We start from the raw sequence: 72089 nt of genomic DNA on the forward strand, positions 1-72089 counted from the left end.
ACACATTAAGTGCTCAATAAGTGCTCATTGACTAGTTGATTGACTGACTCTACATATCTTCCACCAACTTCTCCTAATTCTGCCCTCTAAGGTCAAAGACAATCGTGCTAACCCCTCTTCCACATGACAACTTGCCAAGTATTTGAAGATAGCTACCATGTGCTCCTCTATCTTTTCTCCTCTAGGCCAAGGTTGTCTAGTTTCTTCCACTGATCCCCTTGTGGTGTGAACCCAAGGCTCTACTCAATCATCATGGTGGCCCCATATGGGCCACTGTCTAGTTTATCAATGTCCTGCCTAAAATGTACTCACCCCCACCAAAAAATGAACCTTATAATACTCCAGATGTGGTCTGACAGGCCCCACATGCAGCAGAATTATCACCACTCTTGCCCTCCTTAAAACAGCCCTAAGCTTTCCTTAAATTTCTCGGTTCCCATAGAGCATTGTTGGCTCCCAGTGGGCTCCATGCCAACATAGAAAAAGACTTGACCAATCACCACAATGTCTGGCTTTGAGGCCCCACTCCCCACCATTACTAGCTGGGTAGTCTGGGGCAAACTGTTTAACCTCTGAGTCACTTCTTCATATGAAAAATGAGATAATGATTTGTCCTGGCAACTTGCCTGGGCTGTCATGAGAATCTAAGAGGACAATGCATGAAGAGTACTTTGCAATGCACTATGGGAATTACTACTAGTAGTGCTACTGCTATTGTTACTGATACTACTGATGCTACTACTTCTACTACTGCTAATACTACTACCATTGCTACTACTAAGGAAACTAAGGCCCAGAAAACTAAATTGACTTGCCCAAAGTCCTGCATGGAGGTGGAAGCATAATGAAGACTAGATGTTAAAGGGCCTGACCATCCGCTCTATTGGTCTTTCCATTACCCCCCCCCATACTAGTATCATAGCAACATAAGGTCATAGATTTAGAGATAAAGGCACCTCAGATTCTATCTAGTCCACCTTTCCTTTATTATAGACAAGGAAAATGAGGCCAGGATAGTAGGAACTGTCTCTTTCTTTATCTCAGTATCTCCAGCATCTAGCCGCAGTGCCTGGTAAGTGATAGGTGATTAACAAAGCTTGTTGATTGAATGAGATTAAGTGACTTGCCTAAGGTCACAAAAGGAGGAAGTATAAGAATACAGATTTGAACTAAGTTCCTCCAACTCCGGAGACAAGGCATTTTCCAGTGTCACCATGTTGCTACCTATCATCATCATCATCATCATCATCATCATCATCACCATCATCATCATCATCAACATCATCACCACCATCATGTGAGCTTCAGCCAATCAAAAAAGCATTATGCATTAAGCATCTACTTTGTGCCATTCACTGTGCTGGGCACAGGAAATACAGAGAAAAACACAATATAGGTCCTGCCCTCAAGGAGCTTATATTTTATCACAGAGACATATACACATATAATCATATAAAAATATTTTAAAATTCAAGGTAATGTTTGGAGTCAAAATTAACTAGCCACTGTGGGGAATCATCATCACAATGAGAATATCCAGTGTAGCAAAAAGAAGTGCTGGGCTCCAAGTCAAGAGAACCACAATTTATCTTACTAACTGGGATCTTGAAGAAGTGAGTTAACCTCTCCAGGCTTAGTTTCCTCAGTTGTACTATGGGGAAAATAATGCCTGTAATATTTACCTCATAGGGTTGTTGGTAGGAAATCATACTGACAATGTTACTGTATTATATGTGTAGTGTTGTTATAATAAATCATTTATTAAATGCATACTGTGTGCAAGGCACTGTGAAGGGTACAGAAATAGTCATACAATGTAAGAGCTGGAGAGATCTTAAAGGAAGGATATCGAACACAACCTCCCAGAATGCGACTCACAGAATAACAGAATTTAAGAGTTGGAAGAGATCTTAGCAGTCATATAGTTCCAACATATGAAAGGAACCCCCATTATAATATATGCAACAAATGGTTTCCATTCTTTCTGCCAAGACTGCAAAGAAGGGGAAGCAACCATCTCTTAAGACAAACCATTACAGCAAAGGTCTGGAGACAAGAAATGACTTGCTCCAAAGCATATTAGAGGGGCAGCTAGGTGGTGCAGTGGGTAGAGTACTGGCCCTGGAGTCAGAAGGACCTGAGTTCAAATCTGGCCTCAGACACATAACACTCCCTAGCTGTGTGTGACTCAGGGCAAGTCACTTAACCCCATTGCTTAGCCAAAAAACAAAACAAAACAAAAAAAAAAAAACAAAGCATATTAGAGTAAATAAAAAGGGTATGGTTTGTTCCCAGGTATCATTACACCAAAGTCAGTGCTCTTCTCAGTACCACGGCCATGTCTCCCCCTACTCTGTGGATGATTACACTGTAGGTGGAGGGTAAGGCCACTCACTCAGGAAGAACAAATCAAAGGCTGTTATAAAAAAAAACCTTGTGTGGTAAGTGTTCTAGGAGTACAAAGGAAGAAGGAGGTGTCTGTTGACTGGGGTGAGCAAAGAAGGTTGATTGATAGATGGGCACTTGAGATTGGCTTTGGAAACACGTAGAGCCATGAAGAGGGCATTTCAGGCAGGGTAGACAGCAAGCTGAGCCCTCCAAGTCCTCCCCAGCCATATGTGCCTCTTCTTGAAGCTGGGCACAAACATATTTCTGAATTTAAAAAATCCTACAATTCATGTAGCAGAAAGAGTATATCCAGGAGGTCGGAGAATTGGGGGGTCTAATCCCAGCTCTTCTACATACTAGTTGTGGACCATGGACAGGTCCATTCTTCAATCCAGGCTTCAGCTTCAGCCTCCATAAAACTAAAGAATTAGATTAGATGTGAACACTCTCTCTCTCTCTCTCTCTCTCTCTCTCTCTCTCTCTCTCTCTCTCCCCTTTTCCTGCCTCCTCCCCCTCCCTTTTCTTCTCCTCTGTAGCTGGGAGACTGCTACTATATTATCTCAGGCACAGAAGTTCAGGTCATTTCAATATCCAAGAAGAAGAGGAAGAAAAAAACAGTGGGTGAGGGTGAGTTAGTTCTGTGCCCATACTGAGGGCACAGCAACAGAATGACTTTTAGTGGAAGGGGTGTGACTGTCTCCAAGAGGAGAGCAGTTGCTCATTTGGCAGCCCCGGAGTCCATGTACTAGACACCACTTCAATTATCATCATAGACTTAGCCCTGTAATAGACCTTCTCAGTCACCTTGGGCTATATCCCTTGCTGTGCTCAGGGACAGACACAGGGCAGGGGAGTTTTCACAGTATCTTGCCTGGAAACAGGACCTGAGTCACTTTCTGGTCATTTCCAAACCAGATGGGAACAAATCTTCCCTTGTCCCTTCTTCTAACTCCTCTTAACATGATGTCTTCCTTCCCCATTAGGATGCAAACTTCTTGAAGACAATGCCTGTCTTTCCTTTTGTTTATATTTCCTTCCCCAACATGTAGCACAGTGCCTGGAATATAGTAAGTCCTTAATAAATCCTTGTTGACTTGACTTGGATTAACTTCCTCAGAAGGGGATGGAAGCTACCTCCTCAGAGGCTTTCAAATAGAAGCTACATGACCATGCTTCCTCCTTTGCCACACAGCTTGACATTGGTGACACTGGGCAAGTTGCTTCCCTTCTCTGGGCCTCAACTTCCTTGGCTCTAAATGGAAGATATTGGGTTAAATGAACTTTGGGGCCCCTTTCAGCTCTAATCTCCTGTGACTCAGATAAAGCATAATGAAAGATTCATAGACTGATAGAATTTAGTTAGGGAAGGGACCTTAGAGAGAAGCTCGTCCAACTCTAACACCTCAGAGAGGAGAGCTGTCCAAGGTTACTCAGTAGGTAGTAATAGAGCTGGTATGTAAGGCCACCTCCTAAGATTCCAAATCAAGCAATCTTTCCTCCTCAGCTGACCCACTACCAAATAGGCTGAGAAAGCTGCAAGAGACCTTAGAAATCTTACCATTCAAGTCACTTACTTTATTTTATTTTTTGGCTAGGCAATGGGGTTAAGTGACTCGCCCAGGGTCACACAGCTAGTAAGTGTTATGTGTCTGAAGCCAGATTTGAACTCAGGTCCTCCTGAATCCAGGGCCAGTGCTCTATCCACGATGCAACCTAGCTGCCCCCATTTATTTTATTTTTAATAAGATTTGCTGATGATATGTGTGTATTCATACAGACACATACATTTCATATATATATATATATATATGTCACAGTCACATAGCACTCCCCATCCCCCTTCCAGAAATTGTTCCTCTTGTAGCAAAGAATGACAGTTAAACAAAAACAACCAATACAATGATCTTGCCTAACTATATATGCATGGACATAGACATTTATGTGTAGGAACATATACAATATATGCAAATTGTGTTGCTTTGCATATATATAGCTACATATTTGTATTGTATATATAATGTATGTATGTGTGTATGCACATGTATATATCAGTATTTGGGAAAGAGACTTTTCACATCTGTCCTATAAGCCTTCTCCATCCCTGTGGCACCTTCATTCAAATGGTAAGTTCTTTCTTGAGACTACCACTTAAAGAAGATCTCAGGTCATCCATCCGTGCTCATTTCTCTCCCAGACCAGCTCCTCACTCTCTGGACTTTGAAGCTTTGCCAGTTCCCCTATTATATGTTGTCTTCTGCCATTAAAATGCAATCTTCTTGAAAGTGAAGACTCTTGGGGAAGCTAGGTGGTGCAGTCTATAGAGCATCAGCCCTGGAATCAGGAGGATCTAAGTTCAAATCTGTCCTCGGACACATAACACTTACTAGCTGTGTAACTCTGGGCAAGTCACTTAACCCCAATTGCCTCACCAAAAAAAAAAAAAAATGTTTTAGCTATATATTGTTTCCATCCATCATTCCATTTCATTCTATTAGAAAAAAGGGTTCACACTTCGTAAAAGGATCACTAAGTGAGGCTGAATCAGTTTAGTATCTTGTTATTGCATTGAAATCTCATCATCTTGTGCCTAAGTCCCATGGGTACAGGTTGGAAGGGGTGGGTCAGGAATCCCATCCCCTCTCCCTTAGACTTGAGAGAGAGAAATTTTAGTAAAAACCACTAAGACCATGGACTTTCAGGGAAATTTTTACGTTAGTACAAACATAAAAAGCCCAGAAAAATTACATTTAATTGAGAATATAATTCTTAATCATAACTTTAACCATAAAACTACAATTCACATGTCTTCTTATAAGTGGGATGAAATTGGATTAGTGATGCTCGGCCTGGATATGTCTACCTTGACACAAGGACATCTAGGATTATTAGCTTTAAAGCAAAAGGAAGGAAGTTATACAGACAGCTACAGAGACCCTTGAATTGGCCTCTGTCCACCAGACAAGTGATATCACCGCTCTATAAATCAGGGAGAACTGGCCTATTCTCTCCTGACCTGAACACAACACTCGAAATGTAAACAGACCAGTAGGACTACTACTTCTTTGTTTCTGGAAACTGTCCTATTAGTATAGTCTAATATCGCATGACCTTTCTTATCTACTACCCCACTCTATTGGCTCACATTTAGCTTGCAGTCCTCCAAAACCCCCAGATCTTTTTCAGACAAACTGCTAATTAGCCCCATCTTCTCCATCTTAGACTTCTCTGGTCCTGTGACATCCCTCCTGTTCCCTTCTAGTTTCTAAAGATTTCTTATTGTGACTCATCACAGTACCTGACACATAGTAGGTGCTTAATAAATGCTAGTTGACTGACTGACCAATTTAACCAGTTCTTTACGTCCTTGAAACATAACCCATTAGATTCAGATGACTTGATCTCATCAAGGATACTTAGTTGCTCTCTTAATAGCTCTCTATTTCTGTCCCTCCTGAATCATCCCCCATTGAAAAACAAAATGAACAAAAACCCCTATAACCTTCTCCTTCCCGCTGCATTCTAGACAGCTAGAAAGTAGTGTACCATCAAGCAGTGCAAGTTTCTTAGTGGAATATAAGCTCCTTGAGATCAGACATTGTCTCACTTCTGTATATATATAAGCAACATGACATGGTAGATAGAGATCCAGCGCTGGGGTCAGGTGTCCCATCTGACACATACTAACTGTGACCCTGAGAAATTCACTCATCTCTCTTCAGAACACTCATTGAGTTTCAGAGAAGGTGCTGACCTTAGTAGAGCAGGGCCTCATAGGGAGTCCCTATACCAATGAGATCACAGGTCCAATACAAACAAACAAAAAGAAGAAAGAAAAGCCTTCAGCACCTAGAACAGTGCCTGTCACCTAGAAAGCATTTGTAAAAGTTTGCTGATTGATAATTACTTCCAAGGATAGTGGAGCAGTCAGTATCCTAACAAAATTCTTGTTGAAGGTCACACAGTTTGCAAACTGAGCCAAGATTTATCCCAAGGTTCAATGATTCCAAATCCCATTTTCTTTTCACTGTACCATGCTGCCTCTCAGTTTCTAACTATATATGCATGGACATAGACATTTATGTGTAGGAACATATACAATATATGCAAATTGTGTTGCTTTGCATATATATAGCTACATATTTGTATTGTATATATAATGTATGTATGTGTGTATGCACATGTATATATCAGTATTTGGGAAAGAGACTTTTCACATCTGTCCTATAAGCCTTCTCCATCCCTGTGGCACCTTCATTCAAATGGTAAGTTCTTTCTTGAGACTACCACTTAAAGAAGATCTCAGGTCATCCATCCATGCTCATTTCTCTCCCAGACCAGCTCCTCACTCTCTGGACTTTGAAGCTTTGCCAGTTCCCCTATTATATGTTGTCTTCCTCAGTTTCCTCCCATACCAAATTGGAATAATAATCTTTAGAATCTCTTCCTCCCAGGGCAATGATAAGATTCAGATGTGGTAGCACATGTCAAGCACTTTGGAACTCAAATTTGTAAACATGTCAGTTTTTCCTACTAACCAGGGCTCATGTATCGAGATGTCAGGTGGCTAACAGAGAAATGATAGGATGAAAGAGTCTTGTTGATTAAAGAGGAGCTCAAAGGCACAGAGTAGTTCATCTTTGTTGCATTCTTAGGATGCTTCTCTGTTAGTACTCCCTCCATTTTAACCCTGATGGGACTGAGGCCCAGAGGGAGCATCTCAGCACGGCGATCATGTTGATTTCCCCAGGGAAGCTGGCTTTGGTTCCAGAAAATCACGAACACACATTGCTAGGGGACAATTTATGGCATTTGTGTCTGGAAGTCCCAGGACAAAGTTCCCTTGGGATCTGTTTTAAGTATACCTGAACTGAATCTGTAGATACTGGTGATGTAAATTTGGGCTCCTACTTGATGCCCAAGTAGCTCGGTACTTGTAACAAAAAGAAAAAAAATGAAGACAGTCCATTCAATGAGAACCATCAATCAAAAAAATAAAGCCCTTGGTCCCCCAGAGCCAGAATTTTTTCATGTCCCATCAATTATTAGGGTGATCTGGGAATACAGCCTGAAAAGAAAGAGGGGAAGGCAAATCTAAACATACTTCCATACTTGAATGGCTTCACGGAAACCTCAATGTGGGTATTTCCTCCAGTGAAACATATCACAATCCATCCATATCTTCCCATCCTGTGTAATTTTTGTCCATGTCTTCCCATATACCCTCCCCAGGGCCTCCACCAGTATGCTATAAGCTTTCCTCTTGTTCTCATGACATTACTATAAAATACTAGAGGATATAGGTCATCCACCAGTTATCCTTCACTTTGCCACAAGACTGATGCACATCATTTGTTTGATAATAAACTTTATGCAGTTTCTCATGCATAATTCTCATTTGGGTATATGGCATAGCCTACTCACTTACTATGCATATCTCTTTTGTCCTTTGGGTGACCTAGATCTTTAATCTATCAGCAGCCGTAATGGTCTATTCTTTCTGCCTAGATTGTATATTTTAAAAAAAAATACTCAAATACATAAATGGATCTATGATCTCATTAATTTGGATGTCCCCCCCCATTATAGATTATAGCCTATCTATGCCTAGCTTTTCTGTGAGATTCCTGCCCTCCCATAAGTTCACTACAAGAGATTCACTCCACATTCTGGAGGCCTTCCTCACCTTCTCCTAATATTATGAGTGTGTAGCCCATATAGGTTCTAGGGATTCTTATCCCAACCCCTACTATCAAAGATGAGTATTGGGTCCCAGAACAAAGCTACATCCCCTTCTCTGGTTTCTAAGGGTATACCTTAAAGGTTTGAGGGTGATTCTCTAATGCATTTGGCTCAATCCCCCATCAGTAAGCTTCCTTCCAAGATTGTCAGCTAAGAATCATTTAATCAGCCAGACTTAAAGTAGCTTTTAGGCAAGGGTATTTAATAAGACAATACAATAAGAATAGTTGGTACATTCTCCCAATTAAAGTCTGTGAAATAAATACTCTCTCCCACAAGTACATACAGAGTACGGGGGAAAAGTGGATTCAAGTTTAAAGAATGATTGTACAAAGGGGTAACCCATAGCTCCTGATTGCTAGTCCTTTTCTCCCATTCATGGGTTCCTCAAGAAGGACTAAGTCCCTCTTAGTCAGTCAACAAACATTCATTCGTTGTTTCCTATGTGCCAGGCACTGTGCTTAGTTTTGGGGATGCCAAGAAAGGGGAGGGGGGAATCCCATTCTCAAGGAGTTATAATCTAATGTGAGAGTCAACATGCTAAATAGTTGTGTACTAACAAGATATGTACAGAAAAATGGAAATGACCAACAGAGGGAAGGGGAGAGGGATAAAGAGAATTGGGAAAGACTTCTAGAAAGTGGAATTTTATCTAGGACTTGAAGGAAGCCAGGGAGACCAAGAGATGGAAATAAAGAGGTAGAGAATTCTAAGCATGGACGATAGCCAATGAAAATGAGCAGAGTTGAGAGATGGAGTGTCTTTCTTGTTCAAGAAAGAGAAAGGAGGCCAGTGTCACTAGATCAAAGAGCATTTGTGGGGGAGGGGGCAGTAGAGTGTAAAAGAGAATAGAAAGATGATAAAGGGTTTTGAATGACAAACATGGAATTTTATCTTTGATTTTGGAGGATATAGCTACTAGAGTTTATTAAACGGAGGAGGGGGATGGGAGGTGAGGGTGACATAGTAGGACCTGTGCTTTAGAAAAGTCATTTTGGCAGCTGAGTGGAGGGTGGACTGGAATGAGGAGAGACTCAGGACAGGGGGATCAACCAGCAAGCTAATGCAATAATCCAGATGGCCTGAATTAGAGTGGTTGCAATGTCAGATGAGAGAAGGGAGTGGACTTAAGAAACGTTATGAGGTAAAATCAAAGACCTTGGCAACAGATTGGGCATGGGGGACGGGGAGATATAGTGAGGAGTCAAGGACAACACTGAGGTGATGAGCCTGCATTAACGGGGCATATAATGGTACACTTAACTAATAGGAAAATTAGGGAGGTGCAAAGGGTGAAAGGAAGGATAATGAGTTCAGTTTAGGACATATTATCCGGAAGGAAGTTGGAAATGTGACACTAGAGGTCAGGAAATAGTTCAGATAAGTAGATCTAGGAATCATCAGTGTACAGATGATCATTGAATCCATAGGAGTTGATGAGCTCACCAAGCAAAATAGTATTGAGGGGGAAGAGAAGGGGTGCCAGAACAGAGCCCTGTGGGATACCCATAGTTAGTGGGAATGACTTGGATAAAGATTCAGCAAAGGAGATTGAGAAGGAGTAGTCAGACAGGTAGGAAGAAGAAGCAATGTCACAAAAATCTAGAGAGAGGGTAATATCAAGGAAAAGAGGGTGATCACCATTGTCAATGGCTTCAGAGAAGTCAAGAAAGATGAGGGTTGAGAAGATGCCATTAAACTTGGCAATTAAGAGATCATTGATTTCTTTGGGAGTTTCATTTGAATTATCACATTTGGAAGCCAGACTGCAGATAGTTCAGAAGATTGTGATAGGAAAGGAAGTGGAGACATTGAATGTAGATAACATTCTCAAGGAGTTTAGCCACAAAAGGAAAGAGAGATAAAGGATGACAGCTAGTGGGGATGGGTGGATCAAATGAGAGTTTCTCGAGGACATAAAAGACATTGTTATTGTTCTTCACTCACTTCAGTCATGTCCAACTCTTTATGACCCCATTTTGAAGTTTTCTTAGCAAAGATACTGGAGCAGTTTGCCATTTCTTTTTCAGTTTCATTTTACAGATGAGGAAACTGAAGCAAACAGGGTTAAGTGCCTTTCCCAGGGTCACACAGCTAGTAAGTGTCTGAGGCCAGACTTTAACTCAGGAAATCTGTCTAACTTCAGACCTGGCACTCTATCAGCTTTACCACTTAGTTGTCCCAGGACATGTAAATATAGAAAACATGTGAATGTTTATAGGCAGCAAGGAACAGTCAGTAGACAAGGAGAGAATGTTGTCTAGTGAGAGTGGGGTTGATAAAGGAGCCAGTCTGCTGGAGAAGATAGGATACGATGGAGTCACCTGGCAGCAAAAGGAGTAACCCTTGGCAAGGAGAAAAGCTACTTCTTCATATGAGACAAGGGTGAAGAAGGAGATAATGGCAGAAGACATCTGAGTGAAGTGAGATGAGAAGAAAGGATAATAGAGAACTCTCAGCAAATGGTCTCAGTTTATTAGTGAAATATGAGGCAAGATTCTCAGCTGAGAAGGTGGAAAAAGGGTACCATAGGAGGTTTAAGGAATGAAAATGTTTGTTAAAAGTGGATGTGGTGAGTGGGAGAGTAATTGATTAGCAAGGCATAAAAGAATTGCCTGACTGCAGTGGGGGCTCATTTAAGATTCAGTATACTATAGCCAGTGCACCATTTCATGATTTTCTCCATCTTTGTTCAGCAGCATATGCGTAGGGGCAAAGGTGACAAATGATTAGTGGGAGTAATCTAAGGTTAAGATTTCAAGAGGCATTGAGGTGGTGAAGTAGGTAGAATGTCAGTCCTGGAGTCAGGAAGACTCATCTCCCTGAGTTCAAATCTGGCCTCAGTCACTTACTAGCTGTGTGACCGTGGGCAAGTGGCTTAATCTGTTTGCCTCAGTTTCCTCATCTGTAAAGTGAAGTGGAGAAGGCAATGGAAATCTTTACCAAGAGAACCCCAAATGGGGGCACAAAGAGTCAGACATGATTGAAATGACTAAACAACAACAACCTAAAAAAAAAAGACTTCGTTTTCAATAGGTCAAAAAGGGCAAGAGATTCAAGAGAAAAGGACAGCATCAAGTTAAACTGTTTTACAAAGGGGTCAAAATGGGAAAGAGGGAAGAGGGTGATTAATGCATTGGGTGATAGCCTGGGAAAAATTGAATGGTGGAAGAATTAGAGTCAATGGTGAGGATGAAGAATCAGGTTTGGGGTTGTAAGGCAGAGAGAGAAAGGAGGAATGACAACAAATTATGATCAGATAGGGGAAATTTAGAGTCCACAGATAACATAAATGGTACATTTGTGGGTGATGGCAAGATTTAGGGCATAGCCATCTTTGTATGTGACTGAGATGAGATAGAGGATGAAACCATGGGGAATGAGTAAGTTGTGGCACTGGGAGGTTAGGGCATTTGGATGAGAATCAGTATGTATGTTGAAGTCCCTTTGTATTAGAAAAGAAATTGGGGAGGGAATACTATGAGCCAGGCACAGAATCATCATTGAGGAAAGAAGGAGGGTGTCCTGAAGGTTGGTAGATAACAGTTACGAGCATCTAAATTGGGTGGTAGAATTGAGTGAACTTCAAAAGAGGAGAGGTTACTGAGGGATGGAAATAGAGGCAAAGCCTGGAGACAGTAGAAGGGATCAAGGAGTATTCCCTCAGGTACGAGATCCTCATGGATCCATGAATTGATTTCCAGTCTGTCAATGGCTCCCAATGCAGACATTGCTGTAAGCAAATCTGGAGATGCCACCAGGACACTGATAGGGAGAGAGGAGGCATAATATCTGCAGCTCTTTCAAAGCTCATGAAGTGCTTATCCAAACAAAGAGTGCAGAAGTAAATAAATCTGGTCAAGGCTGAAGTCAAGGCCCCTCCTCCCCAAGGTAATTATTCCTCAGGGATGTGCTGAAAATCCATGCTCTCTCCAACCTTTTGAATAACTCTAGTTTTCTAGCTTGATTACTAAAAGATCTCTGTAATTTCCCAGATTTCAATGCCTTTCCTATTTTAACATAATTCTTGTGCAACATCAGGTTCAAATTGATTGAATGAGCAATTGATTGAGAATTCTTAATACTTCCTTAGAGTGGGAAGGGATAATTTGGTTGAGTCAATATCAATCAACCCCACCCTTATAAGTACCCCACTGGGGCAGTCTGGCTGCTCACTTGTTACCCCTTGATTTTAACCTAATCTCTTCATATCAAACATTTCCTACACATTGGTTATAAGTTGCATTTTACTCAGACCCACTATGTACCCCTCTATTACAGTGGAGAAGCACTAGAAGAATTTTAATGTTAAAAGGATAGGTTTATATTAGGGAGAAGATCGAGGTCACTAAGAGCGCTGTGCTATAATCCAGCCTTCTCTCCTCCTTGGGTTCTATTCATTTAGTACATTGTCCAGCCATAGTGTCTGCCCAAGATACAGGTACTGATGGAGGTTATCCATCCAATTGTATATCATGGTTTCAGCAATCAATGTTCATCCAATTATTTTTTTCCTGAGTGGACAATTAGCCCCAACCCTTTGGAGTGAGGATGGATCTCATTAGGAGACGATTGAGTCATCTAGGTGGTCCAGTGGATAGAGCACTGGGCCTGGAGTCAGAAGATCTGAGTTTAAATCCAGCTTCAAACCCTTACTTGCTGAGTAACCATGGGCAAGTCATTCAACTTCTACTCGTCTCAATATTCTCATCTGTAAAATGGGGATAATAATGGCACCTACCTCCTTGGATTGTTGTGAAGATTGAATGAGATAATATTTGTAAAATACCTAGCATGGTGCCTGGCACATGGTAAGCACTATATAAATGGTATCTATTATTAAGAGCTCTGTAATGTGGCAGATTCAATCAGCATAAGTTCATCTGCAAATGGGAACCTTGGAGGACTATACCATCCACAGGGAATCCCTTTTCCATTTAGACTCTGCACTGCATATTCTTCGCAATAGTGGAAAACCATCATGCCTTAGTAAGCACGTCTTCCTGTTTTGCACCTCATCTTATTTATAATCAAAGGGTCAATGAACAAAGTTATCTCTGTTTTTATATCTTTCAAGGTACATCTTGTATGGTTTTAACATATTTCCAGGAAACATCTTGCTGGCAGATACCCTTCAAGGCAGCAATTTTCTATACTTAATTAAAGGCTTTTTAAGACAAAAATCAACAAACAATAAAGACACTGGAATTTTCCATTCTCCATCCTTTTAGTCAGCTGTGTTGAGTGCAAAGGTATAGCCTGCTATAAAATAATGTTGATGAAAACCTGCCTATTCCCTCCTTATGCCCTCATCAAGAATGCCCTGGATGCATGGCTAGATGACCCTTATAAAGATTTCATAGCGATGGGAAAGGAGGCATATGGATAGGCCAGCAGTTATTGATGTCTTCTCTATTGGCTTTTTTTTTTCAGTAACAGTCCATACCTGCCCAGGCAAATCCTGAAGTGAATGAACCTCAGGCATCACTTTAATTATGGCCAAATAGGTCTCTTTATCATCCCTTAGATGTACCAAATATGCTCCCACCTCTATACCTTGGCATATCCCATTTTTCTTGGAATGACAGGCAGTGCAGTAGAGTGAAAAGAGCAGAGGCCAGGAAGCCAGATAATGAGTCCTGGCCCCAGCTCTGCCTCCTATCAGCTTGTGAAATGTTGTTTGTGCCATTAACTCTCCAAGCAGCACCCCTGACTCTCAGGACTTCCTCTACCATGCCCCGTGTGGAAACTTTTTTCTTCTCCCCTCCTCATATCATTTTTTTCTCTTATGTTGGCTTCCTCCATTAGAATATGAGCTCCTTTAGGGCAGAGACTCTATCTTTCTTTTTTGCATGTATACCAAGTGATCAGCACATTGCTTGGCTTAATAATGTACTTAAGCACAAAGCTAGTGCTTGATAAATGCTTCTTGACTTGACTTGATTCTCTGAAATTCAGTTTCTTCACCTATCAAATGGGAAGGGTCACCACAAGGAAGGCCCTCTGTGAATTGTTATCATTAATCACAACCCCAGTGGAGTCATAAGCTCCTCAGCACAGTTCTCTCTACCTACCAAAATCCTACCTATTCCTGAAGGCCTTGCTCAAGTACCACCTCCAAGGATCACTGCACCTAGAGCTGGAAGGGATCTTAGATGCCATGGATTCCAACCTCCTGTTTTACAGGTGAGAAAACTGATTCTCAGAAGGCTTAAACAATTTGCCCAGGGTCCCAGAGCTATTAAGTGTCTGTGATGGACTTTGAATGTGATCTTCCTGATTCTATATACCACCATGGTACAGTTTAGATATCATCTAATCCCTCCTCTTCATTTTAATAGGGGGGAAACTGAGGCCCCAAGAAGTTATGTGACCTCTTCCATAAAACTGGCTAGTTTCCCCCAGGTTCCCTTTCTCTCTACTAAAACCCAATTCAATTCAACAAACACTTATTATATACCTATTGTGTACGTAGCACTGGGCTGAGTATTAGGATACAAAGATGAACTTAACCTGAAGAATTCTAGGATTTAGGACTGGGCATATGTACTAAAAAAGAATGTGTCCCACCAGGATTCCCATTCTAGCTCTGATACCTACCACATGTAGGACCTTCACCTTAAATGACTTCCCTTTTCTAGACCTCAGTTTCCTCATATACAGAATGAATTAGTATTTGATATTTATCATATCCAACATTCCATCTCCTATCGCCATCAGTCAGTCAGTCAACAAGTATTCATTAAGCATCTACTATGTGCTAGGCACTGTGCAATAGATGGAAAGGCAAAAATATGGTCCCTCTCCTCAAGGAGCTCACATTGTAGTGGGGGAGCAAACATGAAAGCAGCCATGTATACACGTATAAATAGGGGAAGCCAGGAGGCAGAGGAAGGGGGGGCATCCTAGGCCTGGGGATAGACAGTAAGAAAGGCTTGGAGTGGTCATGTGTGAGGAACAACTAGACCAAAGTAGCTGGATCATAGAGTGCAGGGAGTGGAGGAAAGGGTGAGAAAATAGGGAGGAACTTTCCCCCAAGCCTAGAATACTCTCCCTCCTCTGCTCCTTCTTAGAGCCCCAAACTCCTTTCAGAACTCACCTTAAGTACCGCCTCCCACCCAAGGCTTTTCTTGGCATCCCCAGTTTCAAGTACTTTCCAGGCATCACTTTGTCTTTTCCTTATATATTAGCAAGGTACCTGCTGTGTCTCTCAATCGAATGTAAACTCCTTGAGGATAACGACTACCTTATTTTCATCCCCATCACCACCTGGCACATAGAAGGTACTTTTTAAATTTTCATTGAATTGGATGGATACAAAGATAAAAAAACAACCTAGCCCCTGATTCCAAACGGTTGCAGTCTAAGAGGGAAGATAAGGCATGTACACAGATCGGTATGATAGAAGGTAATGAATCAGGAGCTAGAAGGAACACCAGGGGACCACTGAACTACCCTCTCATATATGATGGATCTGAGACCCCAAGATGTCTTGCTCAATGTCAAACAAGTAAATAGCAGAAGAATTTGAACCCAAGACCTCTGGCTCCCAAACCAGCCCTTTTTGAATGGTACCATACTAGAATATGAGATGAGGAAAGGAGAGAAGGACCCCAAAAGTTCTTTAGCCCAACTCTCACCTAGACAATGAATTCTATCTATAAAATCTTGGCAAGTGATTATCCAATTTCCTCATGAACATCTGAGCTGACAGAGAACTTGTTTTCTAGGATTAGCCCATTCTGTTGTTTTTTGGGAGGTGATTAAGTGACTTGCCCAGGATCACAGAGCTAGTAAGTGTCTGAGGCCAGGATTTCAACTCAGGTCCTCCTGACTCCAGAACTAGTGCTCTATACACTGTACCACCTAGCTGCCCCAGCCCATTCTATTCTTAGACAATTCTCTTTGCTAGAATTTTTTGCTATCACAAGACACCTCAAAGAGGAGGCTGCCTCTGGAAGGTAGCACCTGGAATATATGACTGCTGAAAATGAGAAAAAGTAAGTTTAATTGAGAGTGACATGGAGGCTTCTTCCTAAGCAGAGCTAATGACGACTGGCATCTGCTCCCTCTAAGCTGGTACGGGGAGCCACCATCTCTACCTGGGCCCCCTGGGTGGGAAAGATGCTTTGTGGGACTCTTACTCTGAAATATACTCACTAGAGCCCTGGAACAATCATGGTGGGGGCATTCTGAGTTCTGACACCTCTATCATGGGAATTTTTAAAAGAGCATGGCTTCCCATGTGCCATAATTAACTTGCATGCCTCCTGCAAGGTGGGAGGGTAAGGGTAGGGGAGATGTCAAGGCTGTGGGGAATCCTATTAGGGAAATATAACCTGAAATTCCAGAGGGAATATGACCCAGAGCTGCATCTGAAAGGAATCTCAGAAGCCATTTGGTCCAACCCCCCCACCACCACCACCACTCTACAAATGAGAAAACTGAGATAAAGTCACTTGCTGAAGGTTAAAGAGATAGTAAGTGACAGGTAGACTTTGAATTCAGATCTTCTGACTCATTACATGGCTCTTTTCCCAGTACCACCCTCCAAAGGGAGCCGCTAGGGCTGGGTCATTCCTTCTCTACCCATTCACACCTCCAACATAACCACCTTCATCCAATACAAGAACCACCCAATCTCTTTTATCTTCACTGGGGTGATCCACTAGGTGAATTGCCTGGGGCTGCTCTCCTCCAATCTCACTTTCCAGAGCAGAATAGGGATTTTTTTTAATTAGCTAATGTTTTCTAATGAATGATAATTCTCATTTCTCCAGTGGTTTAATGTTTACAAAGCACTTTCCGACAACAACCTTCTTAGTAGGCAGTGGAGCAGTGTCTCTTGACTCAAAGGCCCCAGCTCTCCTGAATTTCCCAAGCTACCTCCCTGAGACACTGTACATACACTCCTCTCATTAGCCTAGATAATCTTCATTCAGTCAACAATCAGCTCGGTACAGTGGATAACAGAAGGATACAGTGGCCCTGAGCCCTACTCGTGGCTCTGCCAACCTAACTTGTATAACCTTGGACAAACCATTGCCTCTCTGAAATTAAATTGCTTATCTGCAAAATGGGTCTAATAATACCTTATAAGCTTGAGGCCAGGTTGTTGTACAGACTCTTAAGGGTTCTTCCAGCTCTGGAGTCTCTGATCATTTAGAGCCCATTAAGCATATATTCTGTGTTCAATATGAGGCTAGAGGCTGATTGAGAGCTGAGTTATTACCTGAATTTCTTTTATCTTCTCCCGTTTACCAGGAAGAATACTGTTAACTATGATCAGAGGACATGGATAGATCTTAGAGGAAACTGAGACTCAGAAAGATAAAAGATTTTCTCATGGGCACATAGTTAGTAAGTGTCAGGATTGGGATTTAGACAAAGACCTTCCCACTGCGAGTTCAATGTTCCTTCCACTAAAACACATTGCCCAGCCATGATATCCTCCTTCATATTTACCTCTTAGAATCACAGAATGTCAGACTGGCAGATTGTTAGAACTGGAATGGTTTCTTAAAAGAGACTGGCAGGGCTAGGCTGGCATCTGAACATCAAATTTGAGAACTGGAAGGGATATTGACAAACCATCCACAGAAGGACATCTAGGGTGGTGAAGGGTCCATAATATATAAGGGTTGGTTGCAGGAATTGAGGATGTTTAGCAGGCTTCCTCAAATACTCCTAGTTCTCCTCAAATCCTATTACCTTCTTACTGCACCTCAGCCACACACAGGGATATTCACACCCTGAAGCTCATCTTTATCTACAAGTCTTCCTCTTCCTTGATCAAAATCTCTGGCCTTCCTCTATCTTATTATAGTCCCTATCATTCCATCTCTCCCTAGGCCTCTCTTCTCCTAAATTTATTATTTGTCCTCAACAAGACCTCTAATCCCTCCCCCACTTCAGTACTTTCTCAGGTCATTAGTTCTTTTTCCCCCCTTTCCAATCTCTGGTCTACAGTTAACCACTTCAATACCTCACAATCCTCTAATCTCCAATCTCCTCTCTTTCCCTATCACTGATAATCTCTTGCCAAATCTCAGTCATGCCCATCCTCTGTCTTTTTCACTTCTGTTCATGGGCAGTGCTGAACGGAGATAGAAGAAATCCAACAAACCTCAACCAGTCCCTCCCTTCATTGAGGCAATCTTTTATAATTCTCTAGTTGGCTCCTAATCTTGCTTACCTTCACAAACCTCCCACAGTTCCATTCCCCATCTTTCTCTCTCTCTCTCAGCTGAGGACCTCACCTTTTACTTTACTGAGAAAATGGAGCCTTTTATGAGATCCTTCTTCTCCTTTTATCAACATCTCAAAAATCCTAGACACCATCTTCTACTTTCTCCTCCTTTCTCCAGTATTCAGTGAAAAGGTAGCCCTTCTCTTTGTCAAGGTCAACCTCTCTACTAATGTCTTTGTTTCCATCTGTTCCAATAATCTCCAACAGGTGTCCCTCTTTTTCTAATCTTCAACCTCTCCTTGGCTACTCTTTCCCTCTTCCCCTTACCTTCAAATCCAATCAAGTCTCCTCCATCCTTAAAAAAAAACCTTCATTAGACCCTATCATTCCTTCAAACTATCATCCCACATCTCTCCCCACCTTGCTCAGCTAAAAATAAATAAATACATCCATAAATAAATAAGCTATCTATAAAAGTCACCTCTACTTCTTCTCAACCCATACACTCCTTGATCCTTTGTAATCTGGCTCCCCATTTTGCTGTCTCCAAAGTTACCAATGACCTTTTCATGGGCAAATCAGATGGTCTTTTCTCAGTCTTCATCCTTCTCAACCTTTCTGCCACCTTTGACCCTCCTGACCACCAGATCCTCCCGGGGTTTTTATCCTTTCTGGATTTTTATTATACTACTCTCTCCTGGTTATCCTGCCTCTCTAATGATTTCTTCTAATTTGCCAGTTCATCACTCTTGTCATATTCACTAACTGGGTGTCCTCTAAGATTCTGTCTGACATAATGGGGTATCCCTTGAGAGCAAGGATTGTTTCAGTTTTTGTCTCGGGATCTCCAACTCTGAACACATAACCTGGAACATAGTAGTTTTTAATATACATGTGTTGAGGACTAATATGGAAATATGTTTTACATGATTGCACGTATATAAACAATATCAAATTGTGTAGCATCTTAGGAAGGGGGAAAGGAAAGAGGGAGAAAATTTGGAATTCAACATTTTATGAAAAATGAATGTTAAAAATTGTCTCTATGTCTAATTTGAAAAAATAAAATATTATTTAAAAAGAAAAAATATGTATGTCTTGATTAATATTGATTGGTCGATTCTATCCCCACTTTAGTAGATGATCTCCATTAGCCCAAGTCTTCAATCTTATTCTTAGACCAAATGTATTACCATAAAATTTAATAGTGATAAATGAGGGTGGGTAGGTAACACAGTGGATAGAGTTCAGGAGTTGGGAAGATATGAGTTGTAATCCTGCCTCAGATACTTGATAGCTAGCATTATTATTAATATGAAATAGTAATAATATAATTTATAATACAAAGGGTGATAGTAATACTGTTTATAACATATTTAATTAATTTAATAATATTAATAATAATGTCTTACACTTGAGTTCAAGAAGTTAACTTAACAAGTTATATATTCACAAGTACAAGGTGGGAAAGCTAGGGCAAGAGCATTTGATCTGAAAAAGATCAGAGTGGGAGGCATCTAGTGGACTAAAAACTGAGTATGAGTCAGCAGTGTGATGTGGCAGATGAAAATGAAAAACCCATGTGATCTTAGGCTCCCTTAAGAGAGAAGTATCTAGGATGAGGGAATACAGTTCCCTGTGGTGCCATGCCCTAGCTATTACATATCTAGAGTAGTCTGTTTTAGAAAGGATGTTGATAAATTTAAAAGTTTACAGACAGAGTAGTGGAAGTTCTTGACGTGATGATTTCTAAATCAATCAATTAGCATTTATGAAGTGCCTAGTTTGTGTCTGGCACTAAATTAGGAGAGGAGATACACATAGAAAAGTGATACTATCCCTGCCCTCAATTGGCTTACATTCTGTTAGGGAAATAAAACACATTCACAATAAATACAAGATAAATATCAAATAAATACAAAATGATTGGTGGTGTCATATTAACAACTGGTAAACTCTGGAGAGGCCTCTGGAAGAAGAATCAAACTTTAAGGGAAGCTAGTGGTTCCTGGAAACAGCAGCAAGGAAGGAAAATATTCTAAGTATAATGGGAAGAATTCAAGTAAGGATTACTTTGATCAGTCAGATTGGGAGAGAGGTATCAGATCACATTCCCCTACCTAGAAACTGTGAACACATGACATCTCTGTTTCTTTTGTGCTTATTCTTTTCTGATCTTAGTGGAAAGAATATGAGATGTGCCAAGTGAGCTGGTGAGATCAAAAGATACAATGGTCCCATCAGGAGATTTGTACAAGGTCCCACTGGTGACCAGAAGTAGTACCAGATGCTTCTAGATCATTAGTGGTCTATAATAGAGGAAATGTCTGAAAGTGAATGTGGAAAGATATTACTAGAGAATGGTGACAATTTCAAGGAGTGAGATCCCAGAAGTACTGACTATGGATTCAACAAAGGCATTGACCCTAAGGGCTTAGCTGGGCTGTCTACTCTGTAGACAGGGCTACACCTAATAAAATTAATGAACCATCTTAAAAAGGGAAAAGGGACTTTCAAGGCCAGGAGTTGGGAGGTGACTCTTGGCCACATGTGTTTTTATGTATGTGACTCACTACAATTATACTTTAAATTTGGACCCAATCTCCTCAGGGACCTTGTGTGTACAAGTTAAAACTTTTCTCCCAGCTTGGGGACTATGGGGGAGTATATACTCAAATGACTGTAACATATCTCTTGAGTGAATCCCTTTTCTAAAAGCTGATTTATGTCTACTGGTTAACTGTTAACAGAAAACATACCAGTGGGGGCTCATGAGTGACAGTACAATAATTAATAACAATAACAAGCATTTCTATAGTACTTACTATGTGCCAAGCACTGTGCTAAGTACTTTATAATTATTATTGCACTTGATCTCAAAACAACCTTGGGAGGTATTATCTTTATAATTTTACAGATGAGGAAAATGAGACAAATAAGAGTCACATAGCTAGTGAGTATCTGAGGTTAGATTTGAACATAAGTCTTCCTGACTCCAGTCTGGCACTCCATCCACTGAGTCACACAGCTGCAATATTCTAGCCCTTAACGGTTACTCCTAGAACCCTGTGGAGAATAATAGTCAGTCACCCTTTGGTGACTCAACCTATAAATTGTGGAGGAATGAACACAGAAGGGGTGTAATGCTGGCATGGGAGACAGTCTGCAAAGCTACTGAAGTGGAAGATAGAATGACCTGTATGGGGTGCAGCAGTTAGGTGACTTCGGTTATAGCGTGTGTAAAGGAGGACCAGTGTGTAATAAATAGGAAAATCTAAGCTACAGCCATATTGAAAAGATTTTTAAGGGCCAGGGAATTTTGCATTTGGTCCTATGGGCAATAGGGAGCCATTGGAGATTGCTGCTCAGGGGAGTGACATAGATCACTTTAGCAGCTGTGTGCTAGAGGGATAGATGGTGAAGAGATACTGACCAGAAAGTTACTGCAATAGTCCAGGCAAAAGGTGGTGAGGGTCTGAACCAGGGCAGTGGCCATGTGAGTGGAAAGGAGGGAAGGGATTCAAGACATGCTGAGGAGGTAGAATCAGCAAGACTTGGTAACTCATTGGATAAATGGAAAAGGGTGAACAAAAAATGAAGGCTGTCTCTAAAGTTGTGAATGTGGATGACTGAAAAAATGGTGGTGCCCTTGACAGAAATAGGGCAAGTGGATGTAGGGGCAAAGGTAATGATCTCTGTTTTGGACACATTGAGTTTGAGATGCCCATGGAACATTTTTGGTGGCCTGGCACTCAGAAGAGAGATTGAGGACTGGATTTGTAGGTTTAGTTATAATCTACCAAAAGAAAATGATGGTTGAATCCATGAGAGTCGATTAGATCTCTGACACGGCCGCTGCAGTGGTGAGCATGAGACCAGCTCGATACTCTTAACCCGGAGGCGCATTGATGAGGCGGGAGACAGCGAGATGGCAGAAGCTCCGTTTATTAAGTGCTAGTAGCTTTCTTTTATATCCCTAGTAACACCTGATCAAAGCATGATCTCCATGTGATAGCCAATCACCAAGTCTGCTGGACACCTGCAGCCCTCATGTCAGGGGTATGAGTAGGACTGTTCTCCCAATGAGAGGAGAGCCGAGCCAACCGTGGGAGCTGCATGTCAGCAAAGGAGAGGTCTTGTGAGACTTCCTTGTTTTTGCCATGCAACAGGTTGTGACCCTCAGCTTCTGCCAAGAGAAGCTAGAACTCCCATGGGAAAATTCTCCCAACAGATCTCCAAGAAACAGAGGATCACTTGAAGCAACTAGGTATATTAAACCTGGAGAAGAAAAGATTGAGGGAGGGAAATGAGGCATAACATTTGTCTCTAAGTACCAAAGGGTTAACATAGGAAAAGGATTACATTTGCACTGTTGAGACCCAGAGGCATGGACTAGAGATACTGTTGGAAACAGTTGTTGTAAGGAGTCAGATTTCAATCTGATGGAAGAAAAAGCTTTTTTTAAATAATTAGAACTGCAGAGAAATATCATGGCAAAGTGAATACAGGATTGGTCTTGAATAATAATAACAATAATAGCTAGAATTTACATATAGCTCTAAGGTTTGCAAATCACTTTACAAATATTATCTCATTTTATCCTCACAACAACCATGGAAGGTGAGTGATATTATTATTCTCATTTAATTAATGAAAGAACTGAGGCAGACAGAGCTTACTTGCCCAGAATCACATAATTAGGAAGTGTCAGAGACTGGATTTGATAACAGGCCTTCCTGATTCCAGATCTAGTACTTTATCCACTGTGCCACAAAGCTGCCTCTCCTAGAATCTGGGTTCAACTCCTTTCACATACATGTTGGCTTTTTTTTATCATAAGTAAGTCATTTATCCTCTCAGGGAACTCTTAGGACTATAAATTGCAAAGCAGATACCAATTTGCATGGTAATTGGAAATTCCCTACTCTGGTGAAAAAAAAGAAGTCCTGTCCACCCCAACCCACTCCTAAAAATAGGGTTATCTTAAATTGGAATGGAGGTGAATTCCCCTTCACTGGAAGCCTTCCAATCAGTGGTGTATGACCATTTCTTATGTTTGTGATGGAGGGGCTACTAATTCAGTTGTAGGTTGCACTGGTTAGCTTTTGAGGTCCCTTCTAATTCTGAGATTCTGTCCTCCAAAGACACCTAGAAGAAACTAGGTGTCACAGTGGAGAGGGTGATGGACTTGAAGTTAAGAAGGACTGAGTTTTGGGGCAGCTAGGTGACGCAGTGGATAGAGCACTGGCCCTGGAATCAGGGGGACTCGAGTTCAAATCCGACCTCAGACACGTTAACACTCACTAGCTGTGTGACCCTGGGCAAGTCACTTAACCCCAATTGCCTCACCAAGGGGAAAAAAAAAAAAAAGACTGAGTTTCAATCCTGCCTCAGACACTTACTTGTTCTGTGACCCTTGACAACTCACCTAACTTTCCCGGTCCTCAGTTTCCCTATCTATTAAATCAAGACAATAATAGCACTCTGTGTGCCAAGGAGATATATTGAAGACCAAATGAAATAACCTACGTAAAGTGCTTCTCAAGCCTTAAAGCTAGCTACTAGAGACAAAGCTATCCTCCAATATCTTCTTATGCTAGTGAGATTTTCGAGAAAATCAGTCAGTTCAGGATGTTTTGTTTCCTGGGCCCATTTTTTTTTTGATTCCCCAACATCTGTCCCCTTCATCAATTGCATACAAATGAAGCTTCACAGATTCTGGTGGGAACAAGAGCCCCTGGCTGGTGTCAGTCCACCCCACCGAGGCAGCTGCCTTCCCCCTGCTCTCCCATTATCCTCAAGTCATTCAGATGGGCTTCAGATGAGGGTGACATCAGTTCAGGCCAGCTTGCTAGAGGGACTGTTCCTTTGCAGACATGTCACCGGGAGACAATGTACTCAGTTCAATAATTATGCACTTCTCCCCAATCACGTAGCTTTAGACGCCAAATCACCATGGCTGCTGAAAAAAGCCAGGAATGCTAATTAGTTCTCAAATTATCATTGATTTGATTTAATGTTGAATAAGCTTTGCCATTTATATTTAGGTGAGAACTCCAGAGCCTAAGTACTCAAAAAGAATACAGTTTTAAATAACTCGGCAAGGTGGCTGAGGCCTGCCTAGCCTGCTCTCTGTGTTGATGTTCAGAAATCAGACTGGCTGCTCTCGTCAGCTACGGATGAATGCCCATGTGATTGAGGGCAAGGGGCCCAACTTCCTTTGGGTCTAGGCTTAAATGTCCTTGAAACCCCAAAGACAGAGCAGCGCTGGCCAGAGTCAGAGGGTCTGTCTCAGCAGATCAAGGGGCAAGACTGAAATCCAATATGTGTATATACATGGAAATCATAGCCTATTAGAGCCCTTTGAGATTCAATTCCATCTGAACCAACAAGCTTTTACTAAGCAGCTACTACTGGATAATCCAGCCTCTGGGTTCTACACCATGAATACAAACTAAAATGAAATTAGTCCCTGACCCAAGGGGCTTACATTCTGCTGGGTGGAACATTCTACTATGTGTAACAAACACACAAATTATTAGATACAAAGAATATACCAAGAGAAAGAGCCCACTGACACCTCAGGAAACCAAGAAACTCCTTTGAGAATATTAAAGCTGAGAGGTACCTCCGAAGGCATCAAGCCCAGGACAAGTCATTTCCTTTGCCTGAGACTCAGTTTCCTCATCTGTAAAATGGGGTTAATAAGAACTACAACCTTATATGACAGGGTGGTTAGGAGGATCAAATAAACTAATGTCATGAAGTGACATATTTGGGAGGGGGGAGGGCTAACCAGACTCTGATTTCACTGATACGGGGCACTCCTATTGAAGAATTCCTGCTCATCATTGTAGACAAACAAGTGTTCTACTACTCAGTAATCCTTGAGTTGAATGGGACACTGTGAGAGGTTGTGGCTTGCCCAGGGTTACACAGCCAGAAAGGAACAGGGATGAAACTTGAGCCCAAGTCTTTCCAGCTCCAAGACTAGCTCACTATGTGATAGATAGATAGATAGATAGATAGATAGATAGATAGATAGATAGATAGATAGATAGATAGGGAGTCAGGCAGGCAAACAGGCAGAAGTCTATACAAAAACAGATATTTATCTAGATATAGTAATAGAGACATATACCAAAACTTTAATCAGCAAATGAATGTGCCTTCATTTGGAATCTCCAGTAGATTCTTGCCCTTTTGGTTACATTACATATGTGGAAATTCACATCTGACTGAACAAGCACACATGTTGTTAAATTTCTGATCCACTAACCAATGAATTAACACCTGCCACGTGGCAGCATTGAGGATACAAAGACAAGAATAAAAGAAGGCCTGCCTTCAAGAAGTTTCCATTCTACCAAGGGAAAAACAAGTGTGTATATAAGTAAATGCAAAATGTATACAAAGCAAATATGGAGTAATTTCCAAAGGAAGAGGGCATTAAGGGGGGGAGGGAACAGCCTTGTCTAAATGGTGATATCCAAGCTGTGTCCTGAAGAAAGCTTGAGATTCTGAGGGATAGAGGTAAAAAAAAGAAGTAATGATATCCAGCTTACATCAGTCAGTATACATTTATTAAGCACCTACTATATGCCAGGTGCTGTGCTAAGCACTGAAGATACAAAGAAATTCAAAGACATTTCCTGCCCTTGAGGAGCTCACAGTCTAAAGAGGGAAATAGTATGCAAACAACTCTGTACAAACAAGCTATGGACAGGGTAAATAAGAAATAATCAACAGAGAGAAGGCGCTAGAATTAAGAGGAATTGAACAAGGCTTCCTGTAGAAGGTGGGATTTTAGCTGGGACTTCGAGGAAGCTGGGAGGCAGAGATGAGGAAGAAGAGAGAGGCAGGTTTGGGGGACAGCAGAGAGAGTATCTGATATTGTTAGCTCACACGATACTTTCATAGACTGCAGCCATACCAAGTCTTGTGACCTCAGACAAGCCCTTAGTCCTTCACTGTTTACAAGGATGTTGGGTCTCGGATCCCATGTGAGCTGGATAATTTTTTGAAGTTGACAGGGAATAGATTATTTTATAGAGGAAGAAATGGAGGTTCAGAGAAGTCCAACCAAGGTCAAACTCACATCGTCCTGACCTCATCACTCTATCCACTGTGCCATATTATTTATTTTCTGGTGATAGCGGTAGTGGTGGTGATCCAGGTGCAAACCTTCCTCTATCAATGCAAGGCAACATCTACTCTAGAATTCATAGTCTGAGAGAGTTATCTGAGATGCCTCAAGTTTCATCCGTGACCTGCTTAAGGTCACTTAGCCAGTATGTATCAAACCCTGGTCTTCCTGACTCTGAGGCTGTCACCCTGCTTCTGTGTGTATGTCACACCACACTGCTATTTTTAAAAAAAGTTTCAGGTTTTTACTTTCACAATAACCATCCAGTCCCCATCATCACATGTTCTCATAATGATCGCTGCATTTAATAGCAAAAGCTCTGAACCAGCACGAGAAACAAGACCCGAACATCCAAAATGCAAAAATGGCCTGGTGTTTATAGCTCATTTTCCTCAACATTCTTGCCATTTGCTGGTTCATTGGCGCCATGTTTCCTAATATCTGACCAGGAAGAACGGTGTTCCGTGGGCAGCCAGTATACGTCCAGGCTGCCTTGTCAGCATTTCTGGAAGCTTGACCCACGAGCCCCCATGCTCATTAGAATAAAGCCTCACTTAGAGAGCCCTACTGTCCAATCCCATTTGCCTAACAGCTCAGCTCAGTGGAACAGCCCTCTGCCTTTCAAGAAATGGCCCAGGATGGAATTAGCATTTCACTGAACTAAACAAGAGGTGTAAATATGATATTTTTAATGGTCGAAACTGACATCCAGAAAGAGCTGGCCGATAATTTGGGTTGGAGGTGGGGGCTAGGAGCTGTTTATGATGTCTTTCTGACCTGGAGAGTGAACTTTGATTACAAAGCCTCCCCCCCCCACACCATTTCTTCACCTCAGCAAATGAAGTAGCTCTGCTGTGGCTTATTAACAGCCTTAATTTAATGCCGGGTGGAAGTTTAAGAAGCAAACAGACCTTGGTCAGCATAATTCAGCGAGTCAGCAGGGTGGCTTTGACCAAGCTTGGGGATCTGGCACCGTCTCCCATCTGATCCTCGTCTTTGCCGCAGTCTCCGATTTGAGAAGTTCTGGTAGCTCAGGCACCAACAAGCCATTGGTTCAGTTAGTCTGTGTATGAGAAAAGCAAACCTCCACAAGGGAGCATCTGTGAATGAACATGGACCCCCTCAAAGCCAGTTGAACTTGTAGAAACAACAGGGCCTTCTCCTGCCAGAATGCTGCTGTTAGACCACGGTCCCTCCGCTCTCCACGACAGGCAGGACCGAAAAGCAATTGACAGGTGTGAAGAGGGCTGCCGGCGTGCTGGTGATAAAACCCTAGGCCTGGGGTGGGAATGCTTTTCCAAAAGGGCTTGCTTCAGGATGAGGCCCTCCTGCACATGGGCACAGGGTGAGCAAGCGCACACACACACACACACACACACACACACACACACACTAGAAATTCAGGCGTGTGTGAACTTTCTATGACTACAGAGAGAATGGTTATTATTGGTGCCTGTCCAGCAGCATAAATCCCCTATGAGGAAGGGTTTCTTGGGAGGCCCCTCATCTCCTTCTCTGTACTCCCCTCCCCAAGACCCGAGCCCTACTCCCTTTCAAGTAGCTGGTACATTTGCAATGGCCTCCTGATGTCCATCTAAATGCCTCCCCTTGAGACCCCCTTTCCTCCACTCCCACCAATGCCTCAGGCTCCAAATTTAGCCTCCAATTGGATGCTGACCTGGGCTCCACATGGAGACTCCAGACCTTCTCTGGGACTTCCCTGCCCCATCCCCCCGGCCAAGGTTTTCCATCCGTGTTCTAAAAAGCTGGTTCTGTAGAAAAAGCCCCAAGTTCCAAGCACCATGGCAGGCATTTATCTGTTCCCAGAAGATAAGATGTCCCACTGCTTTGAGTTACAAACTCATGGTACCGCAGAGGGTCAAACCCGGAGGGGATTTCAGAGGTCATGTAGTTCAGCCCTTACTTAAAGTATGAATGCTCCCTATAGCAAAATGGCCCCCTTTTTTAATAAATAGAATAACAATAGTAGCCAGCATTTATACAGATGTTTAAGGTTTACAAAGTGCTTTACAAATATTATCTCATTTTATCATCACAACAACCCTAGGAGGAAGATACTTTTATTATCCCCATTTTACAGTGGAGGAAACTGAGGGAGACAGAGGTTAAATGACTTGTCCATGGTCATACAACTAGTAAGTGTCTGAGAATGGATTTGAACTCAGATTTTCCTGAAGCCAGGGGCAGTGCTCTATCCTCTGCACCCACTAACTTCCTCTGCACTAGCGTTGTACTAGGAGTAAAGACACTTAAGACTGAAACCTGATTCTGCCATTCACCACCTTGGCAGATGCTTCTTGGCATAGTAGATAGGCTCTGTGCCTCAGTTTGTCCATCTTTAAATTGAAAGAGTTGGACTCAATGGTTCTCTAAGGCCCCAGAGTCAGGAAGACCTGAGTTGGAGTCCAGCCTCAGACATTTACTAGATGTGTGACCTTGGGCAAGTCACTTGCACTCCATCTGCCTCAGTTTCTTCATCTGTACAGTGGAGATAAGTACTCCCCCCCCAGTTGTTGTGAGGATCAGAAAAAAAAATATTTACAAAGTGTTTTGCCAACCTTAAAGTGTTATATAAATGCTAATTATTATTTTCATCACCTCATCCTTCTCTGCTCCCTCTCTAGACTTCAGTTTCCTCATAGTAAAAGGAGGGTGACTGATCTCCTTACAATCTTCTATCAGCTCCAGTTTTTGAGGGATCAATCAGGGAAGGGAAGGTGGAATTTGTTTTTGTGAATTGTAGCCATGGTCAAAATGATGTAATGTAGAGGCGCATAAGATGGGAACTTTGAAGATTAGGATTCCTTCTGGCTGGGCATCATGGAACCCTCAAAAAAGAGTGGTATGTCTATCAAACAGACGACCGAACTTGGAATCAGGAGACCCAGATTTGAATCTTACCAAAGATATTTGCTAGCTGTGTGACCATGGACTAATCACTTAATTCCTCTGAACCTCAACTTCTTTATTTGTAAAATGGGGATAAGAATATTTATATTATATATCTCACAGGGGTCTTGGGAAGAAAACATTTTATAAACTTTAAAACCAACAGAAAGAAGAGCTATTTATGCTTCAGTGGTGCTCACAAAACATCAATCAACCAGCAAGCATTTATTAAGTGCTTACTATGTTCCAGACCCTATACTATGTGCCTGGTATCCTTCTCCTCCTCCAAAAAGTACAAACAGCCCCTGCCCTCAAAGAGCTTACATTCTAATAAGGGAAGACACACACACACACATTTATTCTTGCTGGGATATTCATCATATTTCTGGGTCTTCCCTGTCTCCCCCTGTGACCTAATCAATTCACAACCTAAAAGTAACTTTCTTCCTCTCTGACACATCCCTTCAAACCTCCTAGGTACAGCCTTAGACACTGTCAAAGTCCAATCCCACCAATTTACAGAAGAGAAGACTGAGGATCAGAAAGGTTAAATGATTGTACCAAGGTCACATAGCTAGGAAGTATTTAAAGCAGGATTCAAACCCAGGTGTTCCCAGTTCCAAGCTCAGCAATCTACCCTTTCTGCCACTCCTATTCCCTCCACCTGGCCTCTCTTCAGGAGGAAAGTATTCAGCTTAAGTAATTCATACTAAACTGAGGATGATTGACTTACTCCTTAGGCTTAATTTAAGGAGGAAGAGGAAGAGAAATCTTCCTAACTAGAATGATTTAAAAGTGGAAGGGGTTGCCTGGGAAGGTAATGAGTGAGTTTTCCCTCAATGGAAGTCTTCAAGCAGAAGCTGATTGACCACTTCCTTGGGGTATCCTAGAAAGGATTCAAGATTCATGTTTAAATTTGGATTAAAGCAGATGGCTCCTGAGATCTCTTCCACCTTTGAGATTCTGTGACTCTTCAGAATATCAACAGCCCTGGATTGGAGACAGTTGTAAACTGGGAATTAGTAGTTTACTCACATTGTATGTCAGCTGAGGATTGGAGCATAGTATGAGGGAGGGACACTGAGTGGGAAAAATTCTATGCTTTTCAAAGCAAATGAATCTACTTATGGCATTCCCACCACAGGCAAAAGTACAGTATTCCTACTTTGATTGGGGAGGCAGTCATGGGGGGTGGCAGGACAGAGAGAGAGAGAGAGAGAGAGACAGAGAGAGACAGAGAGACAGAGATTTGGGTTCTAATACTGACTCAGTCACTTGGAGCTGAGCAACCTCAGAAAATCACTTGGTCTCCCTGGGCCTCAGTTTCTCCATCTATAAAATGAGGATTATAATACCGGTAGTACTCACCTCAGTGGTCATTCTAAGGCTCAAATGATTCTAAAGAGTTTTGCAAACCTTAGAACCCAGATATTATCATTATTATTGAGTTTTTGCTTTCTCCAAAAAGAGAACATAAATAGAGTGCTGGCCCTGGCTTCAGGAAGACCTGAGTTCAAATCCAGCCTCAGACACCTACTAGGCTCAGTAGATAGAGCCTTAGGCCTGAAGTCAGGAAGACCTGAAGTTCAAATCCAAACTCTGACACTACACTTAACCTCCATTTCCCTCAGTTTCTTCAACTTCAAATGTGGATAATGATAGTACCTATCTTCCAAATTTACTGTAAAAAATTATACAAGATAACACTTGTAAAGCTGATAGCACAATGCCCTGCACATAGTAGGTTCTTAATAAATACTTGTTTCCTTCCTTCCAAACCCTCCCACTATGTAAGATAAGCAGGTAGTCAGTTAACAAGCATTCATTAAGTGCAAACTATGTCTAGGCACTGTGCTAAGTGTTGGGGATACAAAAATAAAAAAGACAAAGGACAGTCGCTGCCCTCAAGGAGCTCACAGTCCAATGCAGGAGGCAACATGTAAATGTATACAAATAAACTATAGACAGAATACATTGGAAATAATCCTCAAGGGGAAGGCACCAGAACTAAGAAGGTCCACGAAAGGCATCTTATAAAAGGCACCCTTTTTCTGAGACTTGAAGGAAGCCAGGGAAGACCAAGAGGCAGAGATGAGGAGTTAGAGCATGCCAGGCATGGCGACAGCCAGTTAAAATGTCCAGTTAGGCTATGGAGGGCCACTCAGAAAGAACACCAAGGAGACCAGTGTCACTGGATTATAGAGCACAGGGAGGAGAACAAAGTGCACAAAGGCTGGAAAGGTCTAACGTGGCTGTGCCAGTTTTAAGAACATAAGACCCCAGGTTTTAAGCTGGAAGAGATTTCATAGGCAATGTCTAGCATAGGTACTATCCATCAAGTTCAGTGACTTAGCACATTCACATCCACTTTCAGAGATGTACTATCTGTGTGAACCTGGGCAAGTCATTTCATCTCTCTATGCCTGCTTCCTCATCTGTCAAACAAGGAGACTGGACTCAATGGATCTTAAGCACTCTTCCATTTCTAAGCTTAAGATCTTCTGAGACTCAAATGGGATAACATCTATAAATTGCTTGCTATTTAAAAGCTAGCTATGATTATTATCATCATGACTTATCATCTTGACTTTTCCCATTTCTTGGATGAAAAAATTGTGACCCAAATTGGAGAAGCAGCTTGCCCAAGCTTGCCCAGGCACTGATTATTTGCCATATAGCTGAGAAAGTGAAGCCCAGAGGGGTTAGTCTGCTTGCCCAGTGGCATGCTCTCAATAAAAATGGCACAGCCTAGATGATCCCAAATCCCAGGACCAGGAAGCAGCAAGGCACAGGGGAAAGAACACCAGAGTCAGAGAACCCATTCAAATTCCACCTCTACCATTTGACACCCATGTGACTATGGGCTAGTAAGTCTTTTTATTTCCTTGGGCCTCAGTTTCCTCATCCATGAAATAAGGGGGTTGAATAGTGCTTCTCAAAGCATGATCTGGGGACACCAAAGAGTCAACAAGCAAGGTCAAAACTATTTTTCCTAATAATACTAAAATGTTGTCATTTCTAACATGGTAAACATCAAAAGGTACAACTCACATAAACAAAAGTCCTTTGGGGGTCATCAATAATTTTTAAGAACGTGAAGGGATCCTGAAACCAAAACGTTTGAGAAGCACTGGTCTTAATGGTCTCTGAGGTCCCTCCCAGCTCTTCACTTGGGAACCTCTGGCCCCACCCTCGTCCAGGGCTCTCTCCACTTCACCACACTGCCTCCCTAATGGCCCAAGACTAATCATATCATCAGTTACTCAGGAAAGCATTTAGCTGAGGCAGGGGCTGCAGTGTGAACAATGGGAAAAACTCATTAGTGTAAAAACTAATCTCAGGAAAGACTTAACCTTTGCTCCCAGCTCCCACCCTCTGAGCCCTCTTTTCTCTTGCCTTTTTGTCTTCCCTTCCCTCCTCCCCCAGCCCTTTTCTTCCTTCTCTTCCCACTGGAATAGAACATTTCAGAGCCCCTGCTGCCTCTTCCAGCCTGTGCCTATAAGGGCTTCATTAAAGGAGCCTCTTTGAACTTAGCTCCCTGACTTTCCCTTTGACCAAACTCAGATTCAATTCAGGGCCTCCCTGGGGACAAGACTCTGCCTCCCATGATCCCCCTGTTGCTTTATTGTGGTGCCCGTGAGGCAGCAAGAATCATTGACTTAGATGTACTAGTGGACTCTTAATCCAACACTCTTATTTTACAGAGAAACTGAGGCTCAGGGACACAAAGTAACTTCTCTGAGGTCACACAGATATTAAGTAACAGTCAGGCTCATACCCAATTCCCCTCAATCCCAGCCAATTAATCCATCAGTCATGGTGCTGTGTGGAAAGGGTGATGGGTTTGGATTCAAATCTGGGTTCAAATTTCAACTATGCCATTTGTTTCCTATGAGACCTTGGGAAAGTCATTAATCTCTTCCTTATCTGTCAGATAAGAAAGTTGAATTAGAGGGTCTCTAAGATTCCTTCCTACTCTAACTCTATGAGCCAACATGTATTTATTAGCCACTTACTATGTGTTAGATGCTAGGGATACAAAAACAAAAGTGAGGCAGTCCCTGCCCTCAAGGTGGTTATATTCTTTTAGGGGAGACAGCATGTATGCACATAAGTAGATTTGAAATAAACAAACACAAACTTGTACAAGGTCATTTGGGAAGGAGGACACTGGCAGCTGGGGCATCATTTGAGATGTGTTTGAAAGGCCCTCGGGATTTTAAAAGGAGATGAGAATGGAGATCCCTCCGGAGGAAGCATGTGCAAAAGAAGGTGGGAAATCAAATGTAGCATAGGTCACTCTGGCGGGACCATAGGATGCATGGAGAAAAGTCATGGGGATTAAGTCTCTAACATTCCTGTTGGCTCAAAGATTTTCATCTTCTAAACTATCTAGGGCTATTTTGTATTGTTAGACACCCTCAATCAGTTGATATACGCACTTTAGTGCCTCCATCTCCCTTATTTCTCTGTACCTTCTTCTCCTTTTCCATCCCATTACCATCACCTATCTCTTCCCTCTCCTATCTTTTCTCCCTCCCTCTCATCTCTCTCTCTCTCTCTCTCTCTCTCTCTCTCTCTCTCTCTCTCTCTCTCTCTCTCCCCCTCCCCCACCCAAAAGAAATGCTTTGGTTTCTGCCTTTGTCCTCTCTCCTTTCTCTTTTTTTCTTCTTCTCTTGCCCCCAGACTTTCCTCTCTGCCTTTGTTTCATTGTCTTCTCCTCTTCCTTTACTCTCATCTCCCTGTCTCTCTCCCTCCGCCAGCCATAATTTAGTGTGTGTATATGCATATACACACATATGTACACACATATGCATATAGATGTATAAAGACACATTTCTAAGCATAAAACAACCACATTTGAGGAGGGCTGTTTGTTTTAGAGAGTGAAAAACATTTTTTCAAAGATTGTTATCTACAGAATAAGTTATATTGTAACATATGCATGTTGCTCATTCTCATTCTATTTCTTGAATAAAAGCTTATGATCTTTGTTCTTAATTAGGAAGTGAGATGATGAACTTTAAGAAAATCCTCCCCCTCTAAAACAAGCCAAACAAAACCCTTAAGTTGTGTTTTACTTTGATGTGGGCCCCAGTTACTGTAGCTGCTGTTTCCCCAGGAGTCAGTGGCTGGCTCTCAAAAGAGACAAGGCTCTTCAGATGGGCCATAGACGTTCCCCCACCACTCTTCTCTTTCATTTCATTGTTCTCCTACCTGGGAATGTCCTGCCCAAGTCCTGAGCTTTGGACAATCTGGCAATAATGGACAGACAAAGATGGGGAGGAGGGAGCTGTTGACTTAATGAGCTTGGTCCCTTGGTCAAGGAGGCTTAAACTCCAGAGACCCTGGTTTGCATGGAGTGTCTGATTCTGGGATGAGGGGAAGGCATTTAGCAATGTCAACTGGACAGTGATCTCTCTTGACATTAGTGCATATCACTGTACCAGGGCAGCAGCTGGCTACAGCCCAGTTAACATGCGGCTAGAATTGCTTCTAATTACTTCACAAGAGACTCGATATGGTCATGGGCCAGATGACATGAGGAGGCACAACAGCACTGGACAGTTTGTGTGTGTTCAGTCATTTCCGATTCTTCATGACCCCAGTGGGGTTTTCTTGGCAAAGATTCTGGAGTGGTTTGCCATTTCTTTCTCCAACTCATTTTACAGATGAGCAAACAGATGCAAATAGGGTTACGTGACTTGCCCAAGGTCACACGGCTAGTAAATGTCTCAGGCTGGATTTGACCTCAGGAAGATGAGTCTTCCTGACTCCAGGCTTAGTGCACTGTACCGCCTAGCTTCCTTTCTTGACAACTTACTAAAAGCTTAAATAGATGACTTCAACAGATCTTCCCCCATATTCTGTAAAGTACATAGGAGAACTACTCTATCCATTTTACAGGTAAAGAAATTGAGGCTTGGAAGTAGATATCATGACCAAAATTACATAGGGAGTATGGCCTCATCACTGAACCCAGGTCTTCTGATTTCTACTTCAGTGAATTTCCCTTCACACAACATGGCCTCTCTGTTGGTGAGTATCAGATAAGAGAAACAAAGTCAAATGTCTTTTTATCAGCCTAACAATATTTGATCAAAATTGCAAACCTAGATGACGTGAATTGTCTGAGCTGATTATAACCAAGTGATACTAAGAGTTAGAATCATAGAAACAAAGGGGAAGGGGCCTCAGAAGTCAACTAGTCTTGCCCCCTCATTTTTACTAATGGGGAAACTGAGTCCCAGGGAGATCAAATTATTTGAGATCACAGAACCATTGTTCCAGAGCAAGAGAAGCCCTCAAAGATCAGCTAGTCTACCTTATAGGTGAGGAAACAGGCTTAGAAAGACATAGTGATTTACACTTTAACAAATCTATGACTTTGTCCATGCAAACACTCTACGCATGGCCACAGATTGAGAGTCCGACATACTTTTTATGTCTATGGGTTTTATCATCAATCCTCCATGGAGGAGCTGCCTAACCAACTGGAAACCTTCCTTTGTTTGCCCTTGGAATCTCAGGGGATAATATTATAGTAACTGAGTTATCCTTCTCTTGTCTCTCCTTTTTTGCTATGTGACTAACTTCATCTCTTAAATCACATATTTTAGTCATACATTCCATTTCTCACATACACACATAATAACATGCTATGGTCTATTTATACACACTATGCATCTTTCCATTGTCTCTAGAATTTTTATAATATTTATTCTTCTGAACTCAGGATAGTGGTAATCATTTTGTAGTAGGATTTAGGATCAATGAGCATCTTGGTATGATTGACAGTAGTATACAATTTATCAGGGGCATCTAGGTGGCATAGTGGATAGAGGACTGGTCCTAGAGTCTTGAAGACCTGAGTTCAAATCTGGCCTCAGAGACTTACTAGCTATAACTACTTAACCCTGTTTGCCCCAGTTTCCCATCTGCAAAAATGAGTTGGAGAAGGAAATGGCAAAGCATTCCAGTATCTTTGTCAAGAAAACCCCAAATGGGATCACCAAGAGTTGGACATGATTGAAAACAATTGAACATACACAATTTCTCAAATGCAATAATTCTGGGCCAAACTCATTGTTCATATGCAGAGCCTATCTAAAATCTACATATTGATTGACTGAATTGACAAGTTGTAATAACATTTTAAAGGCAATGCAAATTTTTCATCCACTTTGTTTTTCCCATGTGGATGGTTAAGATAGTCTCTGTTGAATATCTGTGGATTTCATTGATGAGACTGTATAGTATTCCCATACTCATTACAATTAGTTAAATTCAAATAATCAGATAAAACTGGAGACACTCTCCACCAATAATTTTTTTTTTCCTTTGGATTGACTTTGTTTAAGACATTGTCATTTATATAGTGCTTTAGTACACTATTCCATTCAAGCCTCATAATCCTGAAGTTAAAAATATAATTATTCTTATCTCCACTTCATAGATGAGGAAATAGTTTCTAAAAGGTTAAGCAATTTGCCCATTATCACACAACTACTAAGTATTTGAAGTGACGTTTGAACTCAGGTCGCTTGACTCTGATCCACAATCCACTAGTGATGCAGCCAATCTCATCTTCCATAACACTGGAAAACATTTTAGGTGAACATATGCCTCCCCATTTTAATCTTCACTTAATTTCAACACTCAACAGATTGTTATGGTTTGGGGGATGTCTCTCTACTTCTGTCGTTGGTTCTTATATAATTTTAATCTACATGGGACATGCCTTATTTGGAGAGAACTTTTAAAGCTGCATTTTATTCTGGGGAGTCAAATACTTTTTGCAAACCAATAAATAAAAATCCTACAGTAGCATCTTTCTGTTATTTACATTTCTCAGTCAGTTGTGTGAACGTAAAGCTGTGATCTACTCTACAAAATCTTATAGACAAGGCTATCTCTCCCCTCCCCGTATTTGTATAAAGAATACCCTGTAAGTATGCATTCACATGAGGGTTGTAGAGAGATTGAAAAGTGGGCATATGATATGGGTTGGTAGTTGTAAATATCTCCTCAGGTGCCTTTTTTTAGTAGAGGGATAATTTGCCATCTTCTTCCCAGGGAGAAAAGAGTGAGTGCAATTTTACCATCTTAAAGATCCAAGATGTATTTCTAGAGCTATCTTGAAAATCAGGCTCTGAGTGCCTTTAAAACGATGTCAGCTCCAGCAAGGATGTTCCTTGTATGTATTTGGTCTAATAGTCTTGCCATATTTCCCAAGTTCATTTCTTAAATGGCATTGCCACTTTCTCCTGTAAAGTATTGAAGTTGGTGGTTCCAACATTGTCACTAACAATAACAACAATACTACTACTAATAATAATAACAATAATAATAATAATAAAATAGATCCACACAACAATACTGGCAGATCTGTTCAATTTTGTACCTGTTTGTTGTCTTCTAATTGCATGTAAAAATGCTCTCTGACCTATCAGGTTTAATTAGGTCTCTTGGCATATTGTCTGAAGACTCAGTGTTTCAACTGGTGTTCCACTGTTGTGTGAGATCACATTTCTCACAGTCACCCGCGCCCCTTCTCTGTGATATTTTACAATTGAATTCATACCCTAGCACGAGGCTGCCCTCGGCTCTCATGTCTCTCTGCCTGTCAATGAGATTGAGCATGTCCCAGCTCTAGCAGTTTCTGGGCCCTGTTTCTCTCTTCCCCTAGAGTGATTTGTTTGCATTTGGCCAGACTTCCCTTAGAAGTAGTCATGATTAGAGTTGATTTTTTAAAAAGTGATTCATTTGCCATTGTCAGGGTCAACATCTTGCTTAAATAGTTTGGGTGGGAGTTGTTACATTTAAATGCAGCGTCTTCTCATCATTATCCTTTCTTCTAATTTGATATTGATTTTAACCTTTAAGCAGTCAATGATCTCACTGCATACAGACAGCTATTTCTGAAATGGCTCCTGCGGCAAGAACCAGGCTTTTCTATCTGTTAAGACATAGTCAAATCTATTTTTGTGATGTCTGGCTCCCTCTCTGAAAGAAGTATTCATGATAAGCAAGTGTGAGGCTTTTGAATGGTCCACAAGTCCTTGCCCTAGTTCATTTCTTACTCCAAAACTGTATTTTCTAGCCTATTTTTCCTCTGCCTTCCCCTGTGTTATGCTGAAGTCACTAAATATCAAAGTATATGTTGATACGACCTTGAGCAGGGCCTCCTAACCTTTTTATGTTATGCTCCCCCTGACAGTCTGGAGCCCTTATCAGAATAATATAAAATAAAATACATAGAATTTCAAAGGAAACTAATTATATTGAAATGCAGTTAATAAGGTATTTTTTGAAAATAAGTTAACTGATCCAAGGTTAAAAACTTTTGGTTTGGAAGGATCTTTCTAAATTATTCATAATATTTCTCTTATTCCTTAACCTCTGTGATGGATGTTAGTACATAAGCTTCCATGTTCACTTTGGCTTGATTCACTTACGCTCATAATGAGAACTACAAGGTCAGATGACCAAAATTCTCATGAAATAATGTTTTTTTTTTGCAGACTTTGAATGCACAATAAAAACTCAACACTATTCAGTATGTTTTTTTATTCACCTCTCTTAGAAGAACCATTTAACTACGATTTCTACTTTCATGTATACTGAGAATGTTAATATGGATGTGATTCAGTTCTTCCAACACCGTGTATACTTTTTGGTCATTGGACAAAAGGGGCATATTGAGTGTCAACCATTTCATTGATGTTGATGATCTAATGACTGTGAAAACCTTGGGATCCATTGCCCTTTTTCAGCTTTTATCACTAAGAAAAAATACAGGATGAATGATATAGTGTACTTTCATCGGTTTCATGGGTTACCATGATCAGAAATTGATGGCCAAGCTTCTGGAAAGGAGCCCTAAGATCTTAGCTGGTACCCACCTAGCAGGAACACTATGTCTCTGGACCCACACTCAAAGCCTTTCCAAAGTATGAGAGCCTACCCGAGCTTGTGTTCCACTGGGATATTATTAGGAAGCCCAAGGTCAACTCCATGCTATAAATTGACATCAGGATAAGACTTGTATGGTAAGAAGACAACTGCATGAAAAGCTGATAAGCTCAGTCAACCATCCACCTGTCTGGCCCAGAAAGATTGGTGTTGATACCAGTACCAGGTGGAGTCACATTGCCACTTGGGGCTTTTGTCCTCCCCTTCCATCCAGATGTTTTGGAACTTACACAGATGTTGCCAACATTATATGACACATATACACATATATGTAGAGAGAGATAAGTGATAGACAGATAAACAGGTAGATAGATAATTATACATCAGGCAAAAATAACTTTAGTTATTTGAAAGTTTAGGAATGGGGTAGGGAACTGTACCTCATATGTTATATTACATTTTGTATGACATTTTTCACAACTCTTTTGTAGTTTTGAAAACAGAGCACCTCACAGGTAGAACTATTAAAATATGGTAGTCTGTCAATTAGCAAAAAGTTGTCCTTTATTGCTTGCATTTACATAGTGCCTTGTAGTTACAAAGCCCTTTACGTGCAGTATCTCCCTTAGTCTTTAGAACAACCTTGTGAGGCCATGGTCAGTTAATCAGTCAGTAAATAAACACTTATTGAGTGCCTGCTGTCTGCTAGCTCTGTCTGTTTGTGCTAAGCTCTAGGGATATGTGTACAAATGAAAACCAAACTTGTCCCTGCCCTTGAGAAGTTAACAATCTAATGGGAGGAGACAATACACCAAAGAAAGCTGAAGATGGAGGGGAGAGGAAGGTACCTGGCATAGGGGCATGATGGAGAGTACTAAAGAAGTCCAGAAACAGTGGATCCAAGCTCTTTTGTATATCTGAAGTATTGGATTCAGTTCTGGGCATCAGAGTTTTAGGAAGGACATTGATAGCCTAGATAGGGTCCAGAGGATGGCAAATTGTGAAATATTTGAAGGACCTGAGAATGTTTAGTTTGGAGAAGAGGAGATTCAGGAGAGCATAATGGCTGCCCAAGTATTTGAAAGGCTGTCATGTCAAGGGAAGATTATACCTGTCCTGTTTGACCCCAGAAGAGAGAACAAGGAGCAGTGGGTAGAAGTGGAGAAAGGACAAATTGAGGCTTCACATGAGAAAAACCTTCACAAAAATGAGTTGTTTAAAAATGCAACGGACTGCCTCAAAAAGCAAAAAGATTCCCCTCTTTGGAGGCTTCAGTTAGAGGCTGGAGGATCACCTGTTCGGTCTGTTATAACAAGGATTCCTTTAGGGTTGAGGTTGGACAGATGGCTGCTCTCAAATTCCTTGATTCTGAAAGTTCAATAATCATTATGCCCATCTTATGCATTAGAAAACTGAGTCTTCAAGAAGTGAAGTCACCTATCCAGTGCCATATAACCAAAAATTTGTACCCTGTCACCCAATCCCAGTTTTTCTGATTGCAAGTTCAAAGCCTTTGACATACCATCATGTTCTGGTAAATGACCAACGACTAACTCTCAGGGCGAGGAGAGAGAGAAGTAGACACAATACACTATTAACATTTTCCCCATCACTTACTTAAGTCTAGACAATCAACAAAACATTAAATCAAGTTCTGATTCACAGCTTTTGTCAATTACTGAGGTGTTCCCATTGAATGTTTAACAATGGTTTCGTCAGGCACCTGCCTTGCTGTGACATTGCCTTGCTTAGCCTTATTGTCATGGACTCTGGGTGGTCTTTCTCAGAAAAGAGGAAAATAGCTAATACCTTTATGGGATCGGTCCTAGGCTGGGTATATCCCCCATACAGCTGCCCCAAAATGCTTTTCCTAAAGTACAGGTCTGACCACATCATTCCTCCACTCAATAAATTCCACTGACTCCGTCTTGTCTCTAGGATGAAATCTAGACTCCTCTGCTTGGTATTTAAAATTCTGTCTCCAAATGGCCTTTCCAGTCTTATCACCCATGATGTCACTTCATGTACTCTACAATACAACCTAATGGACTTTCTTGCTGTTTAATAATGATGATGAAGATGATGAAGATGAAGATGATTACTATGACTACAACCATGGCCACGATGATGATGATAAACATTTATATAGCACCTACTAAGTACCAGGCACTATGCTAAGTACTTTCCAATTATTGGCTCATTTCATCCTCACAACCACTTTGGGAAATAGGGGTTCTTATCATCCCTGTTTTACACAGGCTGCCCTCTGTGCCTAGAAGCTCTCCTTCCCCACCTCTACTCTTGGAATCCTTCATATCCTTCCAAGCTCAACTCAAAAGTCTCCTTCTACATGAGGCCTTTCCTGTTCCCTACCCCACCCCCCCCAGCTATGACAACTTCACTCTTCTTATGTCCCATCAGTTTCATATCTTGTACTATTTTTATACACGTCCTTCCCATTAGATGGTGGACTCCTAGATGGCAGAGATAATAATATTACTACGATTTTGACTTTATGTCATCCGCACTTAGAACTATGCCTGGCATGTAGTGGGTACTTAATAAATGTTCGCTGATTGAGATACATATATGTGTGTGTAGGTGTATATGTAGATATATCTATGTGTATAGATAGATATATGTGTGTACACACATATATACACACACATATACATTATACAATATATATGTTGTATAGCCATGTTGTCAAATGCTTTCAATGAGGATGAGCATGGCATCAAGGTCAACTACTGCAGTGATGGTAAATTCTTCAACTTGAAAAGACTACAAGCCAAGACCAAAGTGGAGGGAGTGTTGGTGCCCGCTTTCAATTCAGCTGTTTGCCAGGGACCTGGCCCCTTAGAAGCATCCTAAGGGAATCTCTTGTCTACTGGGCAAGGCTCCACCTCCACCCTCATCCGACTCCCTGTTCCACAGCACCCTTTCTACCCTTCCATGTTGAGAAGCCAGCCCTGGAACATTCTGAGCGAACCTCCCACAGGCTTCTGAAGATATCTATATATACATACGTTTTAAAATAGTCTCTTTTGCATATGACAGAGTCCTGACTCTTATTGTGCAGATTTCTACTTATTATTAGTGAGAATGATTTATTTTTATGTATTTATCACCTGGATCTATTTTTTTTTTGGCAGTGAAAATATAATTAAGAGAACAAAGCAATCTCTTTACATAAATAGGAAACCACTTAATACTACTCATCTGTTGTCAGTTACTATTGGGATAGAGACTGTTTCAAATGCCATCCCCAATTAGTAGGCCTTTATTTCATCAAGCTAAGCAACAGGCTAAAATGCATAGTTGGAGGTCGTCACAGATAATGAGCTTGTGGTCTGCTTAGAAGTCAATGCATAAATTAATAAAGCTGGTGATTCATAACATCTGCTTTGAGATATCTGTTCTGAGCACCCAGAAAACACCTTTCCGTGGAAAAGCTGATTTGCTTTGTTAATCTTATTATTCAGGGAATGAAAAGATTTCCAGCTGAGAAGGACTTTAGAGATCATCTGGGTTCTCAAATCCCCTGGTCAGTAATGGCCTTCCCTGCTGAGACCACCTCTATGGGCAGCTAGGTATTGCTATAGTGCATAGAGCTCTGGGCCTGGAGTCAGGAAGACTCAACTTCCTGAGTTCAAATCCTACCTCAGACACTTACTAGCTTTGTGACCCTGGGCAAGTCACTTAACCCTGCTTGCCTCAGTTTTCTCATCTGTAAAATGAGCTGGAGAAGGAAATGGTAAATCACTCTGGTATCTTTGCCAAGCAAACCCCAAATGAAGACACAAAAAGTTAAACATGACTGAAATAACACACAAACAAACCAAGACCACCTCTGCTTTGGAAGCTGGAAAAAATTCAGTGGCACATCTAGACAAATACATACCTGGGAAAAGATGCCCTTTACATACAACCTAACAAGAGCTAGGATGCATAAAGATCTCCAGTCAAAGGGACCCCACTACCTCCCAAGGCAGTGCATTCAACTTTGGGATGGCTCTAACTTAGAAAGTTTTGCCTGACCTCAACCCTAAACTTGCTTCTCTGAAACTTCCCCGTTGCTCCTACTTCAGCCTTCCAAGACCAAACAAAACAGTCCTAATTCATCTTTCACATGAAAACCTTCCACACATTCTAAGGTATCTAGTAAATTTCCCCTGCCCCCTCCAAGTTTTCTATTCTTGAGGCTAAAGGAGACCAACAGTGACAATTCCTAATTGTTTCACTGAAACAAAAGTCATGGGGACTCTTCACTGAGAGCATTCTCATGTCTTGTCTAGATCTTGTATTACCCTTCAGCACCAGAACAGTGCTCTTCACACAGTAGGTGCCGAATATGTTTTTAAACTCTAAAGAAAATTATCTTTAAAATTCCAAGACTTAATCACAGGAAAGGGTTAATAACAGACCTTAAACCATACGCAAAAGAAAGCAGCCATGTCCAGTGATCCCTGTGCAAGATGGGAACAAGTCCATTGAGTGAATTAGAAAGGGAGCTATGCAATTGACCAAATGATGATTGGCTACTTCCTTGGGTGTCTCTAAAAAAAAAAAGTTCAGCATCTCAGTAAGAAGTTGGTTTGAGTGGATCCAGGCAAGAACCATACTCAAAGAAGAAACCAGCTCCTGCTAAGACCTATAGAAGATCCATGGAAATGGAGGAGAAGAGGCCTCCTTTATGTTAATCTGGGAGAACAGAAGCATAAATGGAGACAATATGCCAGGGCTTAAAATATACCAAGAATGAAGCTGTGTGGGCATATCAGGTACAAGGGATGCTGGGACAAGCATTCTGTCATTGAAACGCTCCACACTAGAGGCATTCTCTATCTCCTCTCTCTCTCTCTCTCTCTCCTTGGGCTCCCTCTAGAAGCCTTTATCCCCCCAGGTGCATGGGGAAAGTTTGTTTACCTTCTTTACTTTTAAAACGTTTCCTTTTCTTTATAATCAGAGTTAATCATAGGAATTTGCTAGTCTGGGAATGCTTACTGGGAATACAATTGGGAGAAGGCCATTGAGGATCCCTAGAGAAAAGAGATTTAAGTAAGATTTAATGCAGAGGAGTTTTGCCAGAGGTCTATATCTGACTGGGGGCTCAGAGATTAAAAAATACAGGGAATTACAAATTCCTTTCTTTCACCTCCCCAGAACAGAGAAGGAATGCTTATGTTGGGAATCACATTGAAGTAGTGAGTTACTAGTAGAATAGGAGTCAATAAGAGTGACTGAATGACTTCCCTCACCACTCTACCTCGCCATGCAACAAATTTATAACATTTGGGGGTTAGAATTTCTATTCCACACCCATCACTGTTTATCAAGGATGGAGGAGAGTCATCTGTGAGACTGAAAGGCTGAGGGCTGAGAATAACCACATCAAGGGAACAAGCCTCACCTACCCTGAGGCTGCCAGTAGGTAATATATAAAAGCATGGAGACTAGGTTGCTGTCCCCTAAATTCTCCTTCTTGCTGTGACTGCAGGTTTGCTTGTGCTGAGAAGTAGAAAAACAAGAAAATCTGCTGAGACCTCACTGAGAGAGAATGTTGTGGTTTCCGGGGAGTATAAATTCCTGGTTTGCCTTTCTTTGTTTATCTATGTTTATATTCCCATTTTATCATTGGGGAAGTCTGATGTATCAGGCTGTACTGCAAGCCTTCTTCCTAAGGTCTTGGGTACAGAAACCAATAAAGCAACTCGGTGACAATGACTCTGAGTCACAAGCTCACCAACCTTTCCGTCCTTGATAGCACCTTCTGAGCTTTTGCTCAGTCTCTTGGCCTTGCCTGTATCAGAGGGCATGGGATCTTGACAATTAGTGCTTACTGGAAGCTGGTGATAATGTGGCACTCGATTTTTACTTTAGGTAGAGTGCACACATGGGAGACAATATTCTATACTAGAAAGCGCATTGAGTTTAGAGGCACGAGACTTTAGTCACGGGGGCAATTCATTTCACTTCTTAGCACCTCAGTTTCCTCATTTGTAAAATTAGAATAATCCCATGGGGTAGTTCTAAGGAAAACATGACATGAAAGTGAGGTATTAATAGGAGCAACAACTGTAACTTATTAGTGTGTTTTGGTATCATTACAAACATTTCCAAATGATCCCCGCTCCATGAAATTCCTTGTAACACAGTAAGAGACAACACTACCAATATATCTGAAAGTCTATGCAACATTCCTCATCTGTGTTGCCATTGTTCTCTCTTTTATTTTTTTGTTATCAGAAATCTACCCTCCCACCCTTGTGTGCAGTGGAAGAAAAAAGAAAACTAAATTCCTTGTAACAAATATGCACAGTCACAAAAACAAAGTCCCTCATTGGTGCTATACATACATACTAACGCACACAACATACATATACATGCATGTACATATATACATATATGTATGTATCTACAAATACACACACATGTATGTATGCATAGAAAATTCTGTACCCTAAAGCCATCACCTGTTAGGAGAGTGAGTGAATTTTTTTCATTCTCAGTCTCTTTGAATGGTCGTTGTATTGATCATAGTTCTTAGAGCTTTCCAATGTGTTTATCTTTACTGTGTTGCTGTTCTTGTATAAATTGTCCTCCTGGTTCTGTTCATTTCATTCTCCATCAGTCTCTCAGTAACTACTTCATGATTTGCAGTTGGCATCAAGCTGAGTGGGGTGGCTAGCACAGTGGATGACAGCTTCAGGATCAAAAAAAAAAAAGGCTTGACAGTCTAGAGTATTATGTCAAACCTAATATGATGAGATTTAAATGCAATAAATTTAAAGTCTTGAGTTTGAAAAAAAATTCTACTTCCTGAGCACAAAATGGGAGAAATATGGTTAGACAACAACTTGGGGGAAAAAATCTGATGGATTTAATGGTCTCCATGATCTGTGGGACAACAGAGTAACAACAATGCCTCTTTGGTAATTTCATCATCAAAGTGTCATAGATTTAAAGATGTAAGAGACTTTAAAAGTCAGTGGGTCCAACCTCCTCATTTTACAGATGAGGAAACTGAGGCCCAGAGAGGGGAAGGAATTTGCCCAGGATCACACAGCTAGCAAGTGTCTGAGACAAGATTTGAACCCAGGTCTTCTAGCTTCCAAGTTCAATGCCCTACTACTATGGCATGCTGCTTCCTGAAAAAAAAAAAAGAATGACTGTGAAGGTGAACCAACAAATAGGTTGGCAAACACCTTGCCATTACATAGAGCTGCATATTTTTCTCAAAGCCCTCTTACAGCCCTTTTATTCCCTATCAGCAGCCTTGTGTAGGAAGAAGGGCAGGTGATGTTCTCCTCTTTGACAGAGAAGGAAACTGAGGCACAGATAATTGAGTAGCCAATAAAAACATGATGAAACCTACTTGGTGGCCTAGTGATTTCATCCCTCATAAAATGGGCATGTTACCTTGTATGGGTAGAGTGCTGGTCATGAAGCTTGGAGAAACTTGGTTCAAATCCTGCCTCAGATACTTCCTAGTTCTCTGAATCTCAGTTTCCTTATCTGTAAAATACAAAAGGTGTTCTAGATGGCTTCTAAAGTCCCTTCCAACTCCAGGTCTATAATCCTACACAGATGATGAGAACATAAACTCCCTGTGAGTAGGGATTACTGCATTCTTTGTGCCCATGTTCCCAGTGTCTGGCACATAGTAGGTACTTGTTGGTGGATTTAAAAAGTGTTTGGCTTTTGTTTGATGATTTCTGGTGACTGGGAACTCACTACCTCTCAAGGCAACCCATTTTTCTTTTGAGTCACTGTATTAGGAAATTTTCTTGATATCAAATATAAATCATCCTCACCCAAACTTCAAGACATTATTCTCTCCTCTCGACTTGGGTCTGAATCCTACCCCTGACACTCATCATCTGTGTGACTGTGGATAAATTCCACAACCTCTCTGTGCCTGTATTTTATCACCTTCAAAATGAGGATAATTATGCCTCTAGTGCCTGCCTCATAGGATTGCTGTGAGATTTAAACAAGAGTTAGCATATGTAAAGCACTTAGGAAACCTTAAAGTGTTTATATGCGTGTGTGTGTGTGTGTGTACACACATACACATATGTGCAAGCTAGTATTAATACACATAAAAACAGGACTTGGGATACTTTAAAGGCTATGTATCAGCTACTGTTATTATCATTACTGTTATTAAATTAATATTATTAGAAGATTTGATCAAGTAATGCAAAGAATGATGAGTCTTGGGCTCTAAAGATCTGGGTTTTCAGACACTGAATAATAGCATTTGACCCTAGAGAACCTCCATGAGTTCCTTCATTCAGGAAACGGGAATGATAGCATTTACCTCACAATAGTGCTTTGTAAACCTTAAAGAACTATGGAAATGGGAGTGATTGTCACACTAGAAGAGGAAATAGGCTCATGAAAATAATTTTGTATCTAAATGAGTCCATCCAGTTCCTGAAAGGACAGTGCAGGCTGAAGGAGACTGACATCAAATGCGAAACTTGGCTCTCTGGACCTCACCTTCTTCCTCTGTGCATTGAGAGGCTTGGACTAGGCATCTCTCAAGTCCCCGCCAACTCTAACATTTCATGACTCAATGGATGCTATTAGAAGTACCAAAAGTGCTCAAAAGTATGAGTCAAGATTGGAATTGATAAAAGCTAGCTGGCCTGGATTTAAGTCATTAAGCTTAATGGATTTACTATCAATAAGCAATGCCTATGGGCTGCAGTGATCGACAGCATACTAATGAGTACACAGATAGTTAGATAGATGGATAGATAATTAGGTTCTGGCCTAGATTAATATAAAATAGTAGTACTCTTAGTGGGATGCTGATACTAATCTCAATTCATGGAAGCTGCCTTACTGACCATTGGCACTGTATAGATGCTTTGAAATCTCTTGTTTTTTCCCCAGTGAGATCATAAGGTTAAACCTGGAAAGGATCTTAGAAGTCCCTTCCTATTTCTGTCCTGGTGATGAAACAGGGACCAAAGTGCTGAGGTGACTTGACCAAGGTCACAAGGGAAGTCAGAAAAACAAGACATGAACCCAGGCCTTCTAATGCCAGATCTAGATTTCCTCCTGAAATAGTGAAGCTGATGGCATTTTGGAGGCAGTGTGGATCACAGAGTAAAAATATCTGGAGTAGAAAGAATATAGGATTTGGAATCAGGGGATACAGACTCAAATTTCAGCTCTGTTGCTTACTACTTGGATGATCTTGGGCAAGTCTCTTAATCTGTCTAGGGATCAGATGTAAAATGTAAAATAAGGGGCTTGGGCTAGTCCGATTTTAAATCAATAATTTTAGGATGCCCTCAGCCATCCCTATCCTCTTGGAGAGTGACAGCAGGAAACAGAGAAAGATGAGATGGCTAGGGGAAGGGATATGGCCAGTGACAAGGAACAGAGCCAAATATGCTAGGCCCCCACAGACTGAATCCCGAATCTCAGTCTGACCAGCCTCTGAGCAGGGTTTCTTCTCCAATCTGTTCTTCAGACTGCAGCCAGATTTACATGTCTACCCCCCAGAGATCTGATTGTGTCAGTCCTCTGTTCCAAAAACTGGTCCTATTCATCTTCCTGTATTGTACTTCCTACTTTCACTGGTACTGATTTGAGAGATATACGTTGGAAGTTTTCTTTCTTTGCTTTCCTTTTCAGTTTAAACTTCTCTTGCTTAAATTTGCAAGACTCCAAATTCTCTCTCTCTCTCTCTCTCTCTCTCATATATTGATCTTTTTAGAGGTATTCCATCCCTGGTTCATACTCCATTATTCCTCCCTTTCAATCAATAAGTATTTATAATGTGCCTACTATGTGTTAGGCACTGTGTTAGGAGATGGAGACACAAGGGCAAAGAATGAAACGATCCCTTCTCTCAAAGAGCTTGCATTCTAATGAGAGAGACAAATGCATAGAAGAACACATACAGCAGAAACATAAAGTGAATAAAAGCAAATAAATCCAAGACAGTCTGGAGGAAGGGCACTAGTAATTAGAGGCATCAGGAACAGCTTCAGGTAGAAAATAATGTTTGATCTGAGTCTAAAAGGAAGAGAAAGACTCCCTAAATCAGAGGTAAATAAAGAGTTCCTTTGAGGCATGGAGGATCAGCCAGGCCAGAGGCATGGAGACAGGTGGAGGAGAATTTCATGAGTGAAACACTGAGAGAAGGCCAATCTGGCTGATCACAGTGTGTGAGGAGGAGCATCGCCAAAGAGGCTGGAAAGATGAGTTAGGGCCAGATTGGGAAGAACTTTAAAACGTGAACAGAAGAGTTTCTATGTGACCCGACAAGCAGTAGGGAGCAACTGGTATTTATTGAGTAGGAGAGTGACATAGCTAGACATGCACGTAAGGAACATTACCTTAGTAATTGTTCTTGTTCATCCTTTGGTTTCTAAGAGGACCAATAACATCCGGGGGGGAGGGGGTGCCTTGTCTTGACTTGCTCGTGAATTGGATTTAAGTGAGGTAGAGTTGTGCAAATTCATCATCCTCACTCTCTCTTCCAGAGTCATCAAAGTCCAGCGTCAAGACAAAAGTCAGGAAAACTGGTGGTGGCAGCAATATGTAGGATTGATTGAAGAAGGAGACTGGAAGAAGGAGATCCATTCTGAGGCTGCTGCAATAGTGAGGAGGAGACAGGACCAAGATAGTAAGCCGTATGAATGGAGTTGACAAAGTTCTCAGAGGTTGTGCCAGTAGAGCACAGACTCTGGCAGGTTGGAATTTCTGGGTAGAATTCAAGACTAAATTCAGTGATGAACCGTCCCATCTACCATCTGAAGACTGATCACCTTAAGTTTGGGGAAGCTCCTACTGAAAGACTGGCCATCAGATGATGAAGTTTCTCATCCACAACTCTTGAAAATATCTACAAAGAAATGGATAGAATGGGATGTCCGGAGGGACTGTCAGCTCCCTGAAAGGAAAGGCTGTGTCTAATCTGGATTCCAAGTCACTGGACCAGGCTTCAGAGTCCTTACCAATCAAGGCAGCCATTAAATCTAGGAGGCAACTGAACCTAACTTCAAATCCTGGCTTTGGAACTTACTAGCTAAGTGACAACTAACAAGTCATTTCAGCCCCAGTATGCAGCCTGAGTTCATTCCACTTCAGACACCCACTTAACTGAGTGAATCTGGATGAGACATAACTTCTCTCAGCCTCGATTTCCTCATCTACAAAATGGGGATAATAATAGCCCCTACCTCACAGGATTCTTGAGAAGTTCAAATGAGATAACCTACATAAAATGCTTTGCAAACTTTAAAACTCTAAACAAATTCAGTTACTATCATTATCATTGTGAGTTTTGTTTCTCAGCTGTAAATTAAAAGGGTTGAACTAAATGATCTTTGAAGCCTCTTTCTGCTCTTACCCCTCCCTTCCCCAGCACTTCTGCTAAGCACAGTGCCTGGCACATGCTAGGTACTTAATAAATGCTTTATAAATTACATATAATATAATGCTTTCAAATATATATTATATATAATATATAATTACATTATATATATAATATATATAATAAATGCTATCTAGTTATATATCTGAGATCCCTTCCAGTAAACAAGCATTTATGAAGTGCTTACTGTATGTCAAGCAATGTGCTAAGTGCTAGGGAAACAAAGAAAGGCAAAAACATGGTTCTTACCCTCAAGGAGTCTATATTCTAAAGGGGATAGGGGGAACCATGTGTGAATAACTCAGTATATACAAGAGATATATACAATTGAAATGGAAGCCTGGAAAGGTCTCTTGCAGAGGGTGAAATGTGAGCAGGGAAGCTAGAAGGGAAGAAATAGAGGGAGAACATTCCAGGCATGGGGGACAGATAACAGAAAAGCACAGAATCTGCAGATGAAGGGCCAGGTATAAGGATCAGCAAGAAGGCTGGTGTTGCTGGATTAGTAGAATATGCGAGAATAAAGTGGAAGATTAGAAATGTAGGAAGGTATTGGTTGTAAAGGACTTTAAAAGCCAAAACGGAAGATTTTACATTTGATCCTTGAAGTAATGTGGAGCCAATGAAGTTTATTAAGTGGGGGTGACACGGAAGTCTTGCCCTTTAGGAAGACAGATTTGGCAACAGAATGGAGGATGGACTGTAGTGCACAGAGGCTCAAGGCAAGAACACTATTGCAAGGGTTTAAGCACGAGGCAATGAGGTCCTGTGCCAGCATGGCAGTAGTGTGAGTGGAAAGAAGGGAATGTCTACTAAATATGATGAAAAGGTAGGAACAGTAAGACTAGGCAACAGATTAGATATATGTGGTGAGGGCAAATAAAGACTGGAGGATGGCGCCAAGGCTGGGAGCCTGGATGGCTGGGAGGATGGTTTGCCCTGTACACTATTAGGGATTGTGGGAACGGGGAGGATTTGGAGGGGGAATAATGAGTTTCACTTCAGACATGTTGAGTTAGAGATGTCTACAGACACACAGTTGGAGATATCCAATAGGTTGTTGGTGATGTGAGACTGGAGGTCACAAGAGAGGTCAGATCTGGATAAATAGATCTGAGAATCATCTGCATAGAGATGATCATTGAATCCATGGGAGCTGATGAAAAGGAAACAAGCATTTTGATGACCTGCAGACTCAATAGAAGCCAGTAGTGTGACACAGCAGCCCAAAAAGCTTTTAGGTGGCTTTAATAGAGACATCGAGTCTAGAGCAGGGGAGGTGATGACCCTGCTCTCCTCTGCCCTGGTCAGACCACACTGGAAGGATTAGATCCTCAGGTCCTATCACCACATTTTCAAGACGAATATTGACAAACCGGAAAACTCTCAGAGGGAGGTGACCTGAATGGTGAGGGGACTGGAAACTGTGCAGTCTGGTGATTAGTTGAAGAAACAGAATATTGAACCTGGAGGGGAAACCATGAGGGCTGCCTTCATATATCTAAAGGGCTGCTGGATAGAAAAGGGATTAACTTGTCCTACTTAGTCTCGGAAAGCAGAGCTAGGAATCACAGTGGGGCAGAAATTACAGGGAGACACATTTCAGCTCAATAAAATGAAGAATGTTCTAATCATCAGGGTTGCCCAGAAGTGGAATAAAGTGCCTCTTTGGTTTGTGAGTTCCCCATCACTGGAGGTCTTTGAACAAAGCCTAGATGACTCCTCAGGGATATTGTAAAGGAGGTATATTCATCAGGTTGGACTAGATGATTGGGGAAGGGGAGGGATTAGCTGTCCTCAAGTATCTGAAGGGCCTTCACAATTTGTTCAGTTTGGCCCTAGAGGACAGACCAAGAGCATAGGGTGAAAGCTGCAAAGAGGCTTATTTGGGTTGGATATCAGAAAAAGCTTCCTAAGAATGAAAGCTGTCCCAGAGTGGAATGGGCTGTCTTGGGAAGCAGTGGGCTCTTCCTCCTTGGGGATCTCCAAGAAGAGACTGGATAAGAAGGAAACAAGCATTTGCTAAGCACCTACTATGTGCCAGCCACTATTCTAAGTGTTTTTAAAATATTGTCTCATTTGATTCTCACAACACCGATGGGAGGTAGGTCCTAGCATTGTCGGCATTTTACAGTTGAGAAAACTGAGGTAAACAGAAGTTAAATGATTAGCCCAGGATCATACAGTAACTGGTATGAGTCTGAGGAAAGATTTGAACTCAAGTCTTCCTGGAACTTCTAGTTCCAGTGCTCTGTATCCACAACACCACCAGCTGCCACTACAACTGACCACTCAGGTATGTTAAACTAAAGATTCCTTTGGTTTTTGGGCTGGACTAAAGGTATGCTTAGGTCCTTTCCAACCCTCAAATTCTGTGATTCTGGTCCTTAGGTTGGTCCCTTTTCTGGGATGCCATGAGCCCTTTTTACCCAGACTGGTCAGTTGTCTGAATATTCAACCAGATGAAGAAGGTCACTCTTTGATCAAATCATGGAGGTCTCCTGTGTGACAACAATATTCTGGCACAGGATCATAGATTTAGGGCTGGAAGAGACCTTAAAGTAGAACCCTCTCATTTTACAGGGAAGGGGACCTTGAGATTCAGCTGCGACCCAGAAGGGCTAGGTGATTTGGCCACAGTCACACAACCTTGTTAAGATAGATAGAATTGGAATCCAAATTCTCTGACTCCGAATATAGTACTCTTCCTGTCACACCTCACATATCATCAAACTATAGGTTTAAAATTTGAAGGGACATTAGAAGCTGTCACATGTCACCTCCTCCATATAGAGCTGAGGAAACCAAAGAAAAGTTAAGTCAATTAGTCAATAAGCATTTATTAAGCACCCACTTTATACCAGGCTCTGTGCTGAGCATGAAGGATATAAAGAAAGAAAAAGGTTAGTTCTTGCTCTCAAGGAACTCATAGTCTATTGGGGGGGGAGGAAAATGCAAATAACCAAGTATAATCTACATGTGGAAAAAATTAAAAATAATAAATAAAAGGGGCAGCTAGATGGTGCAGTGGATAGAGCTCTGTCCTTAGAGTCAGGAGGACCTGAGTTCAAATCTGGCCTCAGACACTTGACATTTACTAGCTGTGTGATGCTGGGCAAGTCACTTAACCCCCCTGATTACCTCACCCCCCCAAAAAAAAGGAATAAAAGGAAAAGAACTAACGTTAAGGAGGATCCAGAACTGTTTCTTTTAGAAGGTGGGATTTTAGCTGGGACTTGAAGGAAGCCAGGGAATCTAAGAGGAAGAGTTGAAGACAGAGAGAATTCTAGACATGAGGAATGGCCAGTGAAAATGCTCTGAGTCTGGAGATAGAGTGTCTTGTGTACGGATGAGCCCGGAGGCCTGTGTCACTGGATCGAACTGTGAATTGGGAGAGGGAGGAGAGTAAGGCAGAAAAAGACTGGAAATGGGTCAGGTTATAAAAGGTTTTGAATGCCAAAGCATTTTATATTTGATCCTGGAGGTGATAGGGAACCGCCGGAGTTTATTGAATGCAGGATGGGTCTGACGTGGTCAGATTTGTGCTTATGGAAGATTAGTTTAACGGTTGAGTGAAGAACAAATTGGAGTGGTCAAAGACTTTGTCAGGGAGCAGCAAGTTAGAGCATGAGATGATGAGGGCCCCGCTGTCTGAGGAGAAGAGGAGGAATAGACCAGAGCGAGGTGGGATTTGAAATCGGGGCTTCCTGATCTTGACTGAACTCCAGTGGCCTCTCCATTGTGCATGTGATAAGGATCATGCAAGCATTAGAAGATGCAAGGAGAAATATCTTAGAATAGTTGATATAACTCTAAGCCGTGAGGTCTCAGTGTCCATTCAACTGAGTCATTGAAATCCAACATATGTTCCTGTGATCCTAGGTGACTCAATTCATTCTTCTGGGCCTCAGTTTCTCCAGTTACCCAGTGAGCTGCCCACCTATTCCAGAGGGTTGATATAACGATCAAAAGAGAAAAAAATGAATATGCTAGAAAGCATTTCAAAATGGTATCATTGCAATTATTGCAGACAAAGACAACTTCCAGCTTAAGTAACCTGTAGATTAGAGTTTGATAAATGTCACTCCTTGCAAGTGATTTAATGGGATATATGATTTAGGGAGGACAGGGGGAATGAGCCAACTATTTTAAACTCTTAGAATCAAAATAAATCACATTTCCATAGAGTCCTAAATGTCAATAGACCTATGAGGTAGGGAGTACAAATCTGATCAGCTCCATTTTACAGAGAGAAAACCAGAAGTTCAGATTAGAAGTGACTTGCCCAAGGTCACCTATCTCACAAATGTTAGAGCCAGAAAAAGCCACCTCCAAAGCTCTTCCTATTTTATACCCCCACTGATTTCCAGGATGAACATTTCATTCACCTACCTATTCATGCCTCAATATTTCAGTAACTGAGCTCTAATTTCAGTGGTATAGGAAGTATCTCCAATGACACAAATTCCAAGCCCTCTGACTTTAGAGTACAAATGGACCTTAGGCACATCCAGTCTAATCCTCACAATTAGAAGATAAGAAAATGAAGGTTAAAGTAACTTGTCCAAGGTCACACAGGTGGAACTGAAACTTGAACTCAGGACCTCTGACTCCAACTCAAACCTGCTTTCCACCACACTGCTCCCCAGACGGTCTTTGAGATTTGCTGTGGCCAAAACAGTCGTTGCCCTGCCTTGATCGATGACCACTTTACTGACTTACCATTTCATGAGAGACCCAAGCCATGTTTCACTTGATTCCTGACCATCTCCTGACTAGCCACCAGCCTCTCCTCTTTCCTTCTGCCTGACCTTTCCAGTTTGGATCCATAATGAAATCAGCGCTGTCGTGGCTCCTGGAAAGGGTATGTCAATCACCCTATGGTTCCACCCACCACCCTTGGATCTTTCTTAACCAAAATATCCTTCCCTGGACACCACACCCTACATGTGTTGCTTCCCCTAGTAGAATAGAAGCTCCTTGAGGGCCAGGACTATCTTGCTTTCTTTTATTTGTATTCCCAATGCTTAGCACTATCCTTAGCACACAATAAGTACCTAAACGCTTTTTTCATTCATTCATTCAACCTCATAAGCTTTTTCCAAACTGAACTAGGCTTGTCTGAGGGCTACATACATGTAACCTATGACCAGACCCATGTTCAATACCTTTCTAGCTTGGTAAGCAATGACCGAGCATGTACTCTACTGGCCTTTGAGTGCTCAGGGTCACCTCCAGGCCTCAATGAGGCACCAGAGGAGGACTTTGGTGAAGGATCCATTGGTATAACAATGAAAAATAGAATCCATTCCAGGGAAATGGTTGTTTGGTTTACATTTTGCCCCTTTAAAAAGAAAAAAGGAAAAAAAACAACAAAGCAAGACTCCCTGGATAATGAACCCAGCTGGGGCTCTTCCATCTCCAATGTCTCCAGGTCATCCTGGGGTAAAACAAGGCCTAATTTCTTCCATTTCTCTGCCTCTAATGGGGGCTGTCAAACACCCTCCCTCAGGAGCAGTGGGGCCCAGGAGGTATAATCCAAATGGAATCTTTCATCTGTTGTCACATTCTCATTCCAATCAACATCCCTCTCCCCAACTTATTGGTCACCCAGGGAACCAGAGAAGCCCCCATGGCTGTCCCCAACACCTGAAAGAATTTCCTTCCTCTACCCAGCTCTCCATAGGCTCAGGCCCCTTTGTATCCTTGAAGTATCCTTACTCTCCCCCAGCCCCAGGTTCATTTACTCCATTATTCTCAAGGCTCAACTTTGGCCTTCCCTTCCCCCGGGGTCACAAGGTCATCTTGTCATCCCCCCAACCAATCCTGGGTCAATTTCATAGATTTTCTGCTGTGGTGAGCAGCCAGCTAGTCTTCCCTCCTGAGTCCACTAAGGCCAGGGAAAGAGATCAGAATTCCTTGGCCCAGGATGAAACATCGAAGAACAGTGAGGGTTGGAGGATCGGCGACTTTAGTGATGGTGAATCAATGGCGTCCCTTCCCCATCACTCAGGCGTTCCTCTGGTGCCCTACGCACTTACCGAGGGAAACTGAAAACATTTTGATTAGACCTAACTGGATGATAAATACAGGCCTCCGGTCTATCCAGAGGCTGAATCCATTTCCTGCAATAAATAGATGGATAGGCAGGCAGATGTTCCACAGGCTGACCAGAATATAACTGGGCTGAAGATGGAAACATGGGCTTCAGAACAAAAACAAGTCCTTCCTGTCAACCCTGAAAATTCCAAACAAATCTGCAAAAATTTATTATTGTATTTAAGCTTCCTGGGGTACTACCAGGCCACGCAACTTGCCCAGAGTTACATGGTCAGTGTGTAGAAGAGTGAGAATTGAACCCAGGTCTTCCTGGTTTCTATCAGATTCTGTGTATGTGTATGAGAGAGAGAGAGAGAGAGAGAGAGAGAGAGAGAGAGAGAGAGAGAGAGAGAGACAGAGAGAGAGAGAGAGAGAAACAGAGAGTGACAGACAAATAGAGACTGAAGGAAGGGAAGGAATGGAAGGAAGGAGGGAGGGAAAGAGGGGGATGAAGAGAAATAGGGGAATAGAAAGGATGGATAAAAGAGAATAGAGGAAGAGAGAGAAGAGGGGTAAAAATGATGAGAGAGAGAGAGAGAGAGAGAGAGAGAGAGAGAGAGAGAGAGAAGGAGGAAGCATGGTGAGGTACAAGGCACTATGGGTTGAGGACCAGAGAACTCCAAGGTCAAATTGCATCTCTACCACTCTCCTTGTGTGATTCTGAGTTAGTCACATTTTGTTCTCTGTAAAATGTCTTCTGTAACCATTCCTAAAACCTTTTGTAACTCCATCACAATCCTAGCTCTGATACTGCCTATGTGGCCTTGGACAATCACTCTGGACCTCTGTTTCTTTATCAGTAAAATGAGGGGTTTGGAGTGCTGAATTTGTGATCACTACCATAGTGGATATTTAGAAGTAGTCTGACACAGTAGATAAAGTGAAGGACCTGGAGTCAGAAGACCTGGGTTCAAATGCCACCTCCAAAACATATCATCGTTGTGATCCTGGGCAAGTCCCTTAACTTCTCTGGGCCTGAAATCTTCAACTGTAAACTAAGGGAGGGGGTTGGACTAGATGGTCTCTGTGGTTTTTTGTGGCTCTAGAATGATGGCCCTATGACCCTATGACCCTATGACCCTACAATCTGGACCATTGGAGAATCCATGATCTTCGGAAAGCCTAACATCAGAGGCTTCCTCTTGAGCCACCAATCAAGAAGGGAGAAGAAGTGGAAAGTGTTCTCTCCCTGGTGCATGAAGATAAGAGCTCAGAATGCAGTAGCTCAGGAAGGAATCTAAACTATGAATTGCCTGCAAACCAACTTTCATCCTAGACCACTGAAAACAACACAGCTAATACACCAAGTATTTACTAAGCTCCCATTCTGATCAGAGCACTGGGCTGAGTGTGGGAGAAGATACAAATCAAGATTTAATAAATAGGGTTTGCCTTCATGGAGCTTACAGTCAGTTCAGCATGATGGGATTCTCTTTCTTTCTCTCTCCAAAGAAAAATGAGACACAAATACAAATAACCATACTAATTGCATTAGAGAGGTGCAAAAGGTGATCTGTGAAACATGAGAGAGAGGTACAGTTCAGTAGAATGGAAAGAACCCTAGATTTAGAGACAAAAGATCTCAGTTCAAATCCCAGCTATGCCACCTAAAAGTAGCATACCATGGGGAAGTCAAATAGCCATTCTGAGGCTCAGTTTCCCCATCTGTAAAATCTTGTTGTTGTTGTTTGGTTATGTCAACTCTTTGTGATCCCATTTGGGGTTTTCTTAGCAAAGATATTAGAGTGGTTTGCCATTTCCTTCTCCAGCTAGCTCATTTTACAGATGAGGAAACTGAAGCAAACAGGGTTAAGTGACTTGCCCAGGGTCACACAGCTACTAAGTGTCTGAGGCCAGACTTGAACTCAGGTATTCCTGATTCTAGTCCCAGTGTTCTATCCACTGTGCCACCTAAGGTCCATCAATCAATAAGTAGCATGAACAAAGTACTAATATAGTGTACACTGATAGCAATCATTTGAGGAAAGTGAATGAGAATGAAAAAAATCCTGGTAGAGACTTTGAGGGGAAAGATTAAAAAAGGGTTGAGATACTTTATACATACTGTTATGTGCTACGTGCTGTACTAGGGATACAGATTTAAGTGAAATACTCATTCTAATGGAGATGAAATCACATGACTAGTCTCCCCAGCCCCACCCCATTTCAATACATTAAGTACCCTAACATTTTTTCTCCTCCCTTCTAGATTCCCATTAGACCCTTTGTCCTTGATCAATTTCCTAATATGATTGCAGTGAGTGACATCTACTCCTTCTATCTAATGGGCAGCTTGGACTGTATGAATGCTAAGGTCCCTTCTAGTCCAGTGCTAACATCCCTTCTAGTAGTAATATTTTCTAACCTTATGGACACTGAAGATGAAGAACAAGGTGTCCAGGTTCACTGAGGCTTCCAGTACCCTATTCTCCAAATATGGGCTTACAGCTGACCAACTCTTAAAATAACCCTAAGGAAACAAAGGGTGAGACAACATGAGAAAATCAGCAAAAGGTGGTGGGTGGGGACTGATTCCCATGACTTACACCTGTCTTTTCTGTGACTCTGAAAGCTGGAGGCTCTATTCCTGCAGTCTTTGGGAGCACAAGATTGTGGAGAGAGCAATGGAACTGAGATTGAATCCCAGAACTGCCACCTAGCAGCCTGTGTGACCTTGGGCAATTCTCCACCTCTCTGAACTGCAGTTTCTTTATCTGTAAAATGAGGGCATTAGAATTAATGACCTCGGAAGTGGGCCCTTAATCTCTGATCTTGGGTTATGGCATGGTTTAGTTTACCTGTCTACATTGCCAGGAGCTGCGTTGATTTGGAAACTAACGCTGTCATGATGTGAACATCATGATAGATTGCCATTCTATTTTTTCGGCACCCTGGAGAGTGAACATCCTGAAACTTCACAGGGTGAGGAAGAAACATGCAGATAACGTGTTCATGCCCTTCTGATTTGTTAAGTGGACAGGCTGAAGAACATTTGAAAGAGAAAGTCAGAGGTCTCAGGGGGTTACATGATCTCCTGGGCAGGGGAAAAATATGAAGGTGAAATTCTTAGAGTGTGATAGAGTTTTTGAAAACTGCCTGGAATTCTGGGATTTATAGTTAGAGGGACAAGTATTCCTTCACAGCACTGAGAACAATTTGGACTATTGCAATCTTTGACCCAGAAGGGGGATTTGAGTCAGAACACACATCTTTACTCTTTTTTTTAAACACATACTCACACACATACATACACACACTACAGAACAGACTGAGAAGGAACATGAAGATGGCATCCACAGCCCCACCTGGGACTTAACAAGCCAGTCTGGGAAGCCATGGTGGCACAAGAAAAACAGCTAAAGGAAGAAAGAAAAAGAAGAAAGGAAAATAGAGCTGGGGGAAAGAAGGGTGAGGTTAAAGTGGGTTATCACACCTCTATACCTAAGTAGGAAGAAAGGAGGCTCATGCTACCAATTATACTTATTTCTGGGTCTGAGGGAAGTTCCAAAAAACAGTCTATACTTTTTCCAACTACCCTTTCCCAGCCTGTCCAGTAACAGCCATGAAATATACTCTGCTCACTTATTTTAACTAAACTGTTCCTTGTATCCCGATGGTTCAACTAGAGAAAGGTCAAGGGTTAGCAAGAGACACGAATAAAATTAAATTAGGACAAAGAGCCAAACTTCTGTCTGAAGGTTAGGAATTTTCCTAAACAGGGGCTCTGAGCTATTGTAACTTGTAATTGCACTAATAACTTTTCATCTGCTGTAAGCTCCATGGGAGAAAAGAGAAAAGGACCTTATGGAACTAAGGGCCATTATATTGACCCTAGGTCAATATAATTACCAGAGGGTGGGTGGTTACATATTCATAAAGAATTGGGAGAGAGGACAAGTGATTGAAGAAGGATGGATCACCTTAAACCAATACCTCCCCAGCCCCCTCCAACAAGGACAGAAACAAGTCCCCAGAAGCGTTCAACTCTGTTCCAAACTAGCAGGAAAGAGGGAGCAGAGCAGAAAGGATCAATCATTGCCTGGTCTCCTCTGCTTTTCACAGTAACACTCAAAGACATCACCCCATGTTATTCCTTATTTCTGGATAAAACCTATTTAGAACCACAGCATTCTGAGCCCGAATGAACCCTGGAACAAAAGATGTCAGAGCTGAGAGGGACCTCGAAACAAAGAACGGGTATCTGGGAGAGACCTTAGAATGTGGAATGTCAGATCTGGGAGAGACCTGGGGCCACAGAATGTGAGAGCTGGGAGGGACCTTAGAACTCTTCTAGACTGTTCTGTTTTAGAGAGGACAAAAGTGAAGCTAAAAGAGGGGAATGACTTGCCCAAGGGCACATAAGCCAGGATTCTAACCCAGGTCTCCTAATACCAAATTCATTGTCTTGTTTCTTCCACCACCCAACACTGCTTCTTCTCCAAAGTATTTTCATTTTCTAGCATTCAGAACAGCCTATCATTTCTGCATCAGTTAACACCTACTGGCAAACCATTTCATTCCTCCATCTCATGTCCATTGAGTTGGCCATTTTGAGTGTGAAGTAACAACTTAAACCACTTCAAAAAATATGTTAAGTCTTCTCAGGAGGCCTCCCTCTCCAATCTGCATTCGTCTTCACAAGAAGATGCTTCTGGAAACACAACACTGGGTCTCAATTACCTCTGAGCTCTCCAGAGTGTGGTGGAAAGTACACCAGATGTTCTAGTTTATGTGAAGTGTTTTCTAAGAAGTCATTTCTCCGGCACTTTAAGGTCTGTCCAAAGTGCTTTCCTCCCACCTCCCACCCACCCTGTTAGTGCTGCCCCTCACTGTGTATTTGTGAAGTGTATCTATGTATACACCTGTGTACATCCTTTGCTTGTATGTATCTACTTATTTATGCATATGATCTATCCTTCTAGTGGAATGTAAGCATTGAGGAAAGGGGCTCACTTTGGTTTTGCATAAAGGAGGGAGAATGAGGTTGATCAGTGAAAACCTGATCAGTAGATTCTCTCCAACCACTTGGAAAAAATATGAAACATTGAGTGGTTCATACCTTAAGGAACTATTCATAGACTGTAAAGAGTGTGCCCCTTTTGGGGGCAGCTAGATGGCTCAGTGGATAGACCTCTGAGCCCGGGGTCAAGATGATCTGAATTCAAATCCAGCTTCAGACACTTATGAGCTGTGTGACCCTGGGCAAGTCACTTAACCTTGGTTTGCCTTAATCCACTGGAGAAGGAAATGGCAAACCACTCCAATATCTTGACCAAGAAAACCTCATGGACAGTATTGGCATGATATAGTCCAAAAGACCACAAAGAATTAGACAGCTATACACAACAACATGCCCCTTAGACTTCAAGATTAGCCAATATAAAGATGTTCTTTACACTACTTTATTCCTTTAGGAGGTGTGAAAGACTCGATGGCTATTTAAAGCAGCTAGCCATTGACTGGCTAAAGAATCAGCCACACTCTTGGGCCAATGTTGTGTTGCCGCTATAACTACCTAGAATTTACATAGTATTTTCAGGTTTGTAAAGTACTCAACAAATATTATCCCATTTGATCCCCCACAACAACCTGGGAAATAGGTGCTACAGATTAGAAAATTGAAGCAGAGAGAAGTGGGTATCTGAATCCAGATTCAAACGCAGGTCTTCCTAGTTCCCGATCTAGCACTTCTTGCACTGAACCCAGGACCAATCACTTACTCCCTGTGGGTCTCAACTTCCTCCTATGTAAACCGAGGGAGCTGGATGTTAGGTTCCCTTCCATCTCTGATCCCATGATTTTATTAAAGGTAAATGAATAATAGGTGGGGACTTACATGCTTTAGTTTTAGCAGTCTGGTCCACAAGGCACCTTGACTCCCTCCCGGGGGATCCAAACTCTGAGTGTGTTTCGTATGCAGTAGCCCAGAAGAGGTGCTATATTTATATCCCCACTTATATACCTGGAACAATATAGGGCACTTAATAAATGCTTATTGATTGTTTAATTAATTGAGTAGGTAGCCAAAATCTGATCACCCTCACTTTTAAAGTCAGGAAACTGAGGCTCATAAAAGTCATTTGCCAAGCTCACTCAACTAGTAAGTGTCCACATTCTGAGTGGGTAGCAGTGACTGCTCTGGTCACCACTGGAGGCAGATGTTACATCTCACCCTCCCCTAGGGTTCTCTAGGACCCTTAAGTGTACCTGGGGGTATCTAGATTCTGCCGTTGCTCCAGGTGCCACCAATTCTGTTCCCCAAATCATAATAGTCCCTTGCAACCAAGTTCCATTTCATCACTTAGACATATTAGCTTTTACGATGGAATATTTACTTTAAAGATACAACAAGAACAAACATACAAACAACAGCACCAACCTAACAGGCAGGTGCATAATCCCTACGCACACAAACTACCTCAGTCTCTGGGGAGGAGAGGCAGATCAGGTTGATAGTTAAACTCAGTTCCTATCCAGCTAAATCTCACAAAGTTCCAAGTTCAAATCACTCCCCTACCCTCACTCTAAATGCAAGTCCCAGGTGCCCTGGCTTTGGGGGATTCCCTGCTGGGCTTGGAGCAATATCCAATCTAGAACCCTGCCTTCAAGGTCACCACATCTCATGTTCATGTCCAGAGACTTCACTGCCTGCATCCAGAGCTGAAAAGGACAAACTTAACAGACCAGACTAAAATTCCAAGCCTGTTTCCTGGGGCCATGAGGCCTAAAAGGGAATGGGGAGAGGTTGTCCTTCCCTTTATCTAGTTCACTTCATGGTCCCTGTGCTGTGAGTGGACTGGACCTTCATCTCCCTGTACCACATCAGAGAGAGAAAGAAACAGAGAGGCAGAGAGAAAGAGACAGAGACAGAGAGAGAAACAGAGAGAGACTGTCCCAGTTTGGTAGTTTTAAAGATGCAGCCATTAGAAAGAGGCTATTCCCACCTACGTGGTTATGGTGGGAGAACACAGATTGTCTTTTTCCCAAAAGCAGGTCCCTTGGCTCTCCCACATGAGCTCCTCCATGTTAAGTAATAGAAAAAGTACCAAGTCAAAAGGCCTGGCTCCAGATTATGGCTCTTCCATTTACTACCTGTGTTACCTTGGGCAAGTCCCTTCATGTTTCAAGGCCTCAGTTTCCTCATCTGTAAAATAAGGGTGTTTGATTTAATAGCTTCTAAGGTCCCTTCCATCTCTGATTTCACAATCCTATGGTACTATGAGACATGAATCCAGGCTCAGGGAAAAAAGCTTCGAGACTTGGTAGAAAAAATGTCTATGCCCATCCCTTAATTATTGTTCACTCAGAGAGGAACAGGCTACTTCATGTCACCATTGAAAGCTATAGAAAGACAATATTTCTGCCATTAGCACTTTAACTGCCCCGTTTGTAAAGCCAGGCTCCCTGAGTCCCTGGGCTCTGCTAGGAGAGCATGGGGGCAAGCATCCCTCAAATAGCCCAGTGTCCTCAGCATGTTTGCAAACCAGTTCAAGGAACAGACCGTAGACAGCAATTATATTTTGAAGAAAGCTACAGAATGGGTCAAGGGTGACATGGTCAGTTGCTTGCCATCATCAGATAAATCTTGCTTTCTAAAGCTGTGCCGAATTTTACAGTGTGGAAATTGCCCTTCATAAAACACCTAGTCCTCGCTCAGGGGATTGCATTTGCTCATATCAGCCTTTGGCCTTTTCAGGGAGTGTTGGGCCAGAGAGAGGGCCGGCCTCTTCTCACTTCTCTGAAATGCAATTGAGGTAGAAGAATATAAAGGAAAGGGCACTGAATTAGGATTTAGGAGACCTGGTTTTGAGTCCTGGCTCTACTGCTAACTTACTGTGTAACCTTGGACAAATCATATCACTACTCTGTACCCAGAACGGGAGAAAGGGAGGGAGGAAGGGAGAAAGAGGAAGACAGGGAGGGAATGAAGTGAAGGGAAGGAAGGGAGAGAGACAGGGAGGAAGAGGAAGAGAGAGGGAAAATAAAGTGAAGAAGGGAGGGAGGAAAGGAAGAAGGGAAGGAGAGGGGAGGAAAGGAGGGAGGGAATGATGTGAGGAAGGGAAGGAGGAAGGGATGAAGGGAGGGAGAGAAGGGGGAGGGGAGGAAGGGTGGGAGAAAGAGGAAGAGAGGAAAGAATATTTAAATGATTACTATGTGCCCCATAGAAGTGCTAGGATACAAAACAAACAAACAAGACCTTTCTTGCCCTTGAGGGGCTTACATTCTAATGTATAAAAAAAACTAAAAGGGGCAGGTTATGAGGACAAAAATAAGGTCTGGAAATGTCTGGGAAATTATGGGGGAAGCTGGTTCACAAAAAGATAAGGCAAAACTTGTCTATCAGAGCCCAGGGCCCCAGGAGCAGAGTCCAGGTGTCTCCAGAGGGAAGGAGTTGAGAAGCATGGCTAAAGTAGAGGCAATATGGTCTGGAAATAGGAGAAAGTATCTGAGAAATGTGGTCAACAGTGTCAAACCCTATCGAGTTATCAGGAAGGATGAAGGCTGAGAAAGGGCCATTAGATTTAGCCCCAGAAAGATTATCACTGACCTTGGAGAGAGCAGCCATAATTGAGTGACAAGGTTGGAAGCCAAGGTTGAGAAGCGTAATCACATAGCCTTCAAAAGACCTTCAAGGTCATCTGTATCTGGCTTATTTTAGAGTCAAGAAAATGAAGACTTAGAGACCAAATAATTTGTAAGGTCAGTGGGAATAGAAAAAGTGCAGGCAGAAAACAACAACTTTTCCTAGGATTTCAACTGTAAAAGGCAGGACTAACCTAAGATGATAACTTGAGGGGATTTTTGGATCAACGACCAGGTGAATGTTATTTGCTTACTTCTTTGTTTGTTTTTAAGAATGGGGAGCTCTAGGTTTTAGTAGGCAGCAGGAAGAGACTGGTGTGAAGAGAGATTGAAGACTTGGGAGAGAGAGGGGATGAGTAAAGGGTTAAATTTCCAGAGGAGCAAGGGAAAGTGGAGGTCAAGAAAGATAAGGCTTCTTTGGGAAAGAGGAAGGGAATAAGCAATTCATCTAGCCTACTAGGTGCCAGGCACTGTGCTAAGCACATATTACAAATATTACCTCATGTGACCCTCACAACAACCTTGGGAGGTAGGTTCTGTTATTATTGCCATTTTACAGATGAGAAAACTGAGGCAAACAGAGGTAAAGTGACATGCCAGGGTCACAGTGCTAGAAAGTATCTGAGATGAGATTTGAACTCAGGTATTCCTGATTCCAAATCCAACATCCTATCCACTGCACCACCAGTTGCCTCAGTGGCAGTGAATAAACCCATCTAATTTGGGCAAGGATTGCCTAAGTGTCAAGCACCATCCTGTGATAAATTGAATTATCAAAGGAAAGGAGAGATGATCTCTGACCTTGGCAAAAGGCAAATACTCATAGTAAGAAGAGATTGTTTATATATATAATATATATATATATATGTATGTATATAAAACTTGTGTTTTATGATTGATATGTATATGTGTAATATTTATCTCTTTGGATTTTATACCATGCTCTTAATATTATTGGGTACTTATTTATCCCCATAAAATGTAATATGTGGTCAAACCACCTGTGATCCTGTTCCCTGAACATAAGTTGAATAGGGTAAAAATATCCTTCTGAAGGCATTTGGGAGGCAATTGTTCAGATTTATGAGAAAGTACAAATGAAATGGCAGTGGGTGGGGTGTGATGACCAGGATGTCAGGCCAGGAAAGGATGGACCATCTCAGATTTCTGGGGAAGAAAAGCCCTTAATTCCATGCCATTAGTTAATTGATAAGAGCCCTTCTTGTCATAAGTTTTGACAGAAGGGGCAAGGTATATCTATGGAGTTTCCTGTGCCTATTTAGACACTATCCAAACACCCTTACTCCCAATGTCCTTGGACTTTCTGGGTTTCAGCCCCCCCATCCTCCACCATATACCTAATGTAGCCTCCAATCAGGGCTCAGAAAGAGAAGGTGATCAATTGGAATCCAAGAAGCACTGAGCTTTCATGTTGGTCCTTTGCCTAAATGAACTACAGTGGCTTCCTATGACCTCTAAGATCAAAAACAAACAGCTTTGCTTGTCATTGAAACACATTACTATATAGATTCTTATGCCCTTCTTTTTGTCCATTACAAGCTGGTTCCAATCTGCTTTGCCAGCCTTATTACATACATTATGCCACTTCATAAACTCTAACGGCCAAACCACCCTCATGGACGATGCTCTATCTCCTATCACTGGACCTTAGCATTGGCTGTGCCCTGTGCCTGGAATGCCATGCCTTCTTACCTCTAATTCTCAGAATACTTCCAGAGTTCAGTTCATGTGCTCCCCCCCCACCCCAACATGAGGCCATTTTGATCTCTCTTATACCAGTATCTCTTTCCCCCACATCCCCACAATCACCTTGTTTTGCTTTGTATATCTGGTATATATTTATATCTATAGATGTTGTCTTGCTCTATATAATGTAAGGTTCTTGAGGTCAAGAATGACTTTATTCTTGTCTTTGTATCCCCAGTATCTAGCACAGACTCTGGTATGTCTCAGGCCCTTCAATTTTGTCAGTTGAATGTCTGGTTGGTTAGAAAGAGCCTCAGAGGTCGTCAGAGCAAGAATCCTTATGTAACTCTACTGGTAAGCAGTCATTGAGCCTCCACTTAAAGACCTTGGGGGAGGGGGGAAACCTGCTAAGTCTTGAAGCCACCCATTCTACTTTAGGACAGTTCTTGTTTGGAAGTCTTCCCATGTTTTGAATTGAAATCTGCCTCCCATTATTCCATGATCTAACCTTTGGAGTCAAACAGAACTATCTGTTCATTCCTTCTTCTTTCTTTCACATAATTGCCCTTCAAATCCTTAAAGGCAGTCTTCACAGTCCTCTCCTCTTGAGTTTGCTCTTCACAGGGCTAACTATTCCCTGTTCTTTTCAAAGATCATAGCATGAGTTCAAAGGTCTTCACCATTCCTTCCTTTGGCTGCTCATCAGTGTCCTTCCTGACATATGCACCCATGACTGCACACAACACTCCAGAAGTCATCTGACTGAACACCTGCACGATGAGAGGAAGGTAGAGGAGGTGGAGATGATGCAAGGCTATGGACTTCAGTTCAATATAAAGAAAAACTTCCTAACAATCTTGGCTAGTAAATCTGGCCAATGGATCTAGTAAGGTAATTGGTCTTCAGGGTCATTGGTCAACACCTAGGGTAGGCAAGATACCATCTACAAGAATCTTACATCCCAGGAGGGAACTGAAACGGGACACAAATACATATTCTGATACCTTAAGTAATTATTATTTTACTGATAAAAGTCCTCCCTCCACTTAGTCACATTGAAACCCTTCTACAACTTGATAGACATCCTTTACTATCCCCTGGTCATCTATTCCAGGTTGCCCAGCCACATTTACTTCTGTTGTATCCTTGCTGGGAGGCCATCCTGGGGCCATATTGGCCTGTTGGGGAGTATGAACTATCTTCTGCTGGCTCTAGAACAGTAGGATAGATTCAGTCACCTTCCTGTTATGGGGCCAAATGGGGCCAAATGTGTTCTCCTCTGCCCCACCTACCACCGTCCACCTCTTGCTATAACTAGAGTAACAACAAGAAACAACAGCAGAAACAGTAATCAAATCAATGATACCATTCCCAGAAAGGGATATATCCCTGTAGCCCTACTTTTCATCTTTATGACTTCCCAAAGCAAATTGCCCATCCTTGGCCACCTCCTTTCCCAATATATGTCATTTTCCCATTAGAAGGCAGGGACTTTCTCACTCCAGCCTTTAGCACCATGACTGGGATATAGTAAGCCCTTAATAACTGTTCTTCAAGTCCCTAAAGGTGAATATCAAGTCCCTCCATCCCTTACCCCAAGTCTTCTCTAGCTATTTTTGTCACGGCAATGAAGAGGAAGCCTAACGTAGTGGGTAGAGAGAGGACCTCAAAATCAGAAAGACCAGATTCAAGTCCAGACTCTGACATCCTGGATAGGTCACCTTAGAAAGTCATTTCATCTCTTAGTGCCCCAGGCAAACCATCCAAAACTATGAACTGCAGTGAAGATGTCGACCTACACTGGAAGAGGGAGTTTCCTCACCTGGAAGTTCCCTATACCGATGAAATCACAGGGACTATCCCTTTCCCTCATTATGACACCAGTAATCATGGGGCCATAGGATTTAGAACTAGAAGAGACCTCAGATATTTTCTACTCCAACCCCATGATTTGGAAAGCATTTCTTCTTCTCCTCTGCCTCCCAGCATCCCTTACTTCCTTCAAGACTCAGTTCAAGCAACACTCTCTCTATCCTTTCCTGATCCTGCCCTGCCCCCCAAGCTGCTATTGGCCTCCCCACCAAAACTAGCTGGGATTTACTCTATATGTACTCACATGTGCATGTGTTGTCTTCCCTCCTCTAGGGCAGAAGCTGCTTCATTTTTGTCTTGGTGTACATGGCGTCTAGCCCCTCAGTGCCCTCAGCCCCTGTGGCCCCTCCCTATAATTGGATAGCCCTTCCCAGAATCTCCATTGTGGCCAGTCAAGCCATCTTTCCATTTCTCACCAAGCTGGAATCCCAACTCCTCCATCACGTCAGTCATACTCTCCTCTTCCCCTCCCCCGCTACCTTTTCAGTTTCCTCTCATATGCTGTCTTCCCCCATCACAATGTAAGCTCCTGAAGGACAAGGGACTATTTTTTTTCTTTTTGTTTGTATTTATATTCTGAGGCTTAGCGACTGGAACGTGGTGAGGGCTTAATAAGTGCTAATTGACTGACCGACTGATCACTTTCCAGATGATAAAACAGGCCTTGGAGAGGTCATGGTGACATTGGCAATAAAAAACAGATTCATTGTTTGAACATAGCGCAGCAGAGAGAGGTCTGGATTCGAAAAGAGAGGATGTGAGTTTGAAATCTCAGCTCTGCCAAAAGTCACATCGCTTCCCTTTGCCTCCATTTTCTAAGCTTAAAGATGAAATGGTTAGAACAGATGACTTTAACAGTCCCCAAAAGCTCTAAATCTCTGAAACTCAAACCCAGATCTTCTGCCTTCTGACATAGCATTCCTTCCCCTAGACTACAGCTTCTCCCTCCCTCCCTCTGCCCCAGGAAGTCAAGACCCTTTCTCCAGAAACTTCCAGTCCAAGTCTGAACTCTGCCCATACCGCTGTCTCTACCTGACTCACCAAGCCACAACTGCACTATAGGAAATAAATTGAGAAAGCACAGTTGTAATGTAAATGCCAATCACTTTCCCAAAGTGCTTTGCCTGAAATTAAGTCTGTAATCCAACATTACTGTCAGCAATAGTAATAAAGGTTTATTGAGTATCCAAAGTGCTCAAGGAGATGTAATATTAGTTCCCCACTCAGCATGCTCGCTCTGAATAAACAAATATGCCTCAAAACAAGGGGAAAAGGGAAGACCCACTAGAGGAATGAGAAAGGGGGCCAGAGATTGGGAAAGGCTACAGGAGCAAGTATGACTGGATGGCATTTCATGTGGAAAAGACTTGGAGATTTGGGAGTAGCACAGTGCCAACATGGATCAACAAGTGTGATACGGCAGCTAAGAATCCAAGGCGAGATGAAGCTGCACCGAGAGGGGACGGTCTTATTTTACTCTTCCCTGATCCAATCACCTTCACAATACTGGGTTCAGTTCTAGGCACTACATCTTAGGAAGGATATTGACAAACTAAATAGAACCCTGAAAAGAACAATCAATGTGGTAAAGGGCATTAAACCCAGGAGACAGGAGGCTGGGTTGAAAAAAATGGAGAAGACATTTCCTAGGTGTGACCTTGGATAAATCATCTAAACTCTCTTAGCCTCAGTTTCCTCACCTGTAAAATAGGGATAAGAATAGTACCTACCTCAAAGGCTTATTGTGAGGATCAAATCAAATGAAAAGAATATACTATATATAATATGTATAAAATTTTGCAAGTTAAAGCACTATGTAAATAGTATTACCATTATTACATATATAGGAATACAGAAAATAAAGCAGATATAAAGTAACCTTAGAGGGAAAGGCACATGAAGCTGGGGGAACCAGGAAAAGCTAATTTAGAGAATTTGTTTTGATGGATTCCTGTGTATTTACTGAGCTCAGAATTGCTCCCAAGATTCATGTACTTATAGTGTAGGGACTGGACCTGTGATGCCCCTGATTCAGGGAACTCAGATGATGAAACGCCCTCCGTCAACGTCGTTCAGCTCCTTCTTAGCCATTTCTATCTCAGAGTTTCTAGAGCAATGAGAAGTAGAGAGACTGGCCCAGGGTCATACATCCAGCATGTTTCATTGGCTCAAAAGCCAAACCATATTGCTTCTTCTAGAGTGCTGGCTAGTCCCGCTTAGGTCCCTCTGTCCTTCCCTATCAAGCACAATTTTCTCCATTCAGTAATTTGGAAACACAGAGCAGCCTACCATTGAAAAGATCCCAAGGCAGACAGAACTCTGTCCTTAAATAGCCTTAGTGCTATTAGCAGCCTTGGGAGAGAAAACTGGCCAGCCATTGTAGCATGTGATCTCTAGTCTCTTCACCTTCTATTTCTTCCGACATCATCAAAGGGGTCAAGGGGGTTTCCCAGCCTTTTTTTTTCACTTTGGAGTTCCCAGAAATACACCAGGCTGATCTTTTTAAAGCAAATGGATAAAGCCCTGGATTTGAAGCCCTCTGAAATCATGACCCATATAAGCCCTACCACGTGATGACACTTTAGATGCATGGAGCTGCTTGCTCAAACCAGCATCCCTTCAAACAACCTCTGCCTCAGAATGTGGTCCGGAACACAGAACATCGGAAACCAGAGTCTGTCCCTGCAAGGAGGAGCAGTGGAATTGGTGTGGCTTCTCTCTTAGCATTTAAGGCGTTATCTCCATAAATGCATTGTATTTAGCTTTAATAAAAAATGAATTTTCCAGAACAGCGACGATATTGACCTTACATATTATCCAAATAGAAATTTTAATGAAACAAGGTGAACACCGAGTAGTTATAATAGATATGCAAATATTGGTCTTTTCTTAAAGGTCTTCAGTCTGCTCACACGTGTCTCTTACATGTCTGAGGGGGTGAATACAACATGCATTTGTAATCCAGACAGATGGAGGAAGAGGGAAGCAAAGAGAGAGGAGGGGGCAGCTTATAAATCAACAGTCATAATCACACAGATTTCTGTTGCAATTTTCAATCACAAATTATCTCACTTGACTCTCTGAGGCAGGGAGTGCAAAATGTCTTTGTCCCCATTTTGTAGATGAAGAAACTAAGA

Source organism: Vombatus ursinus, unplaced genomic scaffold, assembly GCF_900497805.2.
Source record: "Vombatus ursinus unplaced genomic scaffold, bare-nosed wombat genome assembly UNPS02009824.1, whole genome shotgun sequence".
Lineage (NCBI taxonomy): Eukaryota > Metazoa > Chordata > Mammalia > Diprotodontia > Vombatidae > Vombatus > Vombatus ursinus.